This window comes from Centrocercus urophasianus, unplaced genomic scaffold (genome assembly GCF_019232065.1).
Source record: "Centrocercus urophasianus isolate 14NV4802_14NV808 unplaced genomic scaffold, USGS_Curo_1.0 seq_19, whole genome shotgun sequence".
Taxonomy (NCBI): domain Eukaryota; kingdom Metazoa; phylum Chordata; class Aves; order Galliformes; family Phasianidae; genus Centrocercus; species Centrocercus urophasianus.
This window is the reverse complement of record NW_024884744.1, coordinates 2,796,720-2,868,808: the sequence shown is the minus strand read 5'-3', so window position 1 is coordinate 2,868,808 and position 72,089 is coordinate 2,796,720. Positions and strand designations below refer to the sequence as shown.

Below are 72,089 nucleotides of genomic sequence, written 5' to 3'. Positions count from 1 at the left end.
ATCAATTCTCCAGGGGAGGAGAATGTGTTTCCCAGAGAGATGAGTACCTTCACTTTGCTTTCAGCCTTTCTCAAATGATTCCTGTCGTGTTTGCAACTACATCTTTAAAAGAAACCATATCATACATTAACTACCTGAAATCAGTATTGAGGACTCCTCCTGATTACAAGGGCCTTATTCCTGATTTGCACCCTTCTTTCTTTCAATTCCCTTTCTAAAATGGTCCTCATGGATGAGAATTCTGTAAACAGCATAAAATCAAGCATTTGAAAGCAGTAAGTATATCCAGCCTGTTTCAAAAGCATGTAGGGCTTTCTCAGTGTGAAAAAAAAAAAACCTTATCACTCTTAGACAATATTTATTTGATACCAGAGATTTTATCTTTTTTCATTTCTGACCTTTTCCATTTCATATCTCCTTTTAGTCCCACACCTTAGCCTTAGCAGATGCTATCATTCCAATCTTTCAACTGTTTGCAAACAGCGCAATAAGGTCATTTAGGAAAAGGATAAGGAAAAAAATTTGGATTTCCTTTTTCTTTTTTTTTTTTTTTTTTTTTTTTTTTATTGCCCAGCTCTTTTTGATGAGTGAACTTCTCTGCCTATGAACTTTTCAGCTTCCCCGAGGTAATTTGACAATATATATTAGAACTGGAAGATGGGAAATAGAAAATGAGTTCAAGGGCACCATTTAAGAAAATGTCACACAATCAAGAATCATCCAGTGCATCTCTCAGACATGACCAGCTAAGTGGCCCTGCTTGCTTATAAACTTCTTTATACCATACTGAAGATTCTGTGGCCCCTAGATGAGTTCTCAAATGTCTGAGCAGAGTCGCCATCCCTGAAATTTAAGTTCATTACTTCTTGTCTTATTCTCCTGGTCATAGCAAACAGATTTGTTCCCCTCTTCTTTTCAAGCAGTAATTCAACATGGTTGTGCAATTGAATTATTTTTTTTTAACGCCTGGATATAGAAAATAAGTGGTGGAAAAGAAATGGTTTACTCTTAGTGCTTTTAGATGTCCAAGTCACAGCACCACGTAAATGTATAAAAACAGATATGGAAGACACAAACCAGTATTGATGCATTAACCCATCAACCATCCTCCTTATTTTTACTGCTTTTGAAGCACTGAAAACAGGTTTTCTATTCCTGTTACTTAAGACTGTCTTTGTTTCTAAAGATTCCTAGATCAGAAACTAATTAAGAACAAACAAACAAAAAAATAGAATGATTCCTTTATGCTCATCTCATGTTGAGAGATTATTCAAATTTTGAGGCACCTTAAGTTAGTTATTCTAATGCCTGGCTTGAAGGTGAAGCAAACCACTAACCTTTCCTTAATCATCCCTTACCAGGTTTCATATCAGGAACAGGAATGTAAATATGTTGTGTACTAAAAAAATGGAGATACTGTGAACCTTCTAGAAAAGCTCTACTAACCAATTGGCAGCCAGAAGGATGTTACCTAAGGCAGATCTCCTGGGGGTATGTTATAAGTAGGAAACACCAACAGAGACTGAACTACCACCGCCAGCCTAAAGATGTCACAGCATTCACTAAGAATCATTGTGCTTGGTAAATTATAACAATTGGCAGCCTATTTCCACTGCATACAGACTTTGGCCCTTGTCGCAATGCCCTGAGGGTTAATTCTTTATGCACTCTAAGGTGTAACCAGATCGTCCCATTCCATCACAAGTCCTTCCCTGTCTCAGTATATTTCGAAACACCACTGAATTTCTCATGCTGTTTACTTTTTATTTACGTAGCTTTTGGTAATATCATTTATTGCATGTTTGTGAGAAACAGCCACCTGCTCCCACTGGGGAATAGGCTGATGTACGGATGACAGATCCTAGAGAAAATCTTGCAGGAGATAAAAGCAGTGCTGACTTTCAATATATTGCCTGCTACTTCGTGCTCATAATAAGATGCTCTACCCCGTGACACTGCAACTAGGACTCTGAAATTCATGGATAGGAAGTGTAATCTTTTTGCACAATAAACATCCTGTTGTTAAACAGAAGAGTTCTGCTTAAAAATATTTCTATGCTGGAAAGGATGAGTTTGTACTTAATGTATTGAAGCAAAGAGATGGGAACTGTGTTCTCTGAGACACAGAATTGCAGTATTGCTTTGAGTAAATGATTTGTCTTGCTATGTATACATTTCACACTTGCAGTGCAGGTGATGGCAGTGGCTGCTTCTCTGCACACTGATCTCCCTTCTCCACTTTCTGGAAATTTTAAAGACGTTCTTTGTCTGTATGTCTGTATAGACATCCACCTCTGCTATCGATATCTAGATGCTGCTGCTTGCAACATGCAGAAATTCCTGCAGATGCCTGTTTAAAAGAAAAGAAAAATAGTAGCAGCAGTGGAGGTCCATTCACATCGTATGGTAAAAATGAATAGAGTCGAATAACATTTGAAATGACCAAGGGCAGGGGAAGATATTTGAGTATATTTGCATGATGTAGTTTCACATGAATAACGCAGGTGTCTAAGGAGACTGCAGCTTCACCAGGAGATTTTTGTTGAAGCCTGTTAAAGGATGTTTGGGTACTAAGAGTAGTGCAGGGCTTGGCTTCAGCTGTGTTCTAAGTGCTGAAAGTAAAGGGGCTGCAGTTCAGACAAAACTTTCTGAAATCTGCACAACAGAAATGATTTTACTAGAACTGTTCTTTTTGTGTCTTTTTTCAGAAATCCAACTGGAATATGACCATGAGATTGTTTGCCAAGCAAGCCAACAATATATGGTGCTGCTGCGGTCCTAGCTGGGTTCTCAGGCATACTACTGTGTGAAAAGTGGCTTCAGATGGATGTGTGGGCTTTGGGTACTATTGCACAGATAATGCAGCAATGTGAGCAAAGCAGGGAACTGTTTATAAGAAAAAAGAGTGAGCCAGCTGCAGGGCGCAGCCTTGGCAACCACCCCAGCCTTGTCAAAACAACAGTGTCCAGGCAGGATAAAAATAAAGAGGGAGAAAGAGGATGCCAAAGGTTATGGTAGATTCACGCAGTCACAGCCCTTGAAGAAATTATGCGTGTTGTATTTTTCCCTGTAGTTTTATTTACACTACTCATCCTGGCAGTGTTGGTGGAGCTGGGACCTACAGCAGCTGGAATTTGAGGGAAACCTGGCACTGGTATGAGATGAGCTGCCCCAAATGCAGCCCTGGGTGGCAGATTTCTTCCAGAACTGTAATCTGGATTTGTTGGAGAGTTTTAACAGATCAGATCGTCCCCAGGAAGCATTGCAGGGGGAGGATTTCATCACTGAGACTTCAAACAGTGCTACTTTTGCATTGGGAGATACGCATCTGCACACAGATGTACCACAGCCTTTGCAGAGAGATGTAATCATTATTCTCAGTAGGAGGACTGGTGATCCATTTAGCAAAACCGTTCTGTCTGTTGACCAGCTCTGCTATCAGTGAGGTGAATTTTTGTTAGCTGCGTGTCTTTTGTTAAGTTACCGAACTGCTTAAAGCATTTTATTTTGTTCTTTTTATTTGCAATTGAAAATGGGCCTGTAATACTTGCAAATTCTTAAACATTTATGGACAAACTTATGAATCTGCAAACGCTTGCAGATTTCCCATAAGAGCTTGAATCCCTATATTAAACCTCATCTGGTAACTACAAGCGTCAAAATTATTCCTACTCTGCTGAATCAGCCCCAGCTTCTCAGTGAATCCAAGAGAAGTGGAAAATCAAGTGAATGTCATTGCTTCATAGCTTGCTACATGCAAGGACATGTAGAAATGAACAGCACGTATAATAATAACAAATAAAATTAGTTTAATGTATGTCCTCTGGAGGCAGTTTCTTGTGCCATCTCCCTTGGTGAACACCACCACATAGTGATATATTTTAAAAGAATACCTCAGGAAGAAAACAAAATGTTTTCTCAGGATGTGATGGCAGTTCTGGACTCTGGTTGGATGTTTTCCTGATGGTTTTAATGCCACAAGAAAACGTCACATGCGGTGAGGACAGGGAAGTAGCAATGACCCATCCAGTGTCACAACAGGTGAAAGATGGTGAAGCTCTTCTTCCTGCTGCCTTGTAACTATAGATGATTCCTTTCTCACCAGATAAAGTGCCTTAAGATCTTAAGTGAGTTAAAGGAAAGATAGTAACACAAATGTAATCCTTTCATCCAGAAATACTTGCAACTAGAAGTCCTTTTGGGCGATCACAATGTTCAAAAGAGTCAAAATGTCAAATATTCAATTATTTGTATTTCTGACATTTTGTATATATGTTAATACTTTATTCCTTGCACCATTTTCTCCCCTTCTCTTATCCCTTTTTTTCCAGTCTCTCAAATGAATATGAGTGGGGGAAAGAAAGGCATTCTAGTGTTGTTATGAAAGTTCCACAGTACCCTCATCCTCTCGTGGTCTCTTGATAAGGGGTGTGTTTGTGGGTGTGTGTGTGTGAAGCAACGGGAACAAGAAAGGAAGGAACGTCTTTTAATGCTGTTTTGCATCTTCTTTTCTTCTCCCTGATCCTTGGAGCCAGCCTGTATTTTTCCTTCCATCTTTTCTTTCTTACTTGGCCTGACTTCTGCTATTGTGATCACTTCAAATCAGTGCCAGGAGGCTGATTATGGAGTGCTTTACTCTGATGTCAGCATACTTTCTTCATAGACCCAGATGTGGGAAAAGCTCTGCCCTACAGGTAAATCAAGGCTTGATTAAATTTCAGTAGATTAGTTCTTCTGATGCAGGACAGACATTAGTCTCTTGTATTGCTTTCAGGAGAAGAACTCTTTTTCTGTCCCTTTTTCTTTTAATCTCTTATTGCTGAGATATTTGTATCAAAACCAAGATGGTTTCGAGAAGGCAATGCTAATTCTATCTGTTCTCACATTACCTCATGTGAAAAAAGTCTGCATTTTCTGTGTTAGCCCAAGCCTTTTCTAGGAGGGGCCCTAAAGGGCCACTAAGGCTAGCTGTGCTCCCCAGCTTTTCAAACATGGAACATTTCTCTAATGCAAAACAACAGCACAGCATTTGATTTCCTGTTACAAACCACTTGGGACCAATTCCTGCTAGGTATAATTTTTTATCTGAGTTCTCCAAGAAAGTGTTGCTTCTAACTTTGACTTGATAATATGCTGTTAAAGTGTTGCTCCTGGAGTCCTAACAAAGAGTGAGTTTTACGGAGAGGTCTGGTGCCACTAAGCAATCAAAGCTTTTGAATAACCCTTTTTGAAAAATGATTGTTTTAATTTAAGTTTTTTAGCTGTGTGGAGGTATCTCATAGAATGGCCTTAAGTCCAAAAGAGGACATTAGATGCTTGGCGTGACCCCAAATTAGTCCTTTTATGTAGCTGTTTGAATGAAGACATAAAGTTTTAAATGAGTGAATTTTGCAAATCCCTGGTTTCACTGGTTCTGGTGATGAATTGTTTTTGTCCATTTGCAGTCCAAATGCCTCAAGAATAACTTCCATAGTCCTCCTGCACTCTCATCTGTCAAGGCACACCATCTCAGATTGGAAGGAAGCTTGATACCAGCCTTGCTTCAATTTATTCAAGGGGAAAAAAAAAAAAAAAAAGAAAAAGAAAATTCTTTTGGAATATTATGAAAACAACAAGAAGAAAACAGTGAAATAACAACATTAGCATGTTTTAGAAAACCAATTCATCTTGCTTTATAACTTCTCTCATTTTAGTGCAGGCACACAGACCGTATTTTTACCCATCTGGTTGATAGCTCCTTCCTTTAAATTGAGTTCTTTTTTGCTTGTCTTGTCTGGAAGTTTAGAAGAGCAGACTCCATTCACTTGAAAGCCCCATTTAAATATGTAAGAGTTTTATCAGCAGAAAGCCTTCATTATTGGGAACGCATGAATATGAGCTACCAAAGAGAGCTGGAGAAAATGCAAGAGACAGAAGGTTATGCTGCCTATCAGCGATGCTTAAAGGACAGGGAGGTTAGAGGAAATTTAAATAACGTTCTGTCTTTGGCAGCATACGTGGTGTGTAGGGATTGAGCAGAGGTACGCAACTTCAAAGCCCTACAAGCCAGTGTAGAATTTAAACCACGTTTTCTACTTAGTGTTTTATGACTGCTGCTTTCCACTTCATTTTATAGCCTGGCAAGTCAGACGATTCCTTACATCTTCTCTGCAATCTCATATGAGCGTTTTATTTGTTTTTAAACCCACACTCGTATAATGCTGCTTACTCCCTTTTTGCCTCAGGGTTTAAGAGGTGTTTAGCTTTTATCGTCCTCTTTTTGTGATCAAAAAAGCATAACCACTTTTTGTACCGTGTCGTGTGTTGGGTTTGACAGAGATACATGCATATATGAATTAGTTTAGAGTACAGGAAAGAAGAAAGTTGAGATTGAGGGCAAAGGTTCCTCACTTGAGAGATGTAGGATCGGTAAACTTAGACAATTCATTCTAACAGTGCAACTCATTTTCCTCTTATGTAAAATAAGAAAACATAAAGTGGGAAACAATTATCCATACAGACAATAAAGGCTCTCTATATAATTATTTTCAATATTAATGTGTTGTGCATTAAACTTACAAATATTGAATGGGATTATTTCGTAGCATAAATAATTAGCATTGCTTTATCTCAACTGAAGCATCTGTTCTTTTCCTTTTGCTAATATTTTTCCCCGCTTTGTATGCGTAGAGTCAAATTAAGCGACATAACATGCTCAATATCATGCCTTGGGGTTATTTCATGAAAAGTAAGAAAAAGAAAAATGATGATTGAACATCAGGTAAAGAAATATCATAGAATATTCCCCCAGGTTATCTCTTCATTTGGGGGTCTTAAAACCAGTCTGAAAAACTGACTTTGGTGTCTGTTCTAGGAAGCAGCCCTGCTAGCTTGCACAGGATGGGCTGGAGAAACTTCATCTTGTTTTGCCTGTTGTTTGCTTTGGTGTTTTCAGAGACATGACCATGCTGTGTCTCTTGCTGTTTGCAGCTGAGGTCTAGAGAATTGAAGTGGAGAATATTTCCTTTTTCTTTGCAACTATTATCTCCAGCTCCCATCATGCCCACTTATAGCTATTGTGAACACTCAAAGGCATGAACAAGCTTAAGGGGTAGCTTAGAGCCAGCAGAGTACAGGGAGAAATCCTTCCTTGTCTTCACAGTGGGGAGAATATGCTTCCTCTGCTAACTTGGAGAATCACCAGTACCTGTCTTGATATTGTTTGTAACAAAATATTTTCTTGCCACGTCTCTGTCTTAGTTATAGTAAATGATATTACAACAGCTGTTGCTTCCAATCCGTTGCACCTCTCAGTGCCCAGAATGGGGTACAGAGGCAGTTCTTTAAAATGAAGATTTCAGAACTAATGGAGTGAAATACAGCAAGGTGTGATTAAGTCTTTGGCAAACATTTTTCTTTATTAGGGCTTTAATTAGATTACTTTCTGAACTCTAAGTTAATAAAAATATTAATATTTTATATTTATCTACTGCCCAATGCCAATAGCTGGCATGTTTAAAAGCACTTCCTTGGAATTGTATTTTATCTGTTTTTATTAGCTCCATGCTTTCCCACAGACAGAGTGGGCTCAAAGAAGCTTTCAGCTGATTGTGGCATGACAATGTGCAGCAGTCATTACAGTATATATTAGTAGATCCAGGGTGCCAAGAAAATCAGAGCTCTTTTATGCCAGGTAAGCTGTTACATAGAGACCTAAAAAGCTAATATTGAAAAAAATAAGAGAAATTACACAAGTCCCTCCTTTGTGGAGTTTATGCACCTAAGAAAGAATGACAGCAGCAAAGATGGGAACCACAATACACGTAGATAACTCAGTTGACTCAAGTGCCCTGTGTTCTACACTGGTTCATGATGGCGCGGATGCACATCAGACCTCAACATCACAAACAAAACAGAGGAAAACATCGAGGTTCTGAGTGTACAAGTACAACTCATTGTGTTGCTTACAAATTTCAGAAGTAGCCATGCGTGTGTTTTCTGTTGTTGGCAGCCAGTAAGTATATTGTAAATATTGATATTTTTTTTTCTCTGCATATTATTAATATTCCAGTTTTTGAGGAAAGATGGAAGCATTTCATTGATGCAATACTTTTTTGATCGCTGGGATCTTTTTCGCTATGACTTCAATTTTTGCTTAATCTTCAGCTTGTATAGATCACTGTGGCTCAATTTGATCTTTTTTATTGATATAGATTCAAACCTACATGACAAGTACTGTAATTATATTGCTTTTTAATTCTCGGTGCTGAGAATGTTAGAGATATTAATGAATTAATAACTGTTGTTATGGTAATACTTTATTTAATCATAGAATCGAGAGACCTCCACCATCATCCAGTCCAACTGCCCACTCAACACTAATATTTCCCATTAGACCCTGTCCCTCAGTACATCTAGACATCTAATAACAGCATCTGTAGCTAAACACATTTTTCTTTTTTTAATCTAGAAGGGAAAAAAACAAAATCTGCAATGGAATTTCCCTGTTAGGAGTGAGGATAATAATAATGTCACAAAAAAAAAAAAATTCTTTTTTTTTTTGCAAAGGTTGACTGAGTTTGATCTGAAGAGATGTGCTGCAAACACAGAGTTTAAAGGTGGAGATTGTTAGCAACATATAAAGCAGCCTCTCCCCATTGCCTTGCCTGGCGTCAGTAAAGCTATGCAAATATATCCTGGGCAAAAAAAAGAGCTCATTACTTCAGAGAGAGAGGAGAGTGGGTTTACTGATTTCAGGTCAAGCGAAATCTCTGCTTGAGAATGCATGTAGGGTTTTTCTAGGTCGTTTGCTGGCCCTGTGGGACGTGTTCAAGTGCCACTCTGTGAGAAATTGAAAAGCCATATATATATATATATATATATATATATATACACACACATATATATATATATATATATATCTTGTGTTATTGATTCTCAAAATGGAGTGAGCTATTTAAAAACAGTCTGCGAAGCTGCAGCGATGACAGAAAATGCTGGCTGAATCTCCTGTGGTTGCTGGGAGCTAAATGCCATTATTACATTGTTACTAAATGCAAGAGGGCTAAAGTGCAAGTGATCCAAAGTACAAGTCAGTCTGGGATAATTAGGAAGATGGAAGCTGATGCCTTGATGCAGGGAACTCTGGTGAAATTGAAATCAGGCTTTCCTTGTTGGATGCCAGACAATGAAAATATCTTTGAGGCCGTTTTAATGATAAACATTCAATCCAGAAAATATGTGGTTGATTGATGGTTTCTGAGCCCAACTGTTCATACACCACTGAAAATCTCAAGTAATTGCAGTGTGGCGTAAGGATCTCCTCTGTCAGAGAGCAGAAACTACAGGCTGGTATCTGTAATGTAAATACAACCTGTTATGTGATGTATGCTACACATAAAGAGAAACAGCTGTTAAATATGATATCCTTAAATGGCTACAGATAGGACTCATAAACCTTGCCTCTGGCTTTTTTGAAGCTATAAAAACTCTATTAGCCAAGGGAGCCCAGTGAGCATCACTGCCAGCAGTGGGGAAGCAGCCTGGGAGTGGGCAGGACCGGTCCAAAATGGGGGGAAAAACGAAGCAGCCCAGAAAATTTAGCAATTCATAAGCAATGAATTGGGATGTATTATTTTTGTTCAACATGGAGAGAATATCTGAAGGAGACTGCTCGTGAACAACCTTGTTGGTTCGGCTATGAGTAGTCAGATTGTCAAAAAGCTCAGTTTCTGTGTGTAGTACCTACAGATGGAGGATGATACCATTCCAGCCACGAGGATCATTACCTGATTGAGGCTTCTTCCGTGAAATATTGGATCTGATACTCTTCTGACGTCCCTTTTGGTGTGGGCTGTTCTATGATTCTACGGCCCCAAGCTCTTAAAAATGAAGTTCTGCTATTTTTTGCTACTAAATAACAGTAAGATGAAATAATAGTGCTAGACTTGTAAAATAAGCGTGGAATTTTTCCTTGAATGAGAATTTTAAAAGCAATTTTCATTTTGAATTCAAGCAAAAACAAACCAACCAAAGGAAGTGATAGTATTAAAATATTACAGATCAAGATCTATTCCACATAGGAAGACACTTTGCCTTCTATGCTCTCATGACATCTGTTCCATTTCACACAATGTAGTGCCCACTGCTGTGGGTGTGCCATACTCTGTTATAAAGCACCATAACCTTTGTTCTGTTGTTTACAAAAACATGCAGCTTAATGTTTTTAAATTTAACATCTTGCTTCCTGTACTTTTTGTCTGCTGTAATGAAGCTGTTTGGTGCTGTGGCACTGAACAAGGGACAAAACATAATCTTACTGTGTGATAATTAGATTAAAATCTGAAATGATTTTTCCATGATATGGAAAACAATATCTTCAGTTTTGGCATTATGGAATGGCATATTATATCATATTGAGATGTCACTGAGCTTTTAGCTAGCATGGCTCATGTTATACTTATGGCAGTTCTAGCGTTCGGCTTCGTAACCTGGTGACACGTGAGCCTAGGTTTACGCGGCTGAGGATGTGGCCTTTTCTGTACATACTCAATAACCTCATAATTATTCATTTAGATCACCCAGAGAGAAAAGTAATGCAAGATATTGCAATGTTCTTTGAGGTTTTTCAACAAGTTGATTTTGAAGAAATCCATATGTTCTTTGTACACATCCATAATTAATGACAGTTGATTGCGCTCCACTTTTTTGGCAAGGCTGCTTTGAACAGCACCTCAGGTTGAAAAGTTTGGGCAGAGAACCTCTTATAAAAGTTTGTGTGTCACTGATAGTAAGAGTGCTGTATAATTCTGCATGGATTTGCTGTTAAGTTAAAACTTTCCAATAGGATTAAATATCTAGCAGTAGTATTTTCAGGACAGGTGACTCTGGCTTGCGTTACTGGTAGACTGAATAGATGTGTCACCTCCTTTCTTCTGTTGCTTATTTGACAGCTTTATTTTTCATTTTTCCTCCTAATTTTGACACACAGATGAATTTCAGTGAGTTTTATTTAAGAAATTTTCAACGCCATGAATAAAAAAAATGCATGAGTTTTCTCTGTGTGGGTAGGTAGGTTCCTGAAGCTGACCTGCAGAGCATTAGCTCAAGTGCACCTCTGACAATAGAAGGAGCAAAATTTTTCATTTTCCAGAGTTGAAAAATAATGTCAAAGCCAGGATTAGATTTGCTACGACTTGTTGTGATATAACTTCAGATGTAGTCCTTCCATTTTTAGAATGAAAATCGTATGAGTTTAGTGGTGAAAATATGTGGAGTTTGCTTTTCCTTAAGTGACCCATACTGCGACATACTATGAAGATTTAATGATCAAATTCTTGCAACTGATTTAAATGTGACACCTCATCATATATTGCAGCATTGTTTGGATCTCCATAGTTTCTTAGGAGACCATCACCAATGTGTTTATACAGAGAACTAATTGATTAAAGATTGCTGCTTTGCTTAATACACAACTAATCACTGCTGATGGCTGAATTCTTTTTTTTGGGGGGGAGGGGTGGGAGTGGTGATTGCTTTCCTCCTGTTTGCTCAAGATACAATATCACTTAGGGTATTCATTGCTATTTAAGCATTAACAGAAATGCACTAATTCAGAGGATTTTGAGTTCTCTACTTTTCTACTTGTGTGGGTTGGTTTTTTTTGTTTGGTTGGTTTTGTGTTTTTTTTTTCCCTGAACTCAGTTAATAATGATAAGGACATTGAAAATTGATCCCACTGAATACCAGCTGCCAGTTGGTGCATCGTAATCATTGCTGCAGTGGGGATGGCACATGAAGCCAGCCATGTGCTGCAACAGAGATGTTCAAGAGAGATGAGGGGTGCTGGGATTTGCATCTTCTGCTCTTGCCCAGAATTTTTCTGCTTTCTTCTGAGTAAAAACCCACAAGGAATCATTGCAGTGAATTCCTGTGCTGATGGTTTTGTCTGAGGGAGTGGTTCTCTGCCCCTTAGTGCACGCCTACAAAGATGCATAGGAGGTTTGTAGTTCTTTAGACTAAAAAGACTAAAAGAAAGAATTGTTTCATGTGTTTGACAAATGTGGGTGTCACAGAGATGCTTTTTAGGGACAGCAACATAGAATCATAGAATAGAACCATAGAGCCATCAAGGTTAGAAGAGACTTCAAAGATCATCCAGTCCAAACATCCACCTACCATCAATATTTCCCCACTAAACCATGTTCCTCAGTACAACATTCAAATGTTTCTTGAATGCCTCCAGGGATGGTGACTCCATCACCCCTCTGGGCAGCCTGTTTCAGCCTTTGACCACTCTTTTGAAGTTCTTTTTCCTAATATCCAACCTGTCATTGGGCAAGAAGGAAGCCCAATAGCTGATCAGGGAAAGTGATGTGATCTTTCCCTTGCACATTGTGTCACTGCTGTTCTAGAAAGTGTTTTGTCTGTACTTTTTCCATCAAAAATAGAGACAGATCAATTCATAATGCTGATATGATGATTTTTTGACAATCCACTAAGTTTTTAATCAACAAAAGACTGATAATTCATTGGGAAAATATCCCAAGATTAAAAAAAAAAAAATCTTTGAAAAAAATGCATTCATGTTTTTTTGAAATTTATTATTAACTAGTTTCAAGTTTTTTGGAGGACCAGAGCAAGTGCAAGTTTTAATTTTGCAATAAAATGTTTAATTTTACTTTTTCACTCAATAAGTTTTAAAATGCTTTTGTTATAGCCACTCTTAAATGATTTCCCCTGATTTTTAAGAACCTCTAGCTAGTGAAAAGTCAGTTCTTAACATTCTGAGGTTATTTGAGGAGCTCCTTGTCATTACTCTTATACTTCCAGTTTTATTCTCCTGTTCTGCGTAGCAGTTAATTATTCTATCAAAAACTGAAACAGACCTTAGCAACATGAAAGAAGTAAGGAAATTCAATGGAATGCATTCAGTCAACAGGGTAAAAATTCTGAAGCCTGAAAATTTGATGTGCTGGAGAGTGGAAGGCCACTAATAACCCATTGTCTGTGAGAGCAACTGGGAAAATAAAGAGGAAAAAAGACCCCTGTGATTTCATTTTCTCTCCTGTATATATTGTGGTAGGTATGTAAAAAAATAAAATAATAAATAAAAAATGGTGCTCCTTAACAAGTTAACAAATCCATGAAGAAGCAACCATACCTCTTTCATTATGTTCCTGTTGTGATAAACGTTTAGTCCTATTCTTCTTCGAGGACTTGAAGTGACACTTGAAGTCCAATAAAAGTGAAGACTTGCTGATGTGGATTGAGTTTAAAAGGAAAAAAAAAAGCGCTTGTGTCAGATGGATGACCTCACTGTCAGAGTTTGCATTCTTTTCTGTAAATATCATAATATTTAGCTAAATTCTAACTACGTGGTTTGGTTTTCTTTTTCTATTTTCCTCCATAAGCCTAGTGAGCAAAAATTATCTCTACTCTGTAAAAAGTGTGGTTTGTTCATTCTTAATGTGAAAGCTCTGCTTTGCTTGGCACGCAGCCTAGGAAGAGAACTAGGAAATGACTTTGAATGCACGTAAGTGACATTTTGCAAACTTCTTACATCCTTCTCGATCCATTGCCTTTTGTCATGCCGGGTCTCATCCTGAAGTAAGGGAAAATTTGCTTTGACTTGGAAGCCAAGCAAAGCCCTTCTTCATAAATCACTTGAGCTGTTGGTGTCCCTGCTCAGAGGAAGAACCTTCTCCCTTCTTTCAGACCTGTCAGTAACAGGAACACGTTACTGTGCTTGGCGGTACTGCCAATGGATGCTCCAAGCCCTGCTTCTGCTTGCAGCCTCTGTGCTAATTCTCTGCATCATTGCACTGCTCAGCTTTTTCCAGATTAAGTAAGCTTACCGTAACTGGTTTAATCGTTATATTTAAATATTTAAACCATTTGTCTTATCCAGGATTTTCCTCTCATTATAAAAATTTCCACCAGAAAATCCTTTGGAAGCTAAAGATAAAATAAGAATTAATTTAAGAAGTATTTTTACCTGAAGTAGGTCAGACAAATGCGGTGTTTTGCTGTTACTGATATGAATGATTCACATTGTTTAAAGCATAAGTGAGTTTTTTGTGGGTGTAACCTCAGGACTGCCAGCGCAGGCAACTTTCCCATTCAAAGCAGCTGAGGAGATTGCCCTTGATTTTTTTATTTTTATTTTTTCCTAAGTAATGTGAAATACTATTACCGTCTGATGGAAATAATGGAGGGGATAATCAGATGTTGCATTGTAGATCTGGGTGGAAAAGTCCAATAAGCTTTTTATGAAAGCTCTGCCAAGACTTCTACGGATGTATTAATAGCAAAAACAAATCATTCTGTTGTAAGTGGCATTATTGCAGGAACAATTGCGCAGCCTTATTTAGCTGCTACATTGTGATTATTTGAAGGCAAATGTGAAGAGTTGCAAATTAACACACGCTAATTATTGTTCTTCAAGGCTCAAGAATTTTTCCTTTCTTGCTTCTCTGAGAAACGTAGCAAATTCTAGAGAAGCTGACAGAAGACTTTTTTTCTACGTTTTAAAATCAAAGAATCTGTTTCATCAACTACTTGAAAAAGTGATACGCAGCGATTTTTGTAATCCTACTTATATCTACAATAACCCTCAAATTGACAGTGTATCACACTATTGCTTTCTGCCCTTGATTCATTCTAACATCTCCAGAAAGACGAATGCTCATTTCTCTGGAAGTGTAAGTGTGACGATGGCTGTGTGTCCCTGGGGCTGAGATGAAGAGCCCACCAGCAAAGTTCAGCACCCGACTGTGCCACAGGCTATTTTATGTGAAACTGAACAGATCTTCCTGTGCCTCCTCTCTGTGCCAGAGGAAGAGGATGGTGATAACTTTTCTTCCCCGTGTTGCATCTCTTTCATTCATTGCGCGAGATCAAGCATCAGTGTATGTCCCACTGTGAATCGCAGGACTCCTAGGACGGGAGAGCCTAAATTGCAGTTTGCTTAATAACAGTCGTGTAAAAGAGATTCAGCATTAGACTGTTAAATTTAATACATCCCAGAATGAGGGAAATGATTTCCACGTAAGCATCTTTTATTTTCATTGAGAAACATCGTGGACATCCAGAGTCACTGATGAGCAATAGACACTACACTGAAAGACCAATAAAATACATGATAGTCAACACAGACAGATGCCAGCAGGCCACCTTGAATCATAGAATCACCAAGGTTGGAAAAGACCTAAAAGATCATCCAGTCCAACCATTCACCTATTCCCAACAGCTCCCACTAAACCATGTCCCTCAACACAACATCCAGCCTTTCCTTGAACACCCCCAGGCTCGGTGACTCCACCACCTCCCTGGGCATCCATTCCAGTGCCTGACCACCCGTTCTGAAAAGTAATACTTCCTCATGTCCAGCCTGAATCTCCCCTGCCGTAGCTTGAAACCATTCCCTCTGGTCCTAGTGGCTTTGTTTAAATTAAAAAGAAGTAGGAAACAATTTAAAACTGGCATTTTTTGCTAGATAATTCTTTAGAAAATTGATTAGTAATCTCACAGGCTGCTCTTCTCTTTGCCTTAATATTTTATAACTCGTATCATCCATCTGCCACTAAAGCATAGAAGATCAGCAGCTACCACAAATCAGGAGCCAGATAAGATCACAGAACACTTGCTCGTTTGAAAAAAAGAAAAGAAGAACGGAAAAGCACAAAAGTTGGCTAATTTGCTTTCTTGTGTCATACTGGGATAGAGAAGAAGCTGCACAAGGACTGAGGTGCTTTTCTAAGGTACAACACCCATGCGTGGTGATGTCTTAGAAACTGAAAATTGCAATAGAGGAAACTTATATTTTAAAAATAATAAAGAAAAAAATAAAGTAGAATATAATGGAGGCAATGTGAGGGAGCGGATTTAAGCAGCTGCAGAAATGAACGCTTCAGCTTCCTGGGGGTTGGTCTCGATAATCTCTCAAGGTCCCTCCCAACCCCTGCAAATCTGTGATTCTGTGATTCTCCAAAATGAGATACCTAAGGGCTTAGTTCTGACCTTTTCTGTAAAGGTTAAGCATATATTATCCTATCTTTATAAATATATTTATGTGAGATATATTCATACTGTTTAGGAACTCAGAGGATGATCTTTCAGTCTCACAGACTGATCATCTGGCAGCAGTACTGTTCTTCTTGGCCAAAACACGCAGCCCTGCTCTTGGAGTAAAGAAGCTAACCGAGTTATGAGATCAATACTTTGGCTTCTGTAGACCTAATTTCTAACAAATAGTTTGCTGTGTCCGCTTCCTGACTTAAATACTCTTAATTCTTGAGTATACAGATTGCAAAGCTCTCATAATATTAAGCCCTGTTCTCAAAACTGCCTGCCCAGAACCCATGCAAGACGTGGCTAAGATATTGCTGCGTGGTGATATGTTCTCAGCTGAATCCTAATCTGAAGTTTTGCTGAACAGCCTCCTGCAGCCTTCAATTACCACTGCAGAACTTTAAAATTGGATTGGGGATGGCTTTTCCGACAGGGCAAACACCATGTGATTTTTAGTGGACTACCAGCTCTAGAGTTCCAGGTTACCCTGTAACCACTTTTAATACTTATTTTTAATTATAATCTTAAGGAGTACCAATCGTCTTCTTTGTCTGAAATCCTCACACCCAGTATCCCTCATTTCTCTAGGAAATAGTTTGCTAAAAAAGAAACCAACCAAACAAAAAATCCCATAATAATAGAAGTGCATGGAAACCTCTGATTCCTCCTCCAAAACAGAGTGTGATGCTTTTTTTTTCACAGCTCAGCAAATTCACCTTGTATTGAAGGTAGTGCAAGGCCTATTGTCATCTTACATCTTCAGTCATGGACAGAATGGTTTAAGCAGTCTCTTCAAAACAGTCTTCGGTGGTTGCTTGCAGAGGGCCTGTAGCTAGATCGCGATTTGTTGTGTATTTGCTATTTGACTCATCTATTTGATGATTATCTATTTGATAATCACTCCGTGCTATAATTTAGGCCACTGCAGTATCTAATGTCTATTCCACACAAAATCCTCTGAGATTCCTGTTTTCCTTTCATTGGACATTTTCTTTGTGACTATCAGTGTTTTAAGGACCCAGCCAAGGGCTGATTCTTTCCAGAAGATGGGCAGAATATGTAAAGCAGAGAGGGCAATGGGAGAAGCCTCCATCCCCAGCTTGGCACTGATCTTTTGAAATACAGGAGTACAGAGGGGGAAAAAAAGCTGCTCTGGATGTGTTTTTTGTTTTTTGTTTTTTAAATGAAGAAAGAAAGAAAATCCTCAACGCTGCATTGTCATTATACAGTGGTATTTGTGCAGTATATTATTAATTGTTAGCAGTAAATATTCAAGTGCTACAGAACGTGCTATCAGCCAACCACTGCACTTCCCCTTAAGGCTCTGCAGACTTGTGAGTTTAGGGGACTTCTATCATGGGATGTTACCCATCTGACAGCCTCTCCTAACCCTTCAGCCAAAATTCAGTGTGGACTTCAGCTTCTTTTTGCCTTTAGTGATGTATTCTCTTAGAAAGGCCACTGATGAGCTTCAGGGCCTGATGTCCTGGTAACCATAAAGCAATGCTTACCTAAGGAATATTCAACAACAAAGATGGCTACAGTAATGGCTGTAAAACAATCATAATGCTATATACAGATAAAGAACATGGAAAGATCTTTTTTCAGAGTGAATTTTAAAAGTTTATTCATTTTGAATATTATTATTGTGATTTTTATTTGTGGGCTCTACAACACCTTTCTTATTCTTTTCTATTTCCAAATCTGTACTAGGCTTTTCATTGAGAGGGTAGACTTTTCTTCTCCAAACTGAACTTGTAGAGTTCGGCTTATCAGCATTTTTATCTGCATTTCTGGAGCAGGAAGATCTATACTTTAATCATGGTGTGTCCCACAGGGACAGCCACATGACCCTAAATGGACAGTGATTTCTTATAGCTGCTAGCATAAAATGTTTGCTGTCATCCCTTGGAGGGACAGTTGTTCGTCATTAATTCTTTATCTCTGTTTCATAGGTTTAAGACAAAGTTTTTTGCCTTGGTGAAACAGATTGTTAGAAAATCGAGGCTATAAAAATCCATCTCTGATAAGATTATCTCAAGAACATACCACCCAAATGAGCAGATCCTTTGTCAGTGAACCAGCATAACTGTAGGCAGTGCAGACATCTCCAGAGAAACTGCTTCAGATTTATATTGTCATCAGTCTAGCACGAAGAGACTAAGGCATAATTATAGTTTAAAAAAGAATCACTTAAACTTTCAGATTAGTGTGTAATTAGAAAAAAAAAGATGTTGATTAAGATTGCTAAAGATAGCAGTATTTTCCACATCAAATAGTGTCCTTGTTACAATACCTCAGTTTGGGGGTGTTTGGTTTTATAGTGAAAACCAATCTTTGCATTCAAAAGATCTTTTCTTAGACCAAGGTAATATTGGAAAATGTAACTCTACAGCAAGAGGATGAAAAAGATGCTTTTTTTTTTTTTTTTCTTTTCCAGATGAGAGAGAGCAGAAAATTGATCCAAATGAAAGTTTCATGATTCATGTGAGAGACCACATCAGACATTACCTTTTCCAAAGGTTAATAAATCAAGGGTTACCTAAAATAAAAGCAAGTAAGCAAACAAGCAAAAGCTCTGTTGGACAAGCTTACTTCACAGAAAATATGATAAACACCTGAAATCTGATATACAATAAGCAAAAATAAAGATGCATATTTTATTCATGGATTCATCAATGGTTCTGAGAGACTACTAGCACAGACACATTTTTCTGTGCCACATTAATATTTTATTGCTTTTTATGGAAGGGAAAAAGTGAAGAGCAATGATAAAATGGTACAAATAACATTTAAAGACAAAGCAAGAGGAGGGATTCAGGATTAATATGACTTAAACAGAAACAAGAGAAAAATGATCAGTATTCACTGCACAGGGTTAGGTGTCCCATGCATTGAGGGTCTCCACTGGAGCTCAGAAGGCCATGTTGGCCTTGGTGATATGTGTAGGAAGCTCACTAGCAGGCAGACTGATGTTTGGGGGAGTAGATGGAAAAAAAAATGTGTTGTCAGAGAGAAAAAAAAACAAGCAATAATAAGTTTGCTGTATCTGAATCTAATTGACTTTATTTTCAAGTGAAATATCAAGTGAGCAGCTAGAGTGGCCTGGCAAAGTCCAGGACAGTGCTAGTCCAGCCCCACTGGACTTTGTGCAGCATTTCAAGAGTGTAGTTGTGATGCAAAGTGGAGTTACTCCCTCAGATGTTCTCCCTTGCTCAGAGCTCAGATGCCCCTCTCTGTTTCGGGCTGTGACTGGCCTGGTCCCACCGCCTCGCAGCAGAAGATTCCTTTGCTCCTGATTTATGCACTTGTAAGGATGGCTGCACACAAGATCTTCCAGACTACAAAAATCTCTGCACGTTATCCCCCAGGTACTGAGCTGAGGTGATTTGTATACAAAACGTATGTGCTAGGCTCTGCAGTTTTCATTCATTACATCGTGAAATGATTAAGAAGGCCAGAATGTATTCTGTTATATACTCTATCATGTTATAGTCTTCACAAGTGCTATCTCTGGCTATGTGTGTGTCTTGTGTGCAAAGAAAGAACTCCTGAGGGTGGCTGATATATGGAATGTCACTGCATGGGTGAAGCCACACCTGCAAGATATGAATTTTCTGCAAGTACAGTTTGCTATTGTAGAGTGGGAAAATAATTTTCATAGGCACAGACCATTTAAAATGATTCCTCTAATTGTGTAAATGAAATCGATCCTAGAAGAAACATGAAATACATTAATTAATTAAGGAAAAAAATATTACTCCATAGCAATTGCTTATGGTGCTTATACCAAAGCTACTAGATTCAAAACCCATCCAGGATACAATGTGCAAAGCAAACTTTGTGTTTAAATGCATTCTAATCTGGCAGTCTGTTGATACAGCTACTCCAAACTTGCTCTTGAGAAAACTGTTGGCACAGTTTCACCCACAGTTAAATCAGTTAAAGATATTTCCTATGAATGACTTCAATGATTTCATCTGCAGAAACATAAACCATCAGCAACTTCCTAAAACTTTTCATATTCTTAAGGAAATATTCAATACTCCATCTAAATCCATATTTTAAAAGGTAAAATGACATAGAACATTTGAAAATGCAAATGCTTTCTCCATGGTTTTTAGGGGAATAACAAGATACACCAAAACCAAGAAAAATTAAGAATGAAAATAGATCAATTTAAAGAATTTAATGACCTTGACACACAGTGCTAATTCAATACCCTGGTAGCTATACAGCTATCCACATACAGTATCTTTACAAAGAACTCATGACCTTCTCAGCTATGCTCATGCACACTGACCTCTCCTGGGAGCCATTTCAGCTCCAGGATTTTAACCTCAAATGCACTTTACTCCAGCACCATACACTACTCATCGAGCGTGGTTTAGCCTTTCTTGCAGAAACAGGCACATCTTCTGTAATTGGGCTCAGAGAAAAGACAGCTGGTCTTCTTATAAAGGATCAGGCTTGGACTTGCTTCTAGCCTGGAAAAGGGCGACAGGTGCACCTAGAGAAGTGCTACCCCTCACTGTGCAAGGAAGAAATGAAAGCCTCTGAGAAGAGGTAGCGTATGGCTCATGGCAGTAAAGATATGGCTTCTTATCTGAAGGTTTTTAGTTCTGCTATTTTTGTGACACTGGATTTATCCAGGCTAAGAATAAATGGCAAGGGGTTGAACCTGGATGCTCTGTAAGGTCCTTCCAACCTGAGCTTTTCTGTGATTCAATTTGGTTGGGTTCTCCAAAACATTATGACTGCCTCATATTTTGCTGTACCACTTTACTGATTATGACAACATCTTGATATCTATTTCTTCTTTGGAGAGTTTCAAAATAAGTCTTCACTTTCCCAGTCAAAGCTTTGGAGTCCAATTTCTCCCTATGCACTAGGAGAGGAACAAAAAAAGGGAGACAAAAAAGAACAGTCATTTGCTGGAATTGTGAGCTGCTAATTTGCTTCTGCGTTTAGTGGCAGAAAGGATGAAGACAATCAATCCAGTTCTTCTCTACATATATGAACACAATGCAGCATGCTGAGAGTGGTAAATTGCACCATTTGAGACATGATGAAAAATCTTATCAGGTGAAACCATAGGTAAATCTTCACTGATAGATCATTACTCTGCAAAGTATCTGCAGGTTCTTGGAAGAGGTTTTTGAGCATCTGACTTAGTCAAAATGCAACTGTTATTGGATAATTAGACTGAATTAGACTACGTTTATGGTTGTTACCTGGAGTAGGTAGTACATTTGCAGCACAAACTTCCAGATTACTGCAATTCTTCTCCAATTTCCTCCTCCAAGTTTAAACAGTAATTTGGACATAAGTAAGTTCACATGAAAGTGTTAAACTTTAAACAAAATTCTACCTCTTTAGTGAACGTTTTCCTTAACATTCTTTTCTTTTTGTTGTGTTGAGCATTATCTAGTTCTCGCTTATGTGACATCTATCATAGCAAGATTTGTGCGGATATCATCCTCTTTTCCGGTTCATCCAGCCATGTCCAAACTGAATTTCTTAGATACATCAGTCAGTGGAGGTGCTTTTCTCTATCAGGCACATAGCTCAGCTCATTTCAGGCACTGAGACAGATGACATAAATATGAGCTGAGCCAAGCCGTATAAAACTACCTAAAATCCTTCTGAGGTTGTATAACTTCATAACTCTCCTGAGGTTCACTGAACAGTCATCTCTCTCTTATTTTTTCCTCTTTCTTTTAGCTGGGTTTAACTGACATGACCAAAACTCATTGCCTGGAAGTAAAAAGGAAAAAAAGCCTACTGTATATTTTACAGCTAGGTTGTAATTGGAGAACTGTGCTTTACTAGACCTGCCATAAAACCCTTTCATTGACATCTGAACACTGAAATATACGCAGGCTTTAGAGAAAAAAATAAATGAAATAATAATTTGAAAACAAAAGAAAACAAAACAAAAAGCAAAGAGAGGAACTATTTCCACACAGTTCAGATTTGGGACTGTTTTAGGTCTTTAAAATGAAACCCTGAATAGGGAATTGATTCACAACATTCCTCAAAATACCAAAGAATTATGACTCCTTGAATTCTGGAAAAGGAAGATTTGGGGCAGTCTGCACTCTCTGATATTAATAGTTGGCTGCATGAAGAGACTTATTCAGAGTTGTCCAGAAAGTTTTGGGGATGACAGAAATATATTTCATACCTGATTCTGCTCAAGTTGAGGTTTAATACTCTGCTCTGAATAGCAATACTTATGAAAACGGACAGACAGAACAGCAACCAATAATGTCTTCAACCTTAAATTCCCTTGGCCAAGTTTTAGGCACAGCAGCGGTTGTACTTTTCAGTCATCTGTAATAACTTCATGTTATCACACAAAGGCAGATTTCTTACAGGAGGGCACAAAAGGGTAAGTTCCTGAATTCAAATACTCATATTCGAAATATTGTATGCACATCAATGTTTGCTACTTTTTTTCATGTGGTGGGGATGTCATTCCAGAACTGAAACCTGAAACAATTTTTTTTTTTTGTGAAGTTTCTGATGAGTTCCTTCAAGCAGAAAAGTAGATGAGTAGATTTGTTCTGCTCAACCATTTATTTTTACGAGCATCTGTGAGGTTATGGGTTTAGAGCAGAAAAGGGAAAACTCATATCATAGAATCATAGAATCACAAGGTTGGAAAGAACCTACAAGATCATCTAGTCCAACCAGCCTCCTATCACCATTACTACCCATGAAACTACTAACCATATGTCATGGTACATCATGCAGACAAATCCAAACATTGTGGCTCTTTGGCTTCTGCATGCGTTGCCCGGAAGTGAAGGAGGACTGTGCAGCACTAAATGCACTAACTCACTTACAGGATGACCATATGTCATCATATGGTCAGGATGACATAATCTGTGTATCTGAATCGAGGAGTGAAAACTGGTGTAGCAGTGTTGTGCTTTCTGTTCAGGGGATGGTGAATAACGGTAGCATAAAAATAGCATCATCAAAGGGTGAGAGAATTCCTTCCTCGTAATATAAAATATCTCCACTGGGGTCACATTTGGATTCTGTGGACTGATGAGGAGATCAGTCTCGGTAATATAGTGTTAACTGTCTCTTCCTCTGATCCTGATGCATCTTACTCTCTTGCATACATATTTCTAGCTTGTTAGAATAGCAGCAGCATGACACTACAAAGGCCTGGGATGTATGTCTGTACATTGTAAGCAGAACTTACAGTGGCTCCAAGTTGGGTTTTATAATCAGATAGCAAAGCTAAGAAGATGGTTATGTTCTCTATCTTCCCCAAAAATAATAAAAGGAGACTCTGAAGCAGCTATGAGTGTGGGGAGACTCTGCAAAGCTCTTTTGAATTTTTAAAGTGCCTGCTTGGAAATATCTGCTGCTTTTTTGTCTCGTGTTCCTCAAAATCTGATCAAACGTTAAAGATGATCTGAATTTACATGGAGGAAATAAGTGCTCGCTTCCGCCATTATCTCCTTTTCTGCTTCCTTATAAATCCAAACTGGATAGCATCCAATTTCTCATTGCAACTGCCTCTGGAAATGAAAGAGAGCCTGAATAGAGGAGGAGATGAGCTGCTTTAAATGCTTTTTCATAGTTCTTCTCTCTGCTATGAAAGCTTCATTAAAAGCTGCAGCTTGCTTGTTTTCTAACTCTTCCAAAGTAATAAGCATATAATTGTCCTGAAAACTTGGGAGGAGTGTATCACTGTAAGTCATTATGGCATCATTTTATTTCAAGGTCCTTTCGCATTTTCTTGGGAATGAGAGACCTCTGTCATTCAGAAGTGAAGGAAATACAGAACGAGTGTCTTTTTGAAGAGGACACTGAAAATTTGCAATGTCAATATGTCTACAAAAATTGCTTCTTTGTGGACTGTGAGTTCATGTGGCATAGCACAACAATTATTTTGCCTTTTTTATCTTCTTAACCTGCACTGAAAACATGTCAGATACAGTGCTCACTGCTACCAGAGTAGGAGCCCTTTTATTTTGATTTGTTGAGATGCAGAATTATGAGTAATATTGAGGAGAATATGTGATGCCCGTAATACATTACAGCCTAGTCTGAAAAATTCAGCTACAGTGCTAAGATCCACACATGCTATAAATGATTACTCAGGAGTCCTTCTAATAACTGCTGTGGTGCAAAATAATCTTGCCTGCAGATGATAATAGCTGCTCTTTGGCAACAGCTGGGAGGGCTCTCAGACAGCATGCTGAGACACATGCATTTCATAACACGGAGGAGAACAACAATATTCAAAGTTCTTAAATCACCCTCTGAAATAACAGCTCTTCAGAATAAGTAGCTGCACCTCATGGGCTGACCAAATTCAATCCGATCTTGCATTTAATTATAAACTTGCATTTCTGATGGGACATATCCTTTCTGCATTGTGGAAGAAAACACTGCTTCTGCACTGCTCAAGGCTGAAGTTCAGAGTTATATCTGGCTTGCTCCACCTATGACAGCCCCAAGTATCCCCATATGTATTGTGATACAAAAGGGAAGTGATATCCTTGTGAGTGTCAATGCGTAGACCTCTCTCAGTTACAATGGAAAGGTAATTCTCAGGGTAAACTCATTAGCAAAGTAAGTCTAGTGTGAAAACAGAGAAAAATATTTTGAAAGTCAAATATGGATTCTATTAAAGCGAAGGTATATTTCTGTGGAATAAATTTCCTGTGGATCTCTTTTCCTACCTGCACTTCCTTGTTTTCTGCATGCCTGCAGAATTAATTACACTATGTGAAATCACAGTTGTTCTGAATCTCTCCTGCATCTTCTTGTTTTCTGTTTTCTTCTGGGATCCCAGTGAAAAATCCTTTCTAGTTTGTAATGAAACAGAATGGACTCGGATCTCATAAAAACTGAAACTATGAATTTTGAATGGCTATTCTTTTCCACATAAACTTGATAGCATCCATTTCCAAGCCTTCCCCAAGCTACCTCCATTCTGCAGTTCAGAGATGGGGATGTATATTTACATTTGTTAATTTTCTTCTGCCAGTCGAAGAAAATAAACCGATATTTCAGAGAAAATGAGATTAAAACCCACAGTGAGCGTTGCAGCTCAACCAGTAACGTTTTCTGATGCACTAAATAAAGATGGGTAAAGTCCTTTAGTATGAAAGACATTGCTTTTATTTTTATTTTAATTTTTTTAATCTTTTTTATCACTTGCAATCCGAAAACTGGCTTTAGGATTCTGCTCTGATTGAGGAGTTCTCTTGAGAGGAATAAAAGAGTATTCACCACAAGAGATACAATGACTTCTGCACCACCAGCTTTCTCTGAATTCAGAGAAAAGGTTCATGGAAGGCAAAGACAAATCTCATTGTGGAATTGAGGATGGAGGAAGAAATCCCGTGTTTTCCTCTAGAGAAAGAAGCCACTTTCCTTTTTCTTCTCCCCCATCCTCAGCTGCTAATTTACAAACCAGAAGGTCCTCAGTAAGCATTTGAGATTCCAGGTGAAAATAATCTCAAATTTGTGCTCTATTTGACTCAATCAGAGGACTATCTAGCCAGGAAAGGCAACACAGCTGAGTAGGAAGTTTTAAAATCAATCCTTGACATGCCTCTCCTTTTAATTTCTTTTGAATACTGACTGAATTTTTCTTCTATTTGTCCCTAATTTTAAAATCCAGAGAGAAAATAAGTAAAAATTTTGCTTTGCAGTTGATGTGCCACAATGCATGAGTTTTCATCTAAAACTTCAAGTATCTTCAGGTAGAGTAATCTCCAGACGCTTGGAAGCAATTAACATTTTCTGTTTTATAAAAAGTATTCTGCCCATGCTGTTTGTCATGTAACTATATAAATATTATTTTCAGAGTTTCTGCTAAAGCTGTGATTGCTCATCCCAGAGTCACTGGACTGATGAGGCAAGGTAAGCTTATAAAATGGGTTGGCGCTGCTCTTTGGGTCTAGGCCATTCTGCTAACGAACATCGCTGGGGTCTGCACTGGATAAGTCTCTCTTGTGTGATCAAATGAGGAGAGGAGGGAGAAGTGTGCTCTATTCCTGAAAGTCTGACACAGTTTTCTTCCCTTTCCTAGAAAAAATTACCCTCATTGAGGGGGTTTCATCAATAAAAGTCTTGAACTGTGGCCAGCAGCCATTTTTTTTTCTCCATTCCCTTATATTTAACCTATAAGTACATGCACAGGATCAAACTCCACATGCAAAAGCCTCATGGGACTTTACTTAGAAACAAACAAAGTGCAATTAAATGTATTATCCATCATCATAAGTTTATCGATGGCCTTTTTATTTTCCTTTTTGAACAGCAGTTTGCTAGTATGCCACTTGCAACAGAGAAGGAACTGATGCTGAAGAAGCACTTAGGTTGCGTGCTTAAATATTTATTAGTACAAGAAGCAGTGTACTGCAATGTTCTGGCTGTGTGTCACATTGGATTCACTTGTGTAGGTACAACCTGTAGGCAGCTGTTACACCTCAGAAACAAATCAGTCAAAGGACTGAGAGACATGAATGCCAACCAGACCTTGCCAATGATAGTCATAGCTTTCTAAAGAGGCTGGCACTGCTTTTCCTTTGCGCTCTGCATTTCTACTAGATTTTGTAGCCTCAGTAGCTTTTAGTGCAGGAATTGAATTCCATGGTTCCATGTTGCTTTAGAAACTTGAGATATATCTGATTTGCCCCTATTTTTATGTGTTATCAGTGTTCCCAAGGTACGTGAACAGAAGCTCTTTTGTTCTGTTGATTACATTGCAGGAATTAGGCAATTATGGAAGTTAGTACTCTATGGGAAGGAGAACGAAATGTGGTATGATAGAGCAGTACAGAACAGGGCTTCTAAATCTCCTCAGGTCTAGCTAACTTCCTAACCTTTTTAATGTTTTCATAATGCTTCCTGCAATGAAAGTAGCATCCGCTGCCTCACAATAAAACACTCCAAAAATAAAACAGCAAAAAATAGGTACTTTAAATCTCTCTACCTCAGAATTGTCAGTCTGGACCCATTTTCAGGATCACTGAAGGATCCCGAAATCAATGGAGTTGATTGAGATGAGCCAGAGGCAACCTGGCCACCAGCTACTCCAGAGCTGAGCAAGGAGGGGAAATAGGTCAGCAGAATGAAGGCAATGCTCCTTCATTAGCCCTGAACCTCTCTGAGTTCTGAAACAGCTGCACAGTGGTAATGAAGGTAGGAATCACCGCAGGCCACTCTTTGATCTCATGCCCAGGTCCAGTCTCCAGACCATGCATCTCAGCCTCAGGGCTTGCAAGCACACGCTGAGGCCTTAAATCAGATGGTCCTACTGGCTGTCAAGCAGAGAAAGCATCCCCAGGAGATGACTGGCAGTTCAGTAGAGCAGATTAGACAGTACAAAAGCAAAAATGGAGACAAACACAACAGATGTGGGGGGAAGCATTTTTTACCTTGTGAAATTCCTATGCTCTAGTCCCAGTTAGCCAGGAGAACAGCAAGTCGTCATTTCCATTCAGACTCCCAGGTCTGGGAGGAGAATTGTGCAAAAGATTAAGGAAGGTGTTAGAAAGGATGTGAAGAAAGAAAAATAGCATCTTTACAGGTTCAGAGGTGCCAAAACCCCAGCTCCAAGTACCCAGAAATGCCTAAAGCCATCCTTAATGACTCATCTCTAAATTGCAAGTTTAGTTTACAAACAACGCCGTTCTTGGGTAAGGTTTGGATGCATGTAACCAACCAAGCAGTGCTGTCAGGGTGCCTATTTACTAATCCTTCATGTCTCAGTCTGATATAATCCAATCCAATGGCTTCTTTTCTGGACACAGAGAGCCTTCTTATCTGTAGTTAGCTCCATATTACCAGATAATACCAGCAGAGCATCTCTGTCTTCTGAGGCTTGAGTTCCTGTCCAAGATTTGTCACTAAATGTAGGGGTTTTGATTCCAACCTGTGATTGCCAGTCTGCCTTTGTGCCCTGCCTGGGACAGCTTCCAAGCTGCAGCAGTTGTAGGATTTACCATGTGTGTGATGGCAGAAATCAGCATGCAGAAGGCCCTGTGCTTCCAGGAGCTCTCCACAGCAACCATTACAAATGGCTTGGCCCTCCCATATTCCTTTCAGTGTGACATCAGAAGAAACAGCAGTCACAGCACATCCTCTCGAAACAATTCCCTTCTGAATTGCCAGCAGGCAGTGCTGGGTGGGTGGCTGTGCGTGCTGAGATTTGTGCATGCAGCTTATTAGCTCATCATGGTAAATGCAACAAAAGCAAAGAGCAAAAGGTCTTGGCCAGCATCAGAACCCAACTGATGAAGTGAGGATTTCTCCAGTGTCCCTTGTGCTCTGTCACACAGAAGGGATCCTGATCAGGCTACTCAGGCACACGCTTGGAGCTTAGGAGTACCAAGGGTAAGGCTGAGCGGGTTCAACATGCTGCTCAAGAGATTTGGCCAAATCCTCCAATTTTCTTAAGGTTTTGCATTTTTATACTGAGTTTTGCAACAGTGATTTCCTACAGCTGTGTACTTTTAGCTGGGCCTTGTGTTTCAGCTTAGCTAGGAAATATGCTCTGTTAATTGGTTCAGTTGAGAGCCTGCTATCAAAACCAATTCTTTAAAAGAAAGAATTCCTTTGTATATTTGAACCTCTTCACCAGGAACATGTTTAGGCCAAGTTGGATGGGGCTCTGGGCAGCCTGATCTAGTATTAAATGTGGAGGTTGGTGATCCTTGAGGTCCATCCCTTCCAACCCAAGCCATTCTATGATTCCATGAATGGAAAAGAACTATGAGCTCAGAGTTGTTCTGGTCACAATTTCCCCAAGAAAATCAGGATATAAGCAACAGAAATCACTATAGCAGAGCCTGTGAAAAAAATGTTTTAATTCAGAAGCACTGAATATTTTTAGTATCACACACATATGTTTTTATCATTTTAAAACCTGTGATTTTAGATTAGATTGAAAGTGCCACTTTAAATGAATTGTCTGTATCTTTGTATACTTTTAGAGAATTGCTAAAGCAGTTTACAGATTATTTTAAAATAAAAGACTTATGCTGTGTGAGTTCAGATGTTCATCATCTCCATACATTCAATTACGGTGCCCTCTGTTACTGCTTTATAATTCAGCTAATACATCAGAATTATTTGATTTTCCCCAGCTTTCAGTAGTCATTTTGAAGCAATGCTTGAGCACTATTGCAAAAATCAGTGCACCTGAAACCCATTGTGTATGTAGTGGATTTTAACCCCTATGAAGATTTTAACCAATATGAAGATTTTAACCCCATGTAGAAATCCTTCATTTATCCTTCAGTGCTGAATGCTTTTAAAATTAGAGTTTGGTAAAAAATAATGGTGTCATTGAAGGCTCAGTGTAAATATTTGGTGAAAGAAGCATCTTTGCATGTGTTTTTTACAGCAAGAAAAGAAAAATTGATATTTTTTCCCCCTACTTTCTGATTATTGGGGATTGAGGGGAGAATCGTGGCTACAGTTTTTTAGGTGTCATAACCTGGAGATCAGCTTTTGGATGATGAGGCACACAGAATAAAAGACAGGTTTTTAAGGGGAGTAACAGCTCTTGGAAATGCATTGTGGCAGTTGGGTAGAAACCTTGCTTTCCTCTGTTGCTGAACAGCCCCTGTTTTTGACCAAAATAAGAAATTATTTGTCCTAAGAATATTTCATAATAGCTGATAGGACAAAAATGGGTATAAGAACGGGCTGATTAGGGAATGAGGGATATGAAATAAGCAAAAAAACATTGTCCTGTGGAAAATCTAGGTACCTCACCTTCAAGTCTTATCGAATTCTACCTTTACATATCAAAAGCTGTCATTTTCCTTGCAAATGAAAAGAAAGGGCTCTCTACCTGAGCCCACCTGATTTTCATTTTCTCTAGTAAGATTCTTCAGCTGTTGGCATTTTGTAGAAACTCTGTCTCCTCTTTAGTGCGTTTTCTTTCCCTCTCACCTCAGCCTTACAGCTTCAGCTGCTCGCTATCTTATTCTTGCTTTGTTGCACAAGAAGCATTCAGTAAGCTTTTCTGTGCATGTTCAGTAGTGAGTGACTATATTCAGTGGCACTTTTACTCATTTTAGAGTAAGAATTCCAACGGCAGAGGTTTTCTGAAGGGAAAGGCTCTGATTATGTTGGGTTTTAGTTAGGACTTCTGTAAAACAGCCTTATTTCTTTATGTCCATCCCCTTTTAGAAAGGAGAACACATGAGTATCTTGAATCTTTGTGGTGAGGACTAACTGCGTAGTCCAAGCCCAGATAAATACTACCTGAGATGGAGCAATGTGGCCACCAAACAGTGAAACTTGTTCTGATGAATAGGCAGGTGTGACTGAATGATACAAGACTTTCACTGCCACTAGCACAGAAGCAGTATGTGCAGATGAGGGAAGCCTGGGATATTTGAACACCTTGAAGCAGTAGCTCTTATTATTCAGTTGCAACGGATTTTAAGGGAGAGAAGAAATGCAGAGTTATTTTCCTTGACTTCACTGTCTTGCTGTGCAGAAAAGCAGAAGATGGCACACCATTTTAAAAAATGATAATTACATCCAAATTCCATTTGTTTGAGCCTATGAGTATGATTTTGTGGCAAACTGTCTTTCTACCTCTGTGAGATTAATCTCTCTAGAAAGCAGAGAATGAAGACATACAGCTCTTCAGATGCTGATGATCTATTTATTTATTTATCACCTTGATGAAACAATTAGGAGACGAGAGCCTCATAAATTACTTGTTCATGTTATGATGCTTAAACATTTTTTTCAGCAGCTGCACACGTGCTGTGCATCTTTCCTTGACTGGTCTTATGAGGTTATTAAAGGATATTTAAAGAAACTGCTACAATCTTCCCTATTGACTTGTTCATACACGTTGATAAGCCAAGTAGCTAATCCTCTCCTTTGTCCATCAGGCTGAAAGTGAGGCGTGGGGAGAATAGGAGGATCATCAGTAACCTGAAATGAGGAAGGAAATAAGAGCACTAATAGAGCATCATTCATGACAGCATGGCTGCCCATGAGTTTTCCCACACCGAACTGCACTGGGAATGTTTCTTCACTCTGGTCTATGTAGGATCATGAATTACTTACTGAGCACTGGGAGGACTCAGTCTCCTGATTACATACTTCGGGAGATCTATGCATGTGCACCAGTGGTTAGTAGGCTTAATCTTATAGAGCACACTAATTAGATATCTCCTTTCCTGTTGGGTTTGGCAAATAAATTGCTATCATCATTACCACAGATCATGGTGAAAGCCCTGCAAGTAGAACATCTGCTTTTAATTAAATACATGCAGAGATATATTTCAACATGTACCCATTAATCAAACTTTAACTTTGCTTTTAACCTCTTTTACTTAGTCAAACAGTTGTTATAAAAACATGTACTCATTCTTCCATGCAACAGTGGTTACAATTTTTTCTATATATGCATATATTTTAAAAAAAAAAAAAAAAAAAAAAAGAAAAAGAAAAAAGGCTCTTATCCTGGAAAGATTACATTGTTTTGTTTTTTTTTCCTATAGATTCCCTCAATTGTACTATTCATTTTGATCTAATTTTCAAAATGGGTGATCAGGTGCTTGAGATAAGACAGCTAGCTCTGAATTCCTCTAAAACTTCTGGAGGTCCATCACTGCCAGCATCTGTAAGCTCATTGCTGAGGAAGAAATTATTTGCTGCTGGCAGAGGGAAAGGCAAAGCTGATTTAGGAACCTTGGAATGAGGGGAGAATTGATAAAACATTTTCTGTCTCCAACTGTTCTCTGAGTTTTCTCACAGTCAAGAGTCAAAACTGATAGTACTTTAAGCAAGAAAGCTGTAGAACATCTTGAACTTTAGGGTCAGTGTGCTAATTGGGTAACAATTAATTTTGAGTGACCTCTAGTGGTGCTTTCCCACAATTTCCCTTCAATTAGATAAGTGGGATCCCTATTAGTAACGGAATATCAGGATCGGTATTTAATGGCCCTTTCTCAGCAGCAGGGTAAATAGTCCAAAGCTAGATGGGGAGGCCACATCATGGGTTTGCTTTTCTGAACAAAGCATCTGATAACTTGACGGAGCACATAGAGGATTTTCTTCATGCATCCTTTTTTGCCCACTGATCATTCCACAGCTCTGTGTTGCAAGGTAGCCCACAACCCAGGACTTCATTGCACGAATACGTCCAACTGTGCCTCTGCAGCAAAATGAAGATATGACTTCACCAGATGTAGGCACACTGTTATTAGCTTTAACCAAGCCTGTATGGGCAATTACAGCTGTGATTACTGTTATATTAATCTCCCATGGTATTCCTACTTGATGCAGCTACAGCGGTGGGACGGCAGAAGCAGCTGTGGGTCATCGCCTATGGACTCACACAGGAGGGAGACCTGCACGCCACAGTTTGAAGATTGGAAGAACAGAACTGTGACAGCAGCAGGAGGGGGATTTGCCATCTTCAAATTATACTTTACAGACACAACAGCCAAGGTAAAACCTTGTTTTATGACCCTGATTTTTGAGAGTGCAGTGTCCATCAGTGGCTCAGCTGTGCTCGTTGGCTCAAACAACTCTGCAGCGACTCCATTTAAGCTCTAATAGGAAGGCAAAGCAGTGAATAGCTAATTGGCCATCCTGTGCACAGAGGCCTGTATAGATGTCAGTGGCACTGCGTGTTTTATCAGCTCTCCCCCATAATTCCTTTCTCATGTGTGCCTTCCAGATCTCACCCCAACAACACCACTGGTGCCCAGAGTGCTGCTCAAGGGTCACCAATAGCTGATATCCTCTGATGAGATGCAAGGCCTGGGCCTAATTAGCTACAACCCCCTGAGATGGTTTATAAATGTGGCAGAATGAGCCCAAGGGTCTAAAGGATCAAGGCTCACTCTTCAAGTGAGATGTGCATAAACATATTAACAGCTATACATTTTAAAGTGCCTAGTTGCATGAGGTGGGGCTTTATTCTAGGTAATTGCCAGTTTCAGTTCAATTAGGCACATCTTGTCTTTTCAAATGCTCCATCCCACCAGCCAGCAATAAATGGATCTCCTCCCTTTCTGCTAAGCTTCTGTCTAGGGGAGGATTCTGAAGCATGGCCAAGCAGAAATGCTTAGTGTTTATTCTGAAAGCATATCTCTTTGAAGCACGGAGGACTTCAAAGTCAACAACCAAGAAGTCATGGACTGTAAAGATTTACTGTGCTCACAATTACAAACCTGCAACCCCCTGAAAAGTTGCACTAAAATGCATGAGTTAGTTCTGATGTAGAGATTTGAAGAATTTTAATTTGCATAGGTATTCATGCTGGCTTTAATAAACATAAATTAGTATTCAAATATTTTCCTCAAAATGCACCAGACTTGTAGGACAAAATGTGACCTGTCATTTTGATCTTTTTTTTTTTTTTTCAATGACCTTGAATAAATGCAAGGGAGAGAAAAGTCACTTGCAATTTTCTTTCCAAACATGGGGTGGTTTCTGACAAAGAATCTCAACCAAATTTTAGGTGATTGACAGTTCCCTTTACCAAAAAGGTTTAAGTCCAAAGATATTGTTAGAATATATGACATAATTATTTTGCCTAATGGAAATGCATTCATTTTGCTAGCAGTCTTGAATTGCTGCTACCTTAAAGGCAAATGCTTTAGTATATTAAGGATTTGAAACTTGGCTGATTAGTGCTATAAATCTTGAGCAGGAAGGGTAGGGAAATCTTCTATTTGGACTTTTGTTTAATTCATCATTGAACAACTTGAAAATATTTAATCCTCTCTTTATTTATTGTTTTATTCCACACATACACATCTTGCTTGTCTTATGGGCTGAATTTACTTGTTCCTTCCTTAGTAAAAACCTTTTAACACTTTTATTTAATGAGTAACAGAGACATGGCTCTTTATGGGCAATGCAGCGGGTCTTACTACCAGAAAAATGATATTTTTAATCTTCTTAAGTTGAAAGTATTCCAGTAATTAAATCTGGATCTGTAAGGTGAAAGGTCATAATTATTTTAAAAATACATTTATTAATTGCTAGTTATTCTTAATAATTACCACGTTTGGTTTTAATACCAATGGTAAATCATTGTAATTAACCGACCTGGCCCCAAGACAAAATTGTGATCCTTTCAAATCTCATAAGAGGAAAAAAAAGTCTCCATCTTTTTAGCAATCCAAAAGTCACTGAAGCCTCTCCCTCTAAAAGATCATCACTCTCCAGAGACTGTAAAGCCATTTTACTTATAGCTGATGGTTAAATTTGGTGTGACACATGAGTTGGGTAATCATGGTTAAGTACAGGAGATGGTAGAAACTCTTCCCATGCCATCTCGGTTTTCAGAGCAAGGCAAGGTAGCTCAGAGAGTCAGATTTGTCCATCAGTTGAGAGTAAGATGTGCTTCAGTGCTGCTGACGACAGGCAGAAATCTGTCCTCGGGGTATAAAGCAAATGAAGAGCTGTTATGATTTTGCGTGGACGACTAAACTTTCTGCATCCCTTGAGATTAGTCTTCCTCATCGGCCTTAATCAGAAGTGATTAGGTACAGCAGTAAGTGGACGTGGTATTAGGGCACAAGAAAAACATAGGAATTTTTGTGATTCTGCCCTGATCTGCCATGTGGGTAATGTAGCAGTGAAGAGGGAAATCTGGGGAGACGCTGAGTGAGAAAAACTGTTCTCTCTCATAGGTGTGTTTATTTACTGCTATGAGCTTGAACACTTCTCTGGAAGTACATAATCTGAATCTCTCTTTTCACTTCAGCTGTGATTTAAGCTTGCTGCAATACAGTGGGCTCAGCTGAACCTCGGGGCTTTATTAGGATCCAGAATGATAGTTTTCTAGTAAATAAAGGAGACTTCAAAGATACTTCTTCACAAAGATCGCTACTGTCTTCTGTGTCTGTTTTCAGGGGACTATATTCATTAAAAAAAAAAAATAGCAATAATCAAAGAGAGATATAATAAAAAATACAAATATTCTTCGAGGAAATCCCAGGAGATGTTCAAGGCTGGGTTGGACGGGGCCCTGGGCAGCCTGGTTGAGTATTAAATGCAGAGGTTGGCAGCCTTGCATGTGGCAGGGGGGTTGGAGCTTGATGATCCTTGGGGTCCCTTCCAACCCAAGATATTCTATGATTCTCTGAAATAACTCTATGTCACAGATCTTCCAGTTAAATGAGAACAGAGAAATATTTTGAAACCTTGTTATTCTGGAATAGTATTTATGTAAATGCAGCAGAATATATTCACCAATAAACCTGTAGATTAAAGACCTACATTGCAGATGCAGTGCTTAAAGTCTGCAAGATTTCTGCAAATATACCTTTATTAAAGATATAAAAAGATATAATTGTACTGAAAATGTGCAAAGTTAACATGGCCAAATAACAGCAGGAGTTGAAAATGTGGATATCATTTTACATACAGAAGTTCTGTATTCATTGTGACCATTAAAAGCCCCAAGCCATGGGGTTCACCTACAAAACTGGGAGAGGGAATAGATTTTTTCAGGCTTCACTTGTCCAGAGCATGGCAGCAACATTTAAAAAAAAAAAAATTAAGGAAAGGAAAGGGAAAAGGAAGGGGGAAAAAAGAAAAGGGGGGGGGGGGCGGGAGGGGAAGGTAAAATGGAAAAGGAAAGGGAAAGGAAAAGGGGAGAAGGAAAGGAGAGAAGAAGAAAAAATACTAATTCTGACTAAATTAACACATACTTACGTGCCAACTGAAGTATGAGAGATTACCCTAGGGGGCAGCTGGTTACCTGCAGGATTTCGAGGAAGAATGGATTGAATCCTGTGGAGAATAAGTAGTACTTTCTGGTTTTTGGATGACATGCTAACACCTTGAAAGAATTCAGAAGAATATTTACAAAATCTTGAGGAAATTCCAACAGGTTACCAAGCCATGCTTTAAAAATAAGTTTGTAGGTCAGGAGATATTTTTCACTCCTCTCAAAACTCAGATTCCCTACTTTTGCTTCAGGATAAAAATATCTTTAAAAGATAGAAACTAGGGAGTATGCATACATGCTTTGACGTTGGACAGTTTATGTTGTATTTATCCATGTTAAATCACTGTTATGGTAGCTCTAAACTATCACTGCTAGCTACTTAATGTCTTACCTGACATGTGAAAAATGAAATAGATTGGGATGAAAGAGTAAGAGGAGCTTTTTGGATGAAGCCATACAAGCCAGCAGATCTTAATGCTTTAATTTCATGGAATCATAGAATAGTTTGTGTTGGAAGGGACCTTGAAGATCATCCTGTTCCAACCCCCCTGCTATAGGCAGCAACACCTTCCTCTACACCAGGTTTCTCAAAGTTCCATCCAGCCTGGCTTGAATGCTTCCAGGGAGGGGGCACTCAGAGCCTCACTGGACAAAGATTGTCCATTCGGATTTGGAATGTCATTTTCTGCTAGAATAAGGGCTGTTGTTCCAGAAGATCCTAAGAGCAAAATGTTCCTCAATACTTGTTTTTTAAATAATTATCAAAATGTGAAATAACATTTCTGTATCTGTTTTCTGGGGACTATATTCATTAAAAAAAAAAAAAAAAAAAAAAAAGAAGAAGAAGAAACATTTAAATATTTTAATGGACTTGCAGTCTCAGGGTTTAATAAATTAGTGGAGATGAAAAAGCAGAATAAAAAGATTTTCATGATGCCAAAATAAGACCAAGGCTTGAGTACCCTGCAGCTTGTGTGAGCAAGGAGAGGAGGAGAAATGCTAGTACCACCGTGAATATCCTGCATTATTGCCTGGACTTGCAACCAATTCCTCTGGTAGCCATATTTGTTATAATGAATTCCTGGAAATATTTGTGAGATTCTCCAGGGGGCTGCAGTGGCCTTGGGGACACTTGTGAGCACTTCTGCCTTGGTCCCATCCAAAACCCTCTGCAGATACGCACTTGGGAGCCACCAAGAGCCTTTGGCCTCATCCACTCACTCCCCAGACCCATCAGAAACAAGTTCTGGTATTTGAGTACAATCCTGGGGCCCATGAGTTCAGCTTAGTGACTGGGAGGAAAAGAAAACATTATTGTCCTCAGTTAATTGCTTCTTTGTGACAGAACACACTTCAAAGACGCTTTAGTCTCCAGTGCATCTTAGCTGAGAAAAGCCCATATTAGTGATTTTAAAACCCCCCTATTTCCAACAACTCAGATGAGTGAATTTCGTGCTACAGAATATTCACCACCAAGCATCTCCATCAGCAAAAGTGGAACTCGAAATTAGTTTGGGGCTTGGGTGGTATTTTTTTTGTTTTGTTTTGTTTTTTAAAGTGCTGTTTTAATGAGGTGTTTAGTTTAGCACATTTGGCTCCTCCAAATTACCTCAGGGGGATTCATATGCTAACGAACTACACAGCTGTTGTTTGTGAAACCAGCCTAGCACAAGCAGAGCGTGTAGTGCAAAGATTTAAATGCTCTGTTGGAGAGGTCACTGCACTCCTTCCTCTGCTATCAGTTATTAATAATGAGTCTACTACTTAATTGTAAACAATAGATTGGTTGGGTTTGGGTTCAAGTGCTTGGGGGGGTGATAAGAAGGATAAAATCATGGAATGACCTGATTTTATGCAACTGGTGAAGCATTTTGGGGTGGGGAAGGTTGGCAGAGAAGTTAAAGGCACTGGTCATGGCCTGACGAGGCTGCAATGAGCAGGACTGATGTTTGCAATAATTGTTGTTGTATAAACACTCCCTGATATACTTCAAAAGCTTTAAATCTGAATTTCTTAAATTAAGCAGGCTTTGCTCCTGGCAAGAAATAAGCCATTTTCATTTTAAAGATGTCACTTTATATTTAAGGAAATTAATAGCTGGGAAAGTAAAGAAAAAAAAAAAAAAGAAAAAGAAAAAAAGAAAGAAAAAATAAAAGCAAGCAATCTGATTTTTAAAGGCCAGACACAATTTGTATACTCAAGGAGGAATCCCAGTTTCCACCACCTCCTGAGAAGTAATAGTGGCCAAGAGAGATGCTGGCATCGCTCAGCAGGCAGCATGTTGTCCATGAGCTGGGAACTGCTGCTTTGCAGGCTGCTCACATGTAACATATTCCTCATAATGCTGGCTCGTAGGTCATTTAATCATTTAAATATTTGTGCTTTATTACTGAAAATAAGTTCCGTGATTAATCATTAACATCAGAGCAACCTCTGCCGGCTACTGGGGACAGAGCTCTCAGCAGCATAACGCGTTCAAAGATTTGAATTTGATATGCCTGCTGTATGATTCACACTTTTATTGTCTCTCAAACCCATTAGTATTTAAGTACAAGTAATGGTATTTTGCCTAGAATTTAGGCAGAATATAAAATAAATGTACAGTGGGAGCTTTGCCAAGTTTGAAGAACTCCTCATTGGCGCTGTAGTCCCGAGAGCAGCAGCTTCTGGCAAAGTGAACGCAAACACAGAGACTTCCCTGAGTACAAAGCAAGGATCCTCATCGAGGCCCCCATGCCACAGCTCAGATGGCATAATTAAGTTCAAACCAAGGAAGAAAGTCCTTGCCTGGATAAAGACAGAAACCATCGGTTCTTGTTTTCTTTGGAAATTAACTATCAGAAAGACCTGATATTCCTCCAAGTGCCTTTCTAGAAATACAAAAAAAATCCATATTAGAAAAAAAAAAAAAAAAAAAAAAATTCTAAATGTCCTTCTATTGCTGTTTTACAGATGAGAAACTGAGACGCAGACTGATCCCAACTCCCAGCTCTCTCAGATTATTTGGCTGGGAAATAACACTGAGGATCAATGGAAGATCACATCCATTTGGAGGTACAGTCCATTTGTAAGATTTTGGGACATTCTGTATCCTCGCCCAGTGCCACTGCTTGAGGGTGATAGCAGAGATGAGTTAATGTCACCTCCAGTATCCGCGTACCTAACGGTCAGCTGTCCTCAAGGAAGAGGGCTAAAATCAGCAGCTCATTTAACTCAACAGACTGTTGAGAACTCTCCATGCATAAGTTTTTACTGACGTGCATTAGCTGGATGCAAACTGGTTGACTAAATTGCAAAAATCAAATTCATCTTTTCCAGTTTGCAAGCTCCTCTTCTGAGCGCCCATTCAGTATGGAGATACCGACAGTGTTCGGGGATTTTATTTCATTTTTTGTTGCTAGTTCTATATAATGGAAGTATATCAAGTGCTGTGCATAAGATGCTATTAGGACATTAGGATTACTCATCGCAAAGACACGTGTAATATAGAGTGGCTGTTTCCTTGCACAGCATGGAACCAGAATGCCTGCCAATTGGAAATGAAGTCACCTTCCATTTCAGGCTGATTTATCTACAAAATATGAGTTTTCCTGTGGATCTGGAATTGCCAGGCATGTTGGATAGGAAGTAGTTGTGAAACCCAACCTTTCTGGAAGGTGGGGAGCTTGGAAATACACTGACACCCTTCTCCAATTTCTTGGCTCAGCCGCTTGTATTCAGCCGATCTGAAATCCTCTCTTTCAAGAGGGCACATTTTCTGCCTACTGTGGTTTTGCAGCTCTGGTAGCATTAATGCCATCTCCTAGAGCACAGCAGGCTTTTCCATTAGGATCTTGGAAAAGCCAGGTTGGATACAGGCTAGCAGAACCCACTGAAGATTTCAGGACCTCCAAATACTTTGTCTTGTACATTTAAGGATTCCACAAAATACATGTAAGCAGAGATTAAACGTTCACAGGAGAGCACAGATGGTTGAGTAGCACTCATTTTGATCACCAACATTCGTAAAAGTTCTAGCCAAAAGGAAAGGATTTTTCCTTTATGTGAGAAAAGATTGACTTCTGAGACCCTTGTATTTAAATACCAGTAGCTGGTGCATCACCACTGATGTAGGTTGTCATTTCTGATTAAAAAAAAACAAAACAAAACAACTCTGTATCAACATAAAATTATTGTGCAGCAATTTAATGGCACAGCTCTTCTCTATGAGCTCGGAAAACATCCCATTAAGTCTTTCACCAATTGCCACAATAACTTCTGCTGACATGCTCATTTGTTCTCATCTCCGAATAAATCTGCTCGATGACTTCCACAGGACAAAGCAGGGATTTCCCAGGCCGTGATTCAGCACAGATTCATTCCAGCACCTCGGTATTCTCTCCATCTCAGCTCTGGGTGAGGCTGAGGTTGGAGATGCCACTTCACACCAGCTCAGATGGGGGCTGTGTGTACTGCACGGCGCTGGTGTGAGACAGCTGATGAAATGTTTTTTGCTTCTCTCTCGGATCTATTTCAGTGCTCTTCACCATCTGGTGAAACACTTCAAGGAAGAAAACAGCCTTGCAATGTCTCATTTTGCCGTGGTTTTTGAGCATCATTTTAATGATCTTTGTGTCATTTAAGTATGATTACTTGTCCTCTAAGACTTTTCCTGTTTATACTTAAATAGTGTTGGAGCGTAGCCAGACACACTTTAAACAAAATGATAGAAAATAGTACTTTTTTTTTTTTTTTTTTTTTTTTTTTTTGTCATAAAAGCTTAAAAGAATCATTTACAATTTGAGAACATAGTGGCACTTTGCATTCTGGTAGGGTTTTGTCTTTTTTTTTTTTAATCTCCTTGTAGTAGTAGAAAAATAAATGAATTAAACAAGCGTAATTACCAGTTAAATTTTACAAAATACCAAAGAAATGGAAGGCTTAATTCAAAAGGGTGGTAATGTTATAAATAATTAAGTCAAATTGTTTTCATTTTCATGCCGCATATTGTTTCCTTCAGACTGTAATGGTACAAGGCAAAGTATGTGCCGTGCTAGAACAAGACAAATAACAGATAAATTTATTCATAAACACTTTGTGGATTTGTAATTAGAAGTTCACTGCGGCGGTTTTCACTGGTCTTTATTTTTTTTCCCCAATTTCTGTAAATATTTGCATGATTAAATTTTTGCTTTGAGAATGCAGACAGATGCAGAATGCACTGCGGAAGTGCTGTGAAACCTTCCTCATTTCTTGGCTGAAGTGGCAACCAGATCCCCAGCATCCTCAACACAGCATGGCCATCTGCCAGCTGGGTTAGCCAGCACCATGCCTATGGAGGTTGGGAGCTGTTGGGATGGGTTTGTGTGTGGCAGTTTTCCCTCTTTTAATTAATTAATACCCAGAAAAGGAGTTTTTCTGACCCACGGATGATAATGACCTGGTAGATATAAAATTCACTGGACTTCAGGGACCAGCAGTGACTTCTGCCAGAAAAGGGGGGCTGACGAATGAAATGATTGTGTAAGATGAATGCAGCACCATATGCATGAAACACTATGATCATTGCCTACGTTTTGTGGGTCTGGCATGCAGAATGCCTTCAGTGCTGTATCTTCAATGAACCCATTTCAGTGTGAAGTTGTGACAACCTGCGGAGAACAGAAGATCTCCTGACGCCCAATACACACCATTACAAGACTTCAAACGCCAGGTGATGATACTGAAAGGGACATCCAGAGCTCCACCACAACAGCAACTCCTGTTCTGAACCTGTTTGTGGAACTACCTCTTGGTTTATTTTGAGCATGGTACAAATTTACTAAAATTAAACTTTTGAAAATACGAAGACACAGAAGCAAGTTAAACCTCCTGAGTAAATTTGCCATTCAGCACGCTCTAGATGTATTCACTTTTTATGAAAGTAAGACTATGCTAGGATTACCTGTATTTCCTCAGGGTAGGGGTCCTTATTCTGCCCCTGTTGCACTCACACAGATCCTACTGGTACCATAATGTGAGCAGCAGAGTTTGCAGCACTGCTCACAGCTCTTGCCTGCAGGTATCCCATGAACATCAATATCTTCCATCATTGCATCAGTGCAGCGTGAAGTACCAGGTGAGCTTGTGTCTGTGCCCAGCCCCAGGGAAGGATTTGCCATACACTAGTGTGCTAAAATGAGCTGGGCTGGGGTCAAAACAGCAAGGTCCTCAGCTCTGCTGATTCACTGCTTATCCTTCCAGCAGCCCGAGGGAGCTGCAACATGTGTGGTGCTTCCCTTCCCCTCTCGCTGCAGTGGAGCACGGCTTCTGCATAGCACTACTGGCCTCTGCTGCCAGCACGGGAGAGGAGGAGAGAAGAGAAATTGAAGGGGACTTTCCACCTCCCTGCTTTTCTGGAGGGCCTCCTGATCCCTGCCTATGAGCCGGAGGAAAAGCAATCTTTCATCCTTACCTTATTTCCATGCTTACAAATAAAGGTCAAGGCTCCTCTGCTGTATTCAATGCTGTACCAGCTTTAAACAACCACCCTGAAATGTAATTGTAATTAGTTTCCTTTCAATCTTGATGTGAAGAGTGATCTTAAAATGCCAGGGCTGTAGCAGCGCGTGTGATTAACAAGCACAGAGAAAGGCAATGTGTGGAAAAATATGGATAGAAATGAACAAAATGCAAATGTTGCACTGCTCTAAATTTTATTATCCTCTCAGCTCTTCATAAAATACTGTAGACATCATTTGATTATATTTTTAGTCTAGGGAATTAATTTTTAACTAGGGAACTCATTTCTGCCTTATGATTATTCTTCTCTGCAGTGGCCTGTAGGTCTGAACTAAAAAATCACAGTTTTAATTGAGCTAATGATGCCCAGAACTCACATTAATCTCACTTATGTGTGTGTCATGCCATGCAGTGTGTGATATAGCTGCCAGTAACGTGTGCATCATTTCATACCAATGATTCCTCCAGGGGACCAAGTAAATCCTGGCTGGCTTGGGTCTGCATCCCACTATTGTCACTGCCCAGAAGACTCCTTGGAAATGCTGATGACTGGGCAGCCAGCAGAGGGAAAAGAAAATAGCAAAAACAGCATTCATGATCAGCCTCCATGTCCACCCCAGCTCTTTCAAGAGCTTTTAACACCTGCACATTTTGGCTTGTGACATCCAGACTCACAGTAGGGATCAACAAACATTTGGGAATCTATAGCTCTGTATGTTCACCTCATCCGACAGCCACCATCCCACAGCCTCGGTTTTCAACTCTCTGTGCTGGAATCCACATTAAACAGAGCAGTGAAGTTCCAATTGTTTGTTGTCAAAGAGTTTCAGTTTTGTGATGAAAGATGTGACCTTTCTTTGCGGCAAGAGTCCTTTCTGATTGATTAGTAAACATGAGGTAAAATGCAGGAGCACGCCAGCGTTAACTTGGTACTGCCACTGGCTCTGTGCATCAAATATTTTTGCTTTATTTTGAACATCCTGTTAATGAGAAAAACATTCTAATCAAAGAAACGTGTTTCCTTCAATTCTCTGTACAGTGTAATTTGCTGCTTCAGAATGACATGCTCAATTATATCTGTTTTATTCCCAAATTAGAAAAAAAGAAAAAAAAAAGCTTCAGAAAATTATTAACTAAGACTCTTAACAAGTGTTAAGCAACATCCAGTATTAATTATTTAATCATTTTTTTAATTCTTTCTCATCAGGTAAGAAGAGAATAGCATGCTTGTTCAGAGGATGGTTTTTTGCTTAGCACCGTTGTGCTCAGGACTGGACTCCAAAAGCAAGCTCAAGGTAAGAGGCCTCTGCAGACATTGATGGGCAGAAACCTTTTAATTAAAGCCACCAAAGAGGCAGTGTGATCGAGTGCAAGGAACAGCATTTCTATGTGCATTATGGTACATGAGAAATGGGCTGGTGAAGGACCCAACAGAGGCTGAGTACAAGAGAGGGGTGCGCACGCCGCAGAGCAAGCTAACTGGGCAAAGGTTGTGTTCTGGATGAGGACACCAAGGTTCACGTACTCGTGGTCTCATATGAGCACCCCAGCCACTTCCAGCCTCCCCCAGTATTGCCCTCTCTGTCCTCCCACCACCCATTGCCCTTTCCCATTTTCCCAGATCTCACCGCACTCCAGGACCACACCAAAGGAGTTACCTCAGGACGTGGCAGCCTCCTCAATGCTGAGCAGCTTCTCAGAGAGCGTGTGGGCTTTGAGAAGAAGGAGGCCTTTTATTTGTGTTCTGTTCCCTAACATTTGGATAAAGCCTCGTTCATCTCAGCCATCCTCTGCTGCTAGGAGAAACCCCCTGTTTGTGGCATTGTGGAGAGCCCATTTTGGGCTGCTGTGGTCCTCTACTGCTTCTCTTTAGGACTCTGATGATACCTGTGTGAACAAGCAGAAGAGTGCCATGCCAAGAAATGGGCACATGTATTACTTGGGTGCATCATTTAATCAATTCCCTCTGTGTTATAATTTCCTCTGCTACTCAAAGGACCATGGACCTTGCACACTGCTGCCATGATAAAAACTTAAGTTTTGGCATACATCGCTTTCTTTTCACAATCCTTCACATCACTGGTATCTCCTTCTTCCTTTCCTTCAAGTTGCAGCCAAGCTCCTGACTGGATTGGGTTCCTATTGGTGAGGTACAGAAAAAACATGGCAGCTTGGCCCATCTCTTTGGCTCCACCTCTAGAAAGAGGGAAGTCTCCACGTCCACGTGCAAATTTCCTCACACTTCAGCAGCCTGGCCTTAGGCCATCGAGCCACCTTCGCTGGCACTGCTGATACTTGGCATGAAGTTCTCCCATCCTAATTCCTGCTAGAACAGATTGTACAGAACACATCATGGTTTGAAGGCTGTCCAAGAGGTGCTCTGTGGGTTGGAAGTCCTCATCTAGGTCAGGATCAATACTTAATTAAAACCCTTGTGAAGCAAGGCCTGCTCCTCAGCTCCTCTGTTATGGAGGATTATTTGATTCACTTACAGGAGCATGCAGTACTTTGCTAAATCTTTTCCAGAAGTGTTGCCATGAAATATTTCCTCCAAGAGCAATAAAGGACCCTCTATATTTTTAAGTTTGTCAGAAAGACTTTGCCGCAGTATAAAATATAGGTCCCTTCAAGAATAAGCTTCTTGTTAACTGAAATAGTCCCTCTGTATACATAAATGCACAGTGCCATGCACTTTTTTTTTTTTTTTTTTGTGTGTGTGTGTGTGTGTCACAATTTCATTCAAATAAAAACTATTTATGGCAATTCCATCAACTGCCATTTAAGGGGGCTCATTAAGAACAGCAGGATGTGATTAGTCCCACATGGGGAGCCTGTGTTTTATCAAAAGAAAACAACAATCAGCTGGTAGAGCTACTTACAGCAGGGAAAGGAATGGTGAGAAGGAGAGCTGAAGGGAGCAGTGACCCAGGAGAGTGAGTACTGGGTATGAGACAAGAAGCTTTTGAATCTACATTGGGTGAGTTCTTTGCTGAGTTCATTTCTATCTGTCAGCTTTGTTCGGTACCATGCATCCCAATTCAAACTGATAGCAAGTATCTGAGTCAAATAAGTGAATATTTCTGCTAAATGTTGATTGTCACATCCTGTTACTGCATTTTGCTTTCTTCGCCATATGTACTAACATGATGTAGTGGAGCACAACATGATGCAACCTGAGTGATTTAATGTGACATGACAGAAAAATATTGCTGCAGCTTTCAGAATAAACACCTGCTTTTAGCAGTTATTTTCTCTGCTAGAAGCAGTTTCTTAAAATATATTACCTGGATTCTGCTGAAGTATGTTGCACCTCTCTGGATGTGTGTCTCCATAATTTCCGCTACATGTTTATTCTTCATTTTTGTTTATTCTAGATAGCCATGTTGAGTGTGTTTATTGTTTAATTGTGGGGAAATGAAGTAATCCAAACCATGAGTGGAGAGATATATGGACAGACATGTTGTTATTGTAAAAACAAAACAACACTGGTTCTGTCAACAGCAAACTGTATTTACTTATATGTACTAATAATAAGAAAAGTTTGGGAAAACTTGTTTTTCCTCTAAAAACTTCCTTGGATTATTATAGGTGAAAACTGGATAAAGATCATCTCTCCTTGGAGAGATGCGGACACAGGAAAGGCAAACACTGAATTGTTGATTTTGCATTTGCAAATGTAGGTTTTATGAATGGGAGCATTTTTAATAAGAAAGTCAAGGCTTAGGTGAGTCTTCCTAGAATTTTGTTTCATTATCCTTGACCTGACTGACAGAAATATTAGCAGTGGGAAATGTTATTTTTAAGAAATAAAGTAGTTTATTCCTATTGATTTAATATTCTTTCCTTCCAAAAATTCATCCATCTGGGTGTGAATGCGTGAAAGCTAATTAAATTGGCAGCAGTATCTCTGTACCTCTCACGTGGAGAATATTTGTCTTGAGTTAGAAGAGCTTCACTCTCCAGGGCTGATACAGAAGTCATTTCCAAAGCAGAAGGAAAGGGAAGGAAATTCCAGTGACCTTCATCTCATCGGATCACAAAATTCAAAGCAGCTGTTTTACAGGGAAAAAAGAATAAATTAAACAGATCTCCACATTCTCTTGGAAAGGGATAAAACCTTTACCTTGAGGTCAGAAAGCCTACATCCATTTCTGAGTACCCATAAGGTTTCTACCAGCTGTCCTTCTTGTCCATTACCCAGAAAAAGATGCTACCTTGAAATACTGGTGGCAACTCCTACCGTTGCATTTCCCAGAAGTAGCACAAATGCAGGGCCAGGGTCGTGGCTTGGAAAAACAAGTGTCTTCAATGTTGCAGAGAGGGGAGAAAATAGGGTGATTTTCCCAAATCTGTCCTCATGTGTACTGCTGCAGCACACTGCCTGTTGTATCAGCACCTCGGGGCCCTCGGGAACCATCGGTTGGCAGCCAGCCCCAGGTGCACAGCGGGAGCACGGTGCTCCACTCTGTGTGTGCAGCTATGCAGGGGTGTGGGTTTGGTAGCACAGGAGCCAAATTCTTTAGTTTCTCTAAATGCAAAGCACCTTTTGACTTTTGGTAAAAATTAAACTCTCGGAAGGTTTGAGTGAAGTTGGTTTTAATTTATAATAAAAATGAGGACACCGTTGCTGATAATTGTACAAAGCCTCCAAAGAGCTCCATTGCTATGTAATGCCAGCAAGCTGGCAATGTATTTTAATGTATTTATTTGATTATGCATTCATTCATGTATTCAGTCATTCATTCAGACACTTGTTCATTCATCCCTGTCCCTTTGCAGGAAGAGCACATAAGCCAGCAGTGGCATACTTCTTCACTGTCCTGATTTACAGCCATGGCTCTGAGTTGGTATCGATAAATCACTTTGGTCCTCTTCAATCCAGCCCTATCCCTCATTAATAATGGGGATTTGAAGGAAGGATTAAAAATCATATCAGATCATAGATAGATAGACAGATATGCATATTAGTTGCAGCACTTTAATCAAAATGCTGACTTATTGGATTTCTTTTTATTTAAGACCTTTCATTTTCATGTTTCTCTAGGTCATGCAATTATTTCCACAATCTCTGACTTTTTATTAACTAGCCCATTGACTTCACTAGCACAACTGATTGAGGAGGTACCTGGTGCTGTCCTGGTACCTGCCCAGGTGTATGCAGAGCTCTAGCAAGACTGGCACTCTCATCTCTCTTTATTGCCTGTATTTTGTAGTATCATAGAATGGTTTGGGTTGGAAGGGACCTCAACGGTCATCAAGCTCCTGCTTGCCTGCCACAGGCAGGGCTGCCAACCTCCACATTTAATACCAGACCAGGCTGCCCAGGGTCCCATTCAACCTGGCCTTGAACACCTCCAGGGTTGGGGCATCCACAATCTCTCTGGGCAAAATTTCATGGCTTCTTACCATCTTCTGGCCTTGGGAAATATTTATTTAACAATGCCTTTCTGGAGGGCCACTTCTGGTAGGCAGCAGCTGGATGAGCTGTACCTGGGATTACCTCAGCATTACTCCTCCCAGCCTAATCGCATGCCTTTTATCTGCTTCTGAGTATGCTTGAACACAGGAGGATGTTCTTTGAAAAGGGACTGAAAAGAAGGAGAGAGCTCATTTTTGAGCTGGGATCACTCGCTTTCTGACAGCTGCAGGAACACTTTTTCTTGTATATCTCTGAAATACCCTTAATTATTCTCACAGACAACTTGCAATGTAATGGCGTCCCTAAACTGTTAACCTTGAAAAAACATTTGACAATGTACTAACATCTCAGAAACTTGTTATTCCAGGGAATATAATAAACCCATAAATATCCTAGCTTCTCTCAGAAGTCCCAGAATAATTCTTTGTTGTCAGTCTTTTTGTTCCCCTCAATTTTTTGTTTTGACCTGGTAGCAGGAGATGCTGGAGAGAAAGAGCATGTTAAAAAGAGTAATAATAATAATAGCAAAAAAGCAGTTTTGAAAATGTAGTTATGTATCATATATAACGCCTCCTACAAAAGGAGATGTCCCTTGTCTTCTCACCATTTCTGTGCCTTGAGGGCACTGAAGGGTGGAGCCACTTAATGGCAATTTGGGACAGAGCTGGTCCCTGGTAAACAAAACCAACAACGCTGCCATTCCAGTGCTCTCCCCCTGCCTCCCTCCCCTCCTTCGCATGTGAGGTTTGTGTGTAGCTGCAAGTGCTGCTTTTTAAATAAACACCTCCTACTTTAAAAGAATTACAATGCCATATAGGCTGACAATGTGCTTAAATGCCATGCTTGCTTTGGCAGAGAAAATGAGAAATTGAAGATACCTGCATTTCTCTGACATCAGTGACCTTATTAAAGTCACAGAAATCCCAGATAACTGAATAACTTTAATTAAAGTTATTAAAATTTCTTTTATGTGTTAGTCCTTACAAGCTCAGAAGCTCTGTTACGTTCAACATGCTGGCATGGGTGGCTGTTGATAACAGAGATGCTCCTCTTCCAGGCCTGTCTGCTGCTCTTACCATGCAGCCGTTTGAAATCACTAGGAAAAAATAATCATAGGCTTAAAAAAGCTAAAGCAGACAGGTTGCTTCATATTATTTCAGTATGTGTGTTTGCTATCACAACCGAATGTTCCCATTAAAATAATAGTCTGATATTTTTTCTTCCTAAAATCAGATTCCGAACAGAAGGATTAGACTAAGGCAAATTCAGAAAGAGGGTTTGGATCTGGGTTCAAATGTGCATTGGAAACTGTGGAAACCCTTTCATCTGAGGCCTTCAGTATTTTAGTAATAACGGTTTTCCTAAAATTACATGTTCGTTATATATTTCTGTATCAGGGATTAACTATGTAGCTTAGCAGAAAACAGAAAAGGAGATCATTATTTTGTGATTTAATTTAGAGGAATTTGATGGCTGGGGATCAGTAGGGAAAACAAGCACAGCTGCATTACTTAGTATATTCTAATGGGAAAATAATAATTTCCGCGCTGTTCCTCCCTTATTTTCAGCACGTTTGTAGGTATTTCTCTCATATTGTGATCTAGCAGCTCAGAATGCTTGAAAAGCGCGAGTCTGTTTTTCACTAAAGGAGCACATCCTCACTTAGTTTGGATTGCCCTTCCACTTTTATTTGCTCATCTTCATACAAAAATGGTGTAACCATGCTGGTAAAATGACTTTAGTATGTACTTGGGAACTTGTGGCATGTAGACCAAAATCAATTCTCAACAGATCACAGGTACTTGTAAAACTTGGCCGTCCTAGAAATGCTTCACGGCCTGGACAGTATTTTTTGCCTTACAACAAATCTTTGAGGTAGGGAACCGCTTTTGCAGAGAGTGGAAGCTCAGGGGGCAGAAGGTGTCTGAGGTCATTCTGGAAATGCTTGGCACAGCAGGGTGGTGAACCAGCATCTTCCAGACCCTTCAAGCTTCAGCTTCCTCTTTCGATGCAGCTTTTCCCCCCAGACACAGCGTCCTTCTCTTCAATCCCTCCTAATGCCAACAGCTGACACTCTTATGTGGCTTAAACTGTTTAAACCATCCACCATATTGCAACGCTTACCAGGAAAATAACAGGGCTGTTGTGTCTACTCTGAGCATTTCCTCACCCGTGGTATTGCATTTCGAAATGCTGGATTTCCTCTTTGAGGAGCAGATTTGCGCGACTTGCTCTTTATCACATAATAGAACTCTTAGAGGAGCTGCTTTTTTACCTCTCTCAAGACGTAGCAGAAGACTGAGATGCTAAAAACAGCTTTTCAAAGATTCAAATTAACGCTGACAGAGCCAATTTCACCTGGACATAATACTGGGATCGTAACATGAACCATCACCAAATATCTGAGAGCTTGTGGGGGGTGTTTATGGAATCTTCTTAGAACATCAGCCATCTCTAAAATAAATGCAATTAGTGCTTGTTACCCTCCTGTCTAATTCTGATACTGGATTTTATCACTTTGGCCAAAAACATCATCTGATTCAAATACATCTATTCCCCACTTAGCTGAATGTTATCTAACACCAGCTCAGTGGTTGCTAGCTGTTCATTCAGGCTTTTGCTAGATACTTCCAAATACGTTTTAAAGCATGAGATTTGTTTCCAAACGATTAGCAACGACTCTGCAACTTCCTATTTGCTTAATTTATTTTTTTTTTTTTTTACTAGTTGAGTCAGCAATTTCAACATCGTTGTAATACCAATCAGAGCAATATGTCTGCTCCAGGAATACCATTGGCTCAGTGATGCGTCTGTCTGCATTGCCAGCTCCTTTCCTAGAGGCTTGTTTTTTTTTACACAGCATTCTGTTCGTCCTGTGCGTGCCACAGCTGCATATTGAAGCAGCACAGCAAAGGCTTTGGGGATTTCCCAACAATAAAGTTAAAATCTCTTCCCTGGTTAGTATTCAGCAGCACTATACCATTTAGCAGACATTTTCTCTTCTCCCAGTTTTCAATAGAATGCATTTATCAGCGTGGAGTAGCAATCAACATGCATTTGCTTGTGTATTTATGTAAGTCAGCTGTGTACTTCCTCATTATTTGCAGTTTTTCCTCCAAAAGTCTTTGCTTTCTGTTTCTCCTTCATGGAAACTCCAGCTAGAGTGTATCCTACAAAATAATATATTCTTCAGACCCCCCAAGTGTGATCTGAAGTAGCTGTCCTACTATGTAATTAGGCTCTTAATGGAGAGCATGGTCTGGTTAAGAGGAGCCAAAAAATGACTATTTTTATTTGTTGGAGAGCCTTTTTCAAGAGGCCAAAGGCTTGAGGCTTCAGAACTGACAGTTTATGATTTCACCAAAACTAAGATTCTCCATCCAGTGAAATTATTCTTAAAGCAGTTGGGTTAAAAAGAGAATAAGTTCCAGCTGATTCCATTGCCTGTGGCTTTACTGTCAGAACTGGGGTGTTGAATGAACAGTCATAGGAGGACTATGAGGAGTGGGAGCAAAGGCTGCATGAGAAAGGACTGCAACAACCTCCTGGCTTCTCAGGGACAAGATTTCACTTCTGTCAACGATGCAATGCATTGTTCTCTCCGATAGTAATGTTTCTCCAGGGTAAAGGAAGCAAAACCACACTATCCTTGAGTAAAGGAATTAAATTTGCTTTATCTTATTAGTTCATATGGAGCTGAGTTCATTAGTGACTTTCCACCGCTGCATCCTTCTTACTGAAGTCAGTGATTATATTTCCTCTCTAAAGCAAGCTTGCAAGTTTCTACACAGTATTGTGGCAAAGTTTCAGAAGCTTTGGGGCAGAGCGGCTGGCAGTGTTGGCATGTGAAGAATGCATCCTGAAGGCAAGAGCCAGATACCTACATCCCCTTACAAACCATGCACCAAACCCTGCAATGCCTTGGCTGTCCCACAGGCACTTGGGATGGGATGTAGAGGTGAGGGTCCAACTTGGACATCTTCCAGAAGAGATGCCTTTCTAAGTCTCCAGAAAGACCAGTTACGAAGGCTTCCCAGGGATGGGAACTGAAAGGAAGAGAGGTACAGCCAGACTTTATGAGAATAGCCTAAAATTCAGATACAGTTCAGAGAAACTAAAGGAAGTTGAAAATTTTACAACAAACTACCACATGACTAAATCATTCCTGAAAAGAAGCAAAGAAATCTTGAAGACTTTCCTTTCCAAATCAAAACTCCCATAGTCTTAAGTGAGACCAGGGACAATCCTTCAGACCTAGTAAAATACATTACTTCTATCCATACTCTTAATAATTACTATTAACCATTCTCTTACAAAGCTTGGAATGCCTGAAGACCCAGTCCATGTATGCATTTCTTTATGAATTATAGATGTTGTATAAGGTAAATTATGTATATAACAAATCTTTCCCAGGCAAATGAATTACTACAAAGAGCTACCAGCCCATATCAGACTTGCTTATGTCAACCTTGGCAATGTTCTATCCTTACACTCGAGGACATTACAAGAGAACTCCCGAGTTGGTCCAAAAGGATTAGGAGAGCTGATGGAGTAAAAAAGAAATCTCCAAAAAGCTGATATTTACTGCAATGGTGTATAGAAAGGAAAGTAAACAAACTTGGCTTCATTACACAGCTCAGTACACTCAGCAACTGATATGTAGCCCCTATTCCCTGGCCGCATACAAATCTCATCACTGATTTCTGTCCAGGAAAGACAATAAAATAAGCATGCATGTTGCCAAAGTGAAGTTTTAAGAGTGATAACTTTAAATTTCTTATTAGGAATAAGGTAAGATTTATGGATAATATACTGATTGATAAATATGTTTAGACAGTATTTTTGGCTTTAGGCTGGAATCAGAAAGCTTGGTGTAAAGAAAGACTTTTTTTTTTAAAGGTTTTGTGAAACAAAAAATAAATCCAACTTATACTTTCAAAGAGCCCTCTGGCTGTATAAAGGATGATGCCAGTGACAGTGAAAAAAAATTTGCTTATATCTACAATGCTCCATTATTTTCTCATTAACTTGAGTTTTAAAGGAAATCATATTAGTGCCTCCCGAGGATAAGCTATATAAACAAGAGCTACAAATTTATCTGTGCATTAAAATGAATGCTATGGTAACCGGTTTGATTGCTTTGGAGGCGATTTAAAAACCTAAAGGGTGTATTATCTTAAGGTAATCTCACCCTTGGGTCCCTATATATATCTCATACTTCTAATCTTGTGGGATAGTGCCTAGCTAATAATACCTTTGTCTGGTCTGTTCTACCACAACAGAAACGTGCTTCCTTAAGCTTTCTTAACCAATGTGTTGTTTAAAGTTGATTTCCATCACTCTGAGTCGTCAGTTTATTTTTGGAGAAGGTGTAGAGATGTATTTCTTTGGGCATTAGAAAAAGTTTCTTTGGCAAGAGCTTGGTGCAGCACACGAGTCTTGTTGGAGCATCCTTCGAGGCATCTGGAAGGGGCCAATTTTGTATTGGTGGTGGACATTCAGTGCCCATGTATCAGTACCTTACCTGCTTGTTTTTCCAGTCTTAACACAGGACATGCAAATAGTTGTAAACCATCCTGATGCCATTTCTCCTTTGGCCACGTCTTGGATGCGTCTTGCCAAGGTTCCTCCCAGTTCAATCCTTCTTTTCAAGTCCCACGTCTGTGAATTTACTGGAGAGATTAGGCTTGCTTTAGAGTACATCAATAATTTTCAGATCTTCACAGCAATGTTCTCCCATTGAAATGTCTTTACCTGCTAAGAAATCGCTGTGCATTGACCTGTAGATGGCTGTGGTGAACCAAGGTATGAATACAGGCACTGCACAGCATGTGAATGCAGATGTGGAGACAGGATCCAATTATTTGCATTGCAGATGATGTATTTGCTGAAAAGCTCACATCCGGTTGTCTCTAAAGCAATAATTTTGGAAGCTGAAGGTATTTTCCATTATTTGGGCTTGAGCCCTTCAGGATCCTACTGCCTCTTCGAAGAACCTCACATCTTATGCAAGTTGGAGGAAATCAGCACATCAGTGCGTTCACTTCATGCCTTCAATTAGTCAGGGAAGTGGGAACAGCTGGCTTTCCAGTAGTGTGTTTTTCACTCAATCACAGCTCTCCTTACACTCTCTATTGCAACATTATTATTTCCTATTAGTCATTTTGCTACACGGATTACAACATGCTGACACTGTAGAGTGATTTACAGATGGAGACAGTGATACCTTATTAAGAGAAAATGACTTTGCTTCTGAATGCCTAAGTCGGCTCCTAAGGGCTGGCAAAGACTTCTCAAGGTCACAGTCAGCTTTGTTTGGCACTTACATACTGCTCCTGGTGTGAATTGCCTCTGAACGTGCCTTCACCTGTCAGCTCCATTGAGATGTTTTTGAATGTCATAAACTCCTACATCTTGAGGCCAAGTGTTGAAAGAATCCCTATTATTATCACTATGCTGTCAGCAACAATATCAACAGTTAATAAGTGATGATAGGGATATAAATGCCTGGTTCCTGTGTACAGCTTGTCATTTGCAGTCAGATCTAATGCAGCTAAAGGAGAATCTGGAGGAAAAAAACGAATAAAAATCATGTCTTCTGAGAAATGCCTCTGCAAAATGGCATCCATGTTTAATTCTGCTTAATCTTTTCTAACTTCAGTGTGCTCTGTTCATTTAAAAAAAAAAAGGCAAAAAAGCATGAGGCAGTGGGCATGTACATGTGTAATGAGGACTATTTAAATTCCAGCTGGGCAGACTCGAGGAGCTGAGCTCCAGCTGTTCAGGAGCTCTAGCACTGACTTACAGAGCAGAGGGTGATTCAAAATAAGCTCTCTCTATATATATACATGGCCACATCGCTGCACACAGTTATCACATCATTTGTACTGCGCTTCCCTGTGTTTTGCCTTATGCCTCTTGCTAGGTTGCATAGGTCTGTTAAATATCTTTGGCAGGAAATCTCTTTCTGTTATGCGTACTGTGTATGGTTTTTCTCTTACAACACATTAAACAGCCCGTGTAAGAAGAGTTTGTGAAATATTGATACCGTACCAGGAATGAAAGTGCAGGGGGAACAGACAGAATATTACATGATGTGGTGAGGCAGCCCCACGTTTCAGTGAGATGTTTGGATAAATAGTTCTGTAGAAATCCTGCAGCTTGCTATATATAAAGTCGATCTCAGGCGTTTTTGTGCTCGCTGTGGTTATCTTTCCCAGATTTTCGTTTCTGAGCATAAGCTGATAGCAAAGCTTCTACAAATTATTTAAGTGAGAGGTTCCGCTCTGTTTTTAAATGGGAGACGTGGTTCCTTGTTGCAGTAATTCTGAGAAGTAGGGAGAGCCAGCCTTCCCTGCTTCAAGTTGATCTCTTTGCAGAATTCACTGGCCAAGTTCTCAGTAAATTTTTCAATCAATCATTCCTTTCAGCTGAGAGGCCACGTGGTGCTGGGTTTTGCCATGTCAGCTGATTCCATCACCTTGCATATGAACTTACTCCTGCACGTCTTTGAGGCTTTGTAACTCAACGTTGCCTCCACTTGACCGTGGGCAAATCAGCAAGCAAAGCACGAAGCTGAAGAAGATGCTAATTCTGCCCACTGTGACCAAATGGCAACAGCTAGGTGCAGGCCTCCCAGTCCCAAAACAGAGCTTAATTCTACCTCTTCAGTTTCATTTTTTTCTCTGTGGATAAGGGTCAGAGCCCACTGTGTCCTGCAGCCCAGGCTTTGTGCTTTGTGTTGCTAACTTCATATTATCAGCTCTTTTCCTTTGACTGAAGTCAAATATCAAACTGCCAATGAGTCCTTCATCTATTAGAGCATGAGTCAGTAAGAAAGAATATCTTTGTGGTTCTTAGGAAATAATTGGGCAACGCTATAGCAGGACCTCCTACGAAAACCGTGGTAACAGGCTTTCAAAGCAGAAAGGGGGGAATTGTTTCACTGGAGCCTTTAAACAGTTATATCTGCAGCCTTCAGGTGAACAAACAGCACGTGGGCAGCAAGGAATAAATCAGGAATTTCTTCATCTATATTGCTCCTGTCCCAAGCTCTACAATTTTGCATACAGTTTTGAGCATTTCAAACTTTGAAGTTATTTTTATCCTCTGAGAAGTAGCTTCCACATAAAGAGTGGTTGCTAATGTATTATAAACTAGGATTAGCTTAATTAGGGACTTCACAAGAAAGTAATGACTATTTAAGCCCTGAAAACAAGCTAATTATTTTGTATCACATTGTTGCTAACACTGTCCTTGGTTCTCTGTAGGTGAATGTTCAAAAAGATGTATGGCTAATTAAGAGAGATCTTCCAATCACTTCACCAATTTTTTCACAGTACACTAAAATTTGTCTAATATGCAACACTTCCTATGTATATACATTGCTACTCAAGTTAATTGATAGCATGATTCAGTGCTTTCTTTGAGATTACATCACCATCAAAGCCACTGGTAGAGTAGCAGGGGATCCAACAGTGCTTTTACCCAGCTGAATATCCCATTACTTGTGCCACATACTTTCCTTATGTTTTTAATTTGCTTTCACACAATCCATTCAGAAATGTGAAATAAATCCAGTAGTACCTGAAGGTCTGAAAGAGCGTATCTTCCCAATGGTCCTTATCCTGCAATTCCACTGCACAGTGCTGTGCTTGGAACTTACGTTCTACATCAGGTGTTGGGAGTGAGAGCCCCATAAAATCTATGTGCTTAATAATATAATGCAATGTAATGTCATCTTATGGCAGATTTCTGTAACTGGTGTGTTTAAAAGCATAGGGAATATCTCACATCTATTTCTGACTCTTGCCTTTTCCCTTTCTGTATATGATAGTTGCCTTTTCTTTAAAACCATTTCTTTTTTTTCTTTTTTTTTAAGCATCTTCTGTTCTTACTTTTCCTATTCAATGTTTTTCATTGTTACGCTGCCTCACTTTATCTGTCCTTTTCATTCCTTCAACAGTTTTCACATGCATTCATATACATCTTGTATTCACTGATGTATTTGCAATTAATGACTCAATTCATCCTGACACACAAACTCTTTCAAAGTGATGATAAGAGGTTCCTGATGAGATAGCAGATTTCCATAAAAGAACACTGGAACTGGGGCAACCAAACTCAGTTCTACTTCTATCAGGCACACTGGCTCTGGTTCACCTTAAATTTCCCATGATGTTAGTTGATCTGAATCTCTGCAGTCCCACCTTCAGAACAAAGAATATTGTGATACATGTAGAGGGATATGATATGAAAGCATATGAAGTCAATAAACGTAAATATATCTATCTTAAATGGAACAATGCGGGCGTAAGCATTCTGTGCCAACCAAATGGCTGACAGAAGATGATTATGCCATTATTAAGCATCTAAGCAGCTTCTGCTGCGAGGTACCGTCCATTCAAAACCATTAAGCTTCATTAGAGAGCTGGTGCTTTTAAAAGAGCCCCTCTGAAAGTCCCAGTTGAAGGCCCCTTCAATAAGGACTGATAGCATTGCAGCTCAGCTGCGTACCCGCTTGGGCTTTTATTCCATCTTGAATTTCCCAGGGTATCATCTTATCTAATCACTGCTTGGCAACGCCAGCCCCAGAAGAAATCTCCCATAGAAAATGAGAGTTCATGAGTCTGTCTCCTGAATGAAAATACTGATGAATAGTAGCACGTTGCAGTCAGCTCACCGGGAAAGGCAGAAGGCTCTGAAGGAACAGAAATCTGTCTCTTAGCTTAATTTTGTGTTGGGGCTTCTTTGGGTCTCGACTGTCCCAAGCCCTTGAAGGGCTATTAAGGGGGAAGTCACAAAAAAATTGTTTTTCCTTCCCAGAGCAACAGCCAGGCAGCAGTTAAACCTGTGTGCAAGCAGCTGCCTGACGGTTCAAGCTGCTTCTTCTGCCATTCCCACGCCATTGCCATTTATTACTGTCATAACTTGATGCTTATTAATTTGGTGTTCAATGTCTTGATCATAAAACAAATTCCAGCCTGCATTTATGATCAGCTTAATCATCACCTTCCCATGAGCTGAGCTTTATGCACGGGGCAGCCCTGGCAGCCCACCTTGGCTCCAGCCCCTTCTCCTGTGCCTCAGGCTGATGAAACAATTAGTTTTTTTATATCTCTTATTGACATTGTGATCCCAAGAGCATGGTTTGAGTTAAATATTTGCTTATTATAATTGCATGTTCCACATGCTAGAAGCAATTTCTGTGTTGTATTACTGGTACAACACTCTGCACTGTGGAACTCTCCCTAATAAGGAATGAAACTCAATCAGACCAGAGTTATTCATGTGAATGACTAACATTGCTTGATATATCATCTGTAATGCAATAAAGGGAGTGTTTGCTACAATGCTGTTACATCAGGGATAAGCATAACCTATCTGTTATCCATCACTTCAATCACAGAAATGTTGTGACCAGATTTAATTACATCTTAGGGTTTTTTCCAAATTAAATCTTAAAAAAAATCATCAGTTTAAATGTCTTTTTTTCACAAAGCTGTGAATGTCACCAAGAAAGTTTGCTCACACTGCCTTCCCCTCACAAGCAGCAGCAATGCTGGCTGCAGAACACGACCTCTCAAAGCAATGCTATGCGTTATGGATAGTATTGCATCACTTTTCCAAAAAAGGAATTTATAAAAATAAAAGCATTTCCAAGTCAAATACATGAAACATTCCTCATGGGAGGTTTTTCATAAATGCAGCTTTGGGGGAATGCCCATAATTGCTCTATTACACATTCTTATGCTTGGAAAACTGATTTCTGGGCTTTTTTCAGCAGTAGGGATAGGCATGAAATACATTTGCTTTTGATGACAGGAAATAACTTTTGCCCATAAGTAACTTCTAGGTCTTTACAGTTCACGGAGAACAGCCTTTACATTAAAGCACGAATGCACCCTGGCCAAGGGGACAATGTGACACACAAAGGAGGTGACCCTGCAGTGCGACAGATCTGAATGCACGGAGTACAGATGGAGCATCTAGGAGGGATGTGGTCTGAGGAATCACAAGGTGAGCCAGAGTGGGCTGTTTTTCGCCTTGGAGTAATGTAAAGGGAGCACACTGCAGTCTTATGGGAGGGGGAGAAAGATGAGAGAAGAGAAAGTGAAAACAGGTCACGTCCTCTGGCCCCAGAGGAGGAGTAAGAATAGCCTGGGTAGTACTGAGAGCACCTAAAGAAAGGACAGAGAACTCGCTGTGTGAAGGAAGAACTTTAAAGGAAATCCTCTCTTCTCATCAGCAGAAAGACTGTGTGTGTGCAGCCACCCCACGGATCCGAGGGAAACTGTGTGAGATGGATGGGGCTGGTGGTCCCAGGCATATCCACCTCCAGGTAAGAGGAGAGGGCTGTGCCCCAGCCTACTGAGCTCCTCAGGGTGCTTTGATAGCACAAAAGAGATTTCGCGGGTGATAACAAGCGTTATGGCAGTATAAGCCCGACAGCAGGTTGGGTATTAGGAAACATTTATTCTCTAAAAGAGCAGTGATGCAGTGGCACAGCTGCCCAGAGAGTGGTGGGGTCACCATCCCTGGGGGTGCTCCAGAACCATGGGGATGTGGCACTGAAGGATGTGGAGTGGTCTGGGGTTATGCTTACGTATCTGAGAGGTCTGTCCCAACCTTCGTGTTCCTGTGATTCTATGACCTAGAAGCCATAAATAGGACTGGTCATGTATGGGAAATGTCTGGGGGGTTATGAGTTAATGCCAGTGTATCTGAAACATGCAAAGGATTTACCAGAAGGTTTCTAACTTGTTTCATGAAAGGCTTTTTGACTAGTTAGCATTTCCTCCTTGAGACATCGTGGCTCCTTCTAAACTGATTTTCAGAGAGAATGTATTGATCCTATTTCTATTTCTTTATTGAGTTCTCTTAGGCGCATTCAGAACAGGAAAAAAAATATATATATATATAAATTTACTGTCTCTTGCTTCTATTGACAGCTTATAAAAATTGAAATCTAGCAAGGTTGCTTTGCTGAACTGTGTCTTGCTAGATTTGCAATACCTCTGCCCTCCCTCTTTTAAATCTCCACAGTTTGGCTGATGATCTTTCAAGTGAGCGAAGATAATCCCACAGCAGATTTTGGGATTCTCACAGAACATGTTAAGGTTTTTTCTTAAATCTTCAAAAAATTATACCCGAAGTCATGGACTTTTTAAGAAGTTTTAAAAGCGATTGAAAGAAACAGCTATTGACAACCAGCAGGATTCACGCTATGTTTGCTTAGAGTTTTGTTTTATGCATATATAGACCTTAAAACTCATTTATTCACATTAGTGACACGAATAACCGAGGGCACGATTTACAATGATTTGTCATCCAGGATTAGATTTTAAAAAAGTTTAATTACTTTTTCATTAACCACAGTTAATGATGGCCTTGTTAACCATCCTAAGGTGATGCCAAGAGCTATTAGCTGTATTAAGGGCCAGTTGCAAGAAAATTACTACTTTTATAATCCCTAGAATGAGTTAGAATGTTTTCCTCCTTTGAGAAAACAATATTAAGGTATTTAGATATGTATTAAAATCTACCCAGAAGACAGACTTTGAGGAAAACCGATTGTGTAATAAAAATAACTGACTAAGTTTTGCACCACTCACAGTCAGACCTAAAGCACTGAAGATCATTCTGAAGAATCATAGAATGGCTTGGGTTGGAAGGGACCTCAAGAATCATGAAGTTCCAAAACCCCTCCTGCAGGCAGGGCTGCCAGCCTCCATGTTTAATACCAGACCAGGCTGCCCAGGGCCCCATCCAACCTGGCCTTGAACACCCCTGGGGACAGAGCATCCACAACCTCTCTGGGCAGCTGATCCAGCACCTCACCACTCTCTTGGTAAAGAACTTCTCCCTGATATCCAAACTAAATCTTCCCTTCTTCATCTTAAAACAATTTCCCCTTGTCCTCCCATTATCTACCCTTTCAAAGAGTTGAAGAGATCAGTCTTGTGAAAGGAGTGATCTACAAAAGGTAAATACGTGGAGGAACTTTAAAATCAAAAGCAAAACACCCCATAAAGAAGATGTTAAGGAGGAAATAGAAATGATTTTTTTTTTTTCTAGAAAATCATTTCCTTCTCATTTGCAGAAAGGGGATTTAACATTAAAGATAAAATAAAAATATTCAGAAGTAATTATGTAGATATAGACTGCCATAAGATGTCTATTTTGGACAAGTGGGATGGATGGGACTATTGAAATAGGTGAAAAATGGGACTGCTCAGTAACTACACCTCAAGTGTTGTAGCTGTGGATGTAAACAGGAATTTGGGAACTGAACTTTTAGCCCCTGTTTTGTTAAATTTTGACCACAATCTTCATTCAGTGTAAACCAGTCTCTGGGCAGCCTGGTCTGGTGGTTTGCAACCCTGTGCATAGTAGGGGGATTGAAACTAGATGATCACTGTGGTCCTTTTTAACCCAGGCCATTCTATGATTCTATGGTGAACAAACTGAAATTGTGTAACTGCTATGTAAAAATGAAAGTATTGTTTTATTAGGAAAAGGAATTCAGTGTCATTCTAAACCATGACATAATTTCAACATCTGTCCAAAGCATCTGTGGGAAAAGCCATTTTCTATGGATTAAAACAGTTTAGCTTCCTTCTGTTTATTTTTTTAATATCATCATAACATATACAATGCAACCCTAATCTGTTAGAAACTCAAACTGAATGTTGTCTCAAAAAGTAAATGTTAAAAAAAAAAATAAATTAGAAATACTTTATGTTATGCAACACTTTAACCTCTTTTTTTTTTTTTTTTTCTTAAATGAAATTGTAATGAAGTTGATGCAAACTTGATGCCAACACCAAGCACTTCTATCCGAACTTCAACGGAAACTCCGAGCCAAGCAGGTTGGATGACAGGCACACCAACACCGACCTCGGGAAGAGCAACTGTGAGTGTAGGGAACCTTTCAACACAGAAAAGAACTGTGGAAAAATGAAGATAAGTAGCATAAACTGGATGCATGGTGGCCTTTCCATTGATAGGAATTTGTCTGCATGAGGATGCCCTATATGCATGCTGGCAGCTCAGTGCAACTCATTGAGGGGGGGTGCACCGCAGGACATTTCCCCATCCAAGTCTGTTCTGGAAGGGCAATATTTCACTGAGAGAGAGAACGTGCACTTTGCAAGTGCAAAGAGAAGCATAAGACCCTCTTAAATGTCTGGCCCCAGGCAATCTGTTTCCTTTCACAGGGCTGCTCTTGAAGCAGGTCTGCAAAGACTTATCGCTTCCATCTGCGCCACAGAGACAAGGGCACCGTTCTCACCCCAGTTCCATACAGACATCCCAGAACCGTTGACAGCTGCCACAGCCCCATAGCAGAATATTCCTGCAATTCTCAGCAAGCTTCCCAAGCTGCACACATGGGGATGTGCAGACACACACACCCCCTGTGCAGGCGGCTCCTGGGTACCCAACCGTGTGCTCTCCTTGTTGGGAAATGGAGAACCTTCCTCCATTTCAGCAGCTGCTCTATCAAATGGCACCCCAAAAAAGATAGCTGGGAGATTCACCCATATTCAGTTCTGGGGTCCCCAACGCAAGAAGGTCATGGAACTGTTGGAGAGGACCCAGAGGAGGGCCACAAAGATGATCAAAGGGCTGGAGCACCTCCCCCATGGGGACAGGCTAAGGGAGCTTGGGCTCTTCAGCCTGGAGAAGATTCTAGAGGGACCTTATAGTGGCCTTCCAGAACCTCAAGAGGGCCTACAGGAAAGATGGAAAGCGACTTTTATAAGGGCAAATAGTGACAGGATGAGGGGAAACAGTTTTAAACTGGAAGTGCGTATACTGAGGCTAGATATCAGGAAGAATTTCTTTACTGTGAGGGTGGTGAGACAATGAAACATGTTGCCCCGGGAGGCTGTGGATTACACCTCCCCAGAGGTGTTCAAGCCCAGGCTGGACTGCTGTGAACAACCTGGTCTAGAGAGAAGTGTCCCTGCTTATAGCAGGGGAGTTGGAACTATGTGATCTTAAATATCTCTTCCAAACCAAACTGTTCTATGATTCTCTCCAGATGCATATTGGTGGCAGAGCGTAAGTGCTACACATCCCCTTCCAGCAGCACCTGGAGACACTTCCAGAAGTCTCTGCCTGGACACATGCTGCTGGACCAAACCTTCCTGTTGTAAAGTAAAGTACTAAAAGAAGCCGAATTCATGGAAGGAGAAGCACTTATTTAGGTAAGGAGGCACCAACATCGTGCTTGGTTTCTTGGTACAAATAATTAAGCTGACTTCACTTATGTGGTTCTAAGATTTTTTACCTGAATTATTGGAACTTTTAAATTCTACCACAATGAACGAGTATATTCCTCTACCTTCACTTTGATTTTTTTATCTGATAAAATCGATTTATTTTGATCGATATAAAAACAAATATTTGAGCGTAGGAAATACATGGTTTGCTCCTTACAGCATTTCAGTGCATGATTACTTTTGTGTTCGTGTCAGTGTGCTGAACACAAAGCATGGAAGGAGCAGAAGCAAAGGTGCACCATTACCACAACCCTGCCTCACCTTCTCTGGGCTGACATGACAGCTTTAATCATGCTCCTTTCAGGCTGTGCTTTGGCAGTAGAGGTATTGATAAGGCTATGCAATAGGAGAGCAGTCTCAGTGATCCGTCTTATGAAAATTGTAGGCTTTTGTTCCTCCTGTTAGCAATAGTAGGTGTCTGTCTATCATTCGTTAATAAGTCCTTGCTGGATACTAGAGTGGAAAGAAGGAAGGCACAGATTTCACAGCTAGGCAGAAATGTGGGGAAAGAAGTGTAGCTGCAGCCTTCTGGGTACACAGTGTGCTCTCACAGAGATGGGAGGGGAATGTAGGGCAAACTGTCTGCAGGAACCACGGGTCTCAGCTCTGCAGGAACCTTCCAGGTTACTTTTTCCAAATTTCCTCCTATCTGTGCAAACCAGTGTGAGGTACTTCCACTGCAGAATAGTGAAGTCCCACATCTCAAAAACAAAACAAAACAAAAAAAACAACAAACAGGGATTTGGCTTTTCAAAAAAAAAATAAAAAATAAAAAAAAATGCTCAGGTTCTGGTGAGAATAAATGGTGAGAATCAGGTTCCAATGGAGTAGGGTGGTGTCCAACATAGGCTGGGCTGAAGCCTCACTTCTACCCCAGTTCAGGGAAGATAAGGACACTGCACTAAGCCTTAGCAATTACTAGAGTGCACAGATGTTGGACACAAACTAGTACAATATCCTTAGGGAGTAAAATTGTAATTTTATGACCTATAAACCACAAAAAGAAGCAAAATTGGAGCCAATCACAGATGAAGATGCAGGAGAAAATGTGCCCTGCTAAGCCCCCTGCTTAATGTGCTGTGTGCATATTCCAAACCAGTAGACTAAATTTAGCATCCTTGCCAAAATGACAGCAATGAGACTGGGAATGTGTCCCCCAGTGCTGGTACCATCACGTTTGGCAGCGTCGTGCTCACTCAACCCACCAGTTGTTCTGCCTAGGGCTCGTGTTGAGAACAGGGCATGGTGTGCTGTGTCCAGCACCTCCCAGAGCACATCAGGTTGTGAAAGATGGGAAGAAAAACCCCAGCAGCAACACTAGCGCTGCCCTGGGAATTTGTCATGGTGACACTGCTAGTACTGAGAGTCCTACACTGCAGTGATTGGTTTACAATAAAAATTACTCTGAATGCTGGATCAGAAAAAGGATGGTTCAGTCCATCAAATCACTGTCAGCTGCAAATTAGGTTGCCCATCCCTAGGCAATGGGGAATATAATTGGCTTTGTCCATTGCTGGTTTTATTTTTATCTCTTCTGTTAAAGTCAGACTCGCTCCTTGCTTGCACTGGTGAAAACAGAGAAAAAGCCATTGGTGCAGAAAGGCTCTTTCATTCCTAACACTGAGAATAAGTGGGGCAAGTTAGGCCTTTTTTCTAAAATTAGCCAAGGAGTCTTTGGGAAACTGCCTTCTCTTGGAGCAAGGTTACCTTAGTGGAAGAAAGAAAGAACAAATGGAGAATTTAGCAAAGAGGCTGCTGGCCTTACGCTGAGACAACCCTTCCACCACCAACGGTCCATGCTCTGGTTTGGTCCCCAGGTTTACACGGGAGGCAGAAATCCTTTCTAATCCTGCATGGCTCACATTCGCTTTAAAACCTGCTATAGTTTGCTGAACACAGGATAGAAATATACACATTTAATGCCTTCCTTCCCTCACCAGGGCTGATCATTTTGACACAGTCAGTTGTAAGGCAAATTTCTTGCAGTGTGATGTCTTCTATCATTGTACACAAGATGAGGTTCTGAAATAGTGTTGGACTGAGACATCATGGGCTTTTTAGGCTTCCCTGGGAACCTATGAGCAACCTGCAACCAATGGTATGTCCAAATGGTCAGGGTGTGCTGCTCTTGTTTCCAGAAGCGCCAGAGCTGCAGTGGAAGCAGTCTCCATCCCCATCATGTTGAGGGACAACTGCCAGTCAGCTGTCTCCTTCATGTTCACTGATGCTAGTATTCAGCTGTCTATAAACTCCAAATATCTCTCTCTTCCTCCTTATGCACAGATTAGAAGACTATGCCCTTCCCTGGATAGCAGAATGTTTTTAACATGTTCTCCTGCAGGGTGTGGTGAGACTCAGAAAAGGTGAAAATCCACTGAATAAGAAGTTAATATAGTTGATTAAGTAGGAGCACGGAACAAAGTCTATCATCTTAACCCACCTGCCACCTTAACCTGGAGAATTTGCTGCTCTCCTCACATGACTTTCTCTTTTTCTCATCTAACTTTAGTGCAATTTAGCAATCACCTGTGTACCTGGGAAATCTGCTTGGTGCTAAAGGTTTGCCTGAGCCCTGGTTTTGTGAGGATAAATGAGGACGTGTGTTGGGCCAGAGAAGCAGGAGGCAGCCAGATTTGTGCTTAGCTAACCCTCATCCCACCCAGTACACAAGAAACGTATCTGTGAAGAACTACTCATACAGCTGTGTTCATCAGCAAAGGTCAGTAATTGAGGGAAAAGACTGGACACCTGTAAGGGTTTACTGTGCCCCTACTCCTGCCCTGTTTGCTCCACCTTTGCACGTGTGCATGGATGGCAGAGAGGATGCCTCAGGGCTGCAACAGCCAGGAGCTTCAACCTGAAGCTCCAAGCAAAAGACGGGAGGGGAAAAAATCCAGAAAGCGGGATGCAGTGATGATGGAGGCTGACTGAGAAATAGCGCAGGTTTAGTTGTTTATTATGGCACTATGATTATTGTTACGACTATGATTAATGTCACTGCTGTAATTACGATCGTCGTAATTAACGGTGGGTTCCTGGAGGTTCCGCTGCCGCGGCTGCGCGGTCGGAGCGCGCCCCCTGGGGGATCCGCGGGGACTCGCACTGCCATCGCCGGTGCGGAGTGGGGATGCGCCCGGCAACCCTTGGCTGGTCCCCTCAGTCCCAGGTACACGCATTCAAAGGGCTTTCATTGCTATCCCGCCTTTATTCTCCTGGAAATGAAACAATTCCGGCAGCTAAGCCTGATAGACAAATAAAATGAAGAAATAAAAGGGGGGGATGCTCAGCGTGAGGGCATTGTGCATCCACTGTGCTCCAGTGGGGTTGGAGAACCCAAAGCATCAGTGTCCCCTGAAGCTGGCTAAGCAGCTTGCCCTGCAACGTGGATCAGTCGAGAATGGCAGGAGACAAAAGGTTAACTGTTACTGTAGAAATAAATGTATGCCTTCGTAAAGTTCCCTACACCTGGGCTGTGCTGTACAGGACTTTACTCAGTTTGAATAGCTCTATCACAAGGTTTGAAACATCTCCCCTCTGCTCTAAATTGCGACATGAAAATCAAAGCAAATCGTTTTACCTTTCTCTTTAATTGAATGCAGCTGCCTCCTTCTACACTGCCTCGCCGTCACTTACAGATACGCAAAGAGTGGGGGAAAAAATGTTGCCATCTGCACTGCACACCAGAAAATCAACGCGTGTGTGCTCACAGGTTTTCAGCAGTTTTGCTGTTGAGCTGCTACATGTTTTAACCCGACGTAATGCTATATTTCAGTTGTAATAAAAAAAATAGGACCTGTGTGGTCAGGGGTAACTCTGAGGTTTCAGCAATGCAGCCCAGCAGCAAAATTGTTCTAGCAGGGAGATGCCAGTTCCTTGTCCATCCTGTGTTGGATCTGGGAAAGCCCTGAAGTTTGGGAGCCTCCATAGCAGCTCTGCAAGGCTAGCCCCAAACTGCTTCAGGACAATCAGATTCCTTCCTAACAACAACAATCTCTTAAATGGCCCAGATTAACACTACACCCTGGGCAGCATCACTTAAGGATGTAATAATACCATCTCTGAAAGTTCAAGAAGGCAAAAAGAAGGCTTTGTGCTGAGATGCAAACAGAATCCCTGGGCTGGAGGCTCCCCTGGCTTGGCAGGATAGGATGCACCCTTACCACTAGTTAGGTGAGAATTTGGGGCCTTCTGAGATCCCAAGTGAGTAGTGAGATCCCAAAGGTTGGATCTTCCTTTATAGCTTATTTTGGAAACAACAACACCAACAAAAAAACAATGTGAAAATCACCTGTTCAAATTAATAGCTTGGCAATGTCATGAATTCGTCACGTGTTGCTGAGCTTGGAGTATGAAGAGAGACAACCAGAAGTGTGTTCACACACATTGGTCACCAGCCTGGAACTTCCTGTCTGTAATATTATGTTCTTGCAGTATCCAACACGGAGGGAATCCTTGGCACTCCCACAGTGTAAATTATTATTATTAATCCTTATGTGAGATGACTTCCACAGGCACTGTGACCTCTGTGGGAAAGTGCAGCAGCTTGCTGGGTGGAGAACACACTTGCTGTGAACCTATATTCAATGTGGGTTGTTTGTTGGCTTTTTTTTTTTTTTCCCTAAGATGGTTAAATGCAGTAGAACATAATTAGCCTTTTATTTTCATGGGCTCGTTGTGTATTTAGCAGGATGTATTAATGTCACCTTGGTTGCAGCCCTTGCAGTGTTGCTCAGGGCCGTCCCTTTGCTCAGCACAGAGGGGAGGACGGCTCAGACAGCGCTGCTATGAGAATGCATTTGGTTTATAACAGCTTGATTGCTGCTGACCACCCGGAGGACAGGTGTGACACGTATTTATGGGCCTGATTTTAAACCTGCATGCGTTCATTCCATTTCTGATTCCCTTCCATGTTTTATGTTGACAGTCCCGTAGTGGTGTTCTGGCCATAAAGCTTTCCCAGTGGGATGTGCAGCTCATTACGTGGTGTGCAGGCGCTGCGAGCCCCATGAGCTGATGAACTACACACAAATTATTCATTGGATTTTAAGCCTAGTTAAATCAACAGCTAAAAGGAAGCTTCTCGCCCTCTTTGAAACTGCTGCTGTTTAAGGCTACAAAAGTGGCTGGGAGATGCTGAGTAGTATGGTTGTGGATTTTACATTATGCCACAGTTCTGTCCTTTTTATGAGCTAAGGTTTGTCTCTATATTCAGGAATAACAATTCTCAGCAATGTTTGTAGGTGTTACCATAGCAAGATTTTTCCTAAAATTCTAGCTTTAAGATGGCGACCACCTGAGAAGATGCTGCTGGTGCCTAGATCACCAAGTGGAGATAGACGGATGGTGCAGGAAGACAGAAAACAAATGGAAAATCAAATCCCTAAACACAGAAACTTTGACAGGACAAGGGGAATGGTTTCGAACTGAGACAGGGGAGGTTTAGGTTGGATATTAGGAGGAAGTTTTTCAAACAGAGGGTGGTGAGGCACTGGAACAGGTTGCCCAAGGAGGCTGTGGATGCCCCATCCCTGCAGGCATTCAAGGCCAGGCTGGATGTGGCTCTGGGCAGCCTGGGCTGCTGGTTGGTGACCTGCACACAGCAGGGGGTTGAAACTGGATGAGCACTGCAGTCTTTTTCAACCCAGGCCATTCTGAGATTCTATGAAATGTCAAAGAGAGATGAAACCATCCAAAGATATAGATATGAATGTGTTTCTTTTGTGTACTCATACAGAAATATATAAATAGATTTACATGTGTAGACTTCCAAGATTACCATTTGAGCCAATTTTCATGAGTTCAGAACATGACTATATGGTGCTACGTACATGGTTTAGCTATGCACATCCTGATGACCTAGGAACCATCAGTTCTTTCATGTTCCTTTTTTATGTCATTGGGAGCAAAGTATTCCCTTTATTTTTTCCATATATAATTCAGGACTATCATCATGCTTCTCCCACTCTTGTGTTTGGAACATTCCTAATTTGTTCCTTCCTCACAAGTTGGGGTTTCTTGATCTGTGATCCTTCTCATACATCTGTATTAATGACTGTCTGGAAGTAGTGATCTAAAAAGGTTAGTTCCCTGTTCCTTGACAAAGAAATTCGGTGTTAGATAAAAGGTTAAATGGAGAAGACCTATTGTGGTGTGAATGTGCTAAATGTGAAAAGATGATGTTTGCCTCATTTTCTTTTCTCTTGTACAACATAATGCTGCTTTAATTAGGACAAGGAAATGGGAGACTACTGCACACAAGGGATAGCCACGCTATTCTATTTGGATGCCCGTTTCCACTGCAAAAACTCCATTTCCAGAAAGGCAGCAGAGTCCTTCCCTGGGATGGGAAGGCCAGACAACGTCCCCCCAGCAGTCAACTTGGAGCTGAGGGCTGAGCTGCACTCAGGGTACTTCTGCTGGTTCCATCTCCCTCAATTTAATAACATCAGCGTGATAAAAATAATATCTTAAGAGCATGCTAATGTGTTAATGCATCCTGTGCTAGTAGCCCAAGGATTATGGCTTGTGGTTTTACATATTAGAAAAGGTCCAAGCGTTTAAGATCAGGCTCTTTTGACGTTTGTAGACTTCCATTAGTGCATTACACCATTACACCTAACTGAAATCGAGTCAGCTCATCTTGGACTTCATAGCAGAGCCCAGTGAGGATGAAAGATCACCTCCTGTTAACAGCAAGAGGGTACTAGAAGACTGGTGTCAGCAGCAGCAAAAAGTAAGGAAAGCGAGGCGTGCAGGAGCAGAGCAGACATCCTCACCATCTCTTCCACGACTGTTGAACTGCTTCCTCTAAGAGATTAAGATGATGATCCATTCTGCTGCCTCCCAGCTGCGAGATAAGGTCTATCTCTGCATCCCAACTGTCCTCGCTGGTGAACAGTAAGGAGCAGAGCTGACAGGAGTGCAGCAAGGGAGGAGATGAGGAGAGCAGCAAACAGCAAATGGAAAATTCTGGCACTGCGGGGCTGAGTGAGAGTGTCACTGCTGACATCACTAAAAGTAGGATCAAACCTGATCTAAAAAGCAATTTGGAATATGAGCTTTTCTTTCCAAATGAGCGGTAAGTGCCTTCCTTCACACTGAATCCGGTGCAGTAATAGTGGCTTCTATTACACTTTAAATTGATTGGCTTTATGGCCCAGAACTGGGGAATTGCCCTAGCCTGATCTCAGAGGGCTCATGTTTCTAATTCTGGCAACTCTAAATCCGGATGCCCTGAAAATCCGTGCTGTTGCTTACAGTGTTTGTGCTGTTATCTCCATTTTCATGTGTCCGGGCAAAATAAAGGAACTGGGATGCACAGAAGATTGGCCAAAAGGTGAAAAGGAAACCACGAAAGCAAGCTAGAGAGTGCAAAAGGAAAAGTTTACATGCTGTGTGCATCCATGTAAAAATAATCCCGAATGGTTATTCTGGAATACACAGAATCAGAGAAGTGCTTGGGTTGGAAGGAACCTCAGTGATCATCCAGTTCCAACCCCATGCTATGGGCTTTTTGATAACTGCTAGAGCAAGTACTGTGCAGGGTCCCATCCAGTCTGGCCATGAGTGTCTCCTTTGTTTTTGCATTATCCAAGATTTTTTTGTATGAAAGCGAGGTACCATCTCTGTGTCCTTCCACTGGGACATGGACATGAATGGAGAGATGCAGACACCACGCTTCTGACCCGCGTTGCAACCCTTTGCAGCCCCATTTAGGACATCAGAACCTGTATCTGTGCCACCGGCTTAAAAAATAACCCCGCTGAAAAGACAAGCTTAACAAGATGCAGCACATCCACAGGAAGGAAAGAGCAGCTGATGGGCTGCAGAGTGACTTGGAGGAGCTCCCACCCTGTGCTGGAGCAGAGCTCATAACTTTGGCTCACACGGAGGACGCGCCCCGGGGGAATTATTCTACCTTTGATCCACACACAAAATCCTGGCTGCTGTCAGAGGAGCCGTGCATGCCTAACCATAGCTGTACATCATCCTAATAAAGGCCAAAGAGAAGCTCATATATAAACGGAGTGCGAAGTTTTTTGACACTGGCTCTAATAAATATCAGCACGCTTGGAAAAAAAAAATAAAATAATGTGGGCTTCTGTGTCTGAGGTGAGAAAATAGCTATAGCCATGCCTGATTGACTGGAAAGAAATACTTAAGGCCGTTGAATCATTAGATAAAAACTGATCTTGAAATGTCAGGATCTGGTGAGGATAACAGAACTGTCAATTCTGTCCATGAAAATCTCCCTTCTCTTTTGCCCACTTTTCTCTTTTATTTTTAATAACAATCCGTTGGAAATAGTGCACTCGTGGCTTGCTGGTATTTGCTGTTCTATTTTAGTACTATCCAGTAGTTCTTTCATCCTTTCCTTTTAATATTTACTCGTAGAATTGAATGCTGGGCAAAACTTATCTGCTGAAAAAAATTCCCAAGAGTGAAAACTAATTACATGTACGTTGTTAGTGAAGGCATGGCTGGGGCTTCTGTCCAACCCAAGTGTCCTTCCATTGAGCTTACTGCAGCCCAGGACTTTGGCATTAGGAGCATAACGTGAATGTTTTGCTCTCTGCACCACTGTTCCTTAACTTTGTGTAAAGATGATATTCTGTATGCATCTGTTACACTGAGTATAGCCTTGGAAACATCAACTGCTATTCCACAGGATAATACATAGCTGGTAATGAGGTGGCTGATAGTAAAAACTGTGGCTGGGAGCAGCAGTTCAACATAAGAGGCTCTCCAGCCTGAAGGATTCCAGCTGGAAAAGGACGGTTTAAAATTCTCACATTTCTTCCACATTCAACAACTGCTTCTGCAGCTCAAATGATCCATCCTGGCTATTCCTATACGGCTTGTCACATTCTTTGTGGAGAGAAGGAAACCAGCCTTCAGCTGAGCAGTTCATGGTGGGCTGAGGGTGACCTGAGGCCTTCTGCAGCCTCTCTTGTATGGGGGACAGGGACAGTGCTTTGGCTGAGCCCAACCCCACAGTGGGTAGTGGAACCTTGTGTTGACAGTGGGGCACAGGACAGCTCTGGATGTGCCATAGCCCCTCTGGCCATGGAGCTGAGCTACTGGTGTGATAGAGAGCATGGCTCCCCCAAAACCAGGGACAACATGATGCAGATTTCAGTGG

At 40.5% G+C, this 72,089-nt stretch overlaps 2 long non-coding RNA genes across 2 annotated transcripts; one reads left to right on the top strand and one right to left on the bottom strand.

Annotated features, from left to right (window-relative positions):
* Positions 1 to 38,720: 38,720 nt before the first annotated feature.
* Positions 38,721 to 58,673, top strand: LOC122161624. Its single transcript, XR_006169232.1, has 3 exons — positions 38,721 to 38,815; positions 43,449 to 43,536; positions 58,526 to 58,673. It is a non-coding gene; the product is annotated as an uncharacterized LOC122161624 (long non-coding RNA).
* On the bottom strand, positions 40,491 to 46,611 carry LOC122161623. Its single transcript, XR_006169231.1, has 3 exons — positions 46,155 to 46,611; positions 43,900 to 44,128; positions 40,491 to 42,790 (listed from the first exon to the last, which is right to left on the bottom strand). It is a non-coding gene; the product is annotated as an uncharacterized LOC122161623 (long non-coding RNA).
* Positions 58,674 to 72,089: the final 13,416 nt, after the last annotated feature.